Genomic DNA, 72,089 nt, shown 5'->3' with positions numbered 1-72,089 from the left:
GCTTCTTTCCAAGTACACCAACATAGGATCCTTTGAGAAGATCGACGAATACTGAGGATCTAGATTTCACTTCACAAATTTCCAAAGAAAGAACAGATAGACAAGATGCCTTAAACATTTGAAGTTGTAATAGTTAGTTTGTTCTTAAATGTTTTGGAGAATAAGTAGCAAAGCTACAACAGTTTAAAGTTAAAGCAATAAGAGTTTGACTTATTCTTTATTCTTTTCAAGGATGTATTAAATCTTTATAGAATTAGCAATAAAAGTTAAGGCATTCGTTTCCAATGTGAGAATTCCATAATTCGCCAACAATAGTTTATGTTTATGCCATAGAACTTTTAATTTTATTTTGAGGACATGTGTGTTGTGGATATTTAGGATTGTTATTAACATTCTTTTGAGGAATAGAGTTAGATCATTGATTATCCAAAGGATCAAGAGTTTATTTTGGGCACGCAAAGAGAATGTTTTCTTCTTTTATTCTGCCTTATTATTCGTGATGATTGAATTTGTTCCTTGTTTCTCAGTTGAATGTCATGTATGCGAATATCATTCATAAATGATTGTTTATGTATGTGAATTCTGGATGCTGGTGTGATATTACATTGCTAGGATAATGTTAAGTGAAGTTTTCGAACGTAAAATAGAATATATTACGTACAGGTCGCGCTTTAGGATGGCCAACAATAATGACCTAGCTGCTGCTATTCGCCTCTTGGCGGAAAAACTAGCTCAGGAAAGAACTGAGCGCCCCGATTCTGCAGGGGACATGTTTGAAAGGTTTGCGAAAGTTAAGCCACCATACTTCAAGGGGCAAGCAGACCCGACCTTCCTAGAAAACTGGATTAGGGAGTTTGAAAAACTACTTTGGGCGGTAAATTGTCCTGAAAATATGAAAGTAGGCCAAGCTGTCCTTTACCTAAAAGATGAGGCCGATCTATGGTGGAAAGAGAATGGAACTAGGCTAAGTGTTGTTGAAGGATTTAATTGGGACTCATTTGTCGTTGCGTTGAGGGAAAAGTTTTATCCTCCTTTCATAACAAAACGAAAAGCGCAGGAATTCATAAACCTGGGGATGGGGAGTATGACCATCGCTGAATATTATAGCAAATTTATAGCGCTGTCGGAGTTTGCACCTGAGGTTGTAGCCACAGAAGAGATAAAGGCTCAGAGGTTTGAGCAAGGGTTGACCGATGAGATCCAGTTAGGATTAGGTGGAGAAACCTTTACATCTTTAGATAATGTGTATGAGAGAACCACTAATATTTATGGTTTGCAGTCCTTAAGGGACGAGAAAAACGTTGTTGGGAAGAAAAGAAAAGTGTTAAATGTCCGGGAAAACCAAGGGAATTTCAAGAGGAATATGAATGAGAATAGGAATGGAAACGGAAATGGAAATTATCGAGGAGGAAACAGTCAGGGGCACAACAATAGGAGGCAATCCGTGAGAAGGTATCACTGCAAGAGGTGCAACAATAATCACCCTGGTAAGAATTGCAAAGGAGAATTAGTGACCTGCAACTATTGTCAGAAAAGGGGGCATAGAGAGTTTGAGTGCTTCACTAAGCACAGGAAGGAACAAAATAGTAATGGAGGTGGGAACCAAGTGAGGTTTAACCAGTCTGGAGGCCAAAATTCAAAGCCTGGAGGGGCACAAAACAATCAAGAGAACTATAATAAACCTGCAAATGATAACAACAACCAGAATAAGGCTCCAGGAAAACCGTTCATGATGGCTAGAAATGAAGCTGAACATTCTGCAGACGTAGTTCATGGTACTTTTTCTATTAACTCCGTGCTAGTTAAAACATTATTTGATTCGGGAGCAACTTATTCTTTCGTTTTGTCATATGTTATTAAGAGTCTGAAGTTAGTAGATTTTGAATGATTGACTTACCTGTTATTATGTTTGCCATTGTGAGTGGATTCATTGATGTGTTTCCGATTGAAATTGCAAGTATGTTACCTGTTGGAGCCTTTGAGTTCACTATAAACTTAGTTCCTGGAACGACACCTATAACTAAAGCACCATATAGAATGACACCTCTCGAAATGAGCAAATTAAGACACAATTGCAAGAGTTGTTTCGTTAAGGGATATATTAGGCCTAGTGCATCACCGTGGGGAGATCATGTATTGTTTGTTAAGGAGAAAGATAAGAGTATGGAATTATGCATCGATTTTAGGGAGCTAAACACCATCAAGAACAAGTATCCCTTGCCTAGGATAGATGACATATTTGACCAATTGAATGGGCGAGTGTGTTCTCGAAGACTGATTTGCGTTTGAAGTACCACCAATTGAGAATAGCTGATAAGGGCCTAAGACCTCATTAGGATTCTCCATTGTCATTAAAGGTTTATAGTAACGTCTTTTGGGTTAACCAATGCACCTTCATTAATTATGGATTTGATGAATGAGATTTTCTACGAATTCCGAATTAAGTTCGTTATTGTGTTATTGATGATATCCTGATTTATTCAAGGAATGAGAAAGAGCATGACAAACACTTGAGGATTATTTGGAGACGCTTAGAAAGAATCTAGTTTTATTAAATGAAGTATACAAATCTTGAGGTCATATGTGTATAAGTGACACCGACGGAAAAGTGAAGGACTAAATTGATTGAGAACTATGTTACGTAAGGGAATAAATTTAAGAGGAGAATTGAGTGGTCCAGGATCGTTAGAAACCACCTGGCGTCTTGAAAAGATGAAAGGAAATATATGAATTAGTGAAAGAGCTAAGAGTTAATCCTAAGAGTTATATATCCATGAAAGGCATGATGAGGTTCGGTGAAAAGGAAAAGTGAGCAGAAAGCGTTTCTGTAGATCCTACTAAGATTCAAGCTGTGAGTGAGTGACCTACTCCAAAGAACGCGTCTGATATCTGAAGTTATCTAGGCCTAGATGACCATTATAGGAGGTTGTGAAAGACTTTTCGAAGAGAGAAAAACCATTGACCAACTTGTTGAAAGAGGAATCAAAATTCGAGTGGAGTAAGAAATGTAAAAAGTTTTCTAGATTTTAAAAGAGCGTTTGACCTCTGCACCTGTTGCCGCGTCAATTGAAACTTTATGAAACTTATTACCCTACCCATGACCTAAAGCTAGCTGCTAGTGCGTTTGTTTTGAAGATTTAAAGACATTATCTTTATGGGAAAACATTTGAGATTCTTACCGACCATAAAAGTCTGAAACATTGGCAAAAAGGTCTAGTGAATCTTGGGGATGACATTGAAAATGAGTACTACTTTCCACCCTGCGATTGATGGACAACTGAGATTACTAACGGAATATATATTGAAAGCTTGTGTTATTGACTTTAAGGGTAATTGGAAAAATCACCTAGGTTCGATTGAATTTTCGTGCATCAATAGTTACCATGCAAGCATTACAATGTCACATGTTGAGGCACTGTATGGAAAGAATTGTAGAAGTCTTACTTATTAGAATGAGATTAGTGAGAATATTGTATTGAGGACATAATTCGTTGAGGAAGAAATACCCAAAGTTATTCCCTGAGATGAGTTACGAGGGCGTAACTCGTTTTCTTTAAGAGGGGTAGAATGCGATAGAAATTCGCGCTTTTTACCTATTTTTATAGTATTTTTATGCATTTTATGCTTATTTTTAGCAACTTATACATGTTGATGTAAGTAAATAGATTCTCCGCATAAGAAAATGTGTTCTTGAGTATTACAAGTAACTCTTAGTTGGCAAAATAATGCACAAGAGTGGCACAAAGTACTTCTACAATAAGAATAAGTTGAAAAGTTTGGAAAAATACGTGAATTTTCGTGTCAAGTTTCGGGGCGAAACTTCTTTTAAGAGGGGTAGATTGTAATCCCCCGTAATTTTATACATTTCATTTATATATTTTACCGTATATTTAATATATTTAAATAAGAATTTATGAATTTTGGAAATAAATATATAATTAACATATATTTATTTATTACATTTTAATATTTTCAACGATTTACGAAATCGAAAATGATTTTAGAATTTTAAGTAGAAAAGAATTTGAATTACGAAAATTGATTGAATTTAGAAAACGATCCTATTCAGTTTTGGATTCGAATCATAAAAGCTAAATCCTAATTCTAGCCCACTTGGGAAAGCCCAATATTAAAACCCAAAACTCAAACCCTCCCTTTACTCTAATTCACGTGAAACCTAAGCAAACTTGCATTCCCTCTGTTTCACGTACAAGAGCAACCAGCAGTTTCTCTCTCCCCTTCCTTCACGCCGTCGACCCAGCCACCGGACCACCGTCGTCCTCCCCGCTGCCGGTAACTCTCTCGCCCTCCCCTCGGGTTTCTTTGTCTCTTTCGTAGTTTTGTTTCCCTCACTCACCGGCTCTCTGTTTTGTGTCTTGCGAAGCACCACCGGCACGCAACAGCGACCACCGTGCTTGCCGTCAGCCCAGCCGCACCACCGCCCTTGCTGCGCCACCCCTTCTCGCGCCTCACCGCCCATCCGCGGCCAGCCACTCCCTTTCTCCTCCACGCTCGCAACACCTTCATCTCTCCTTCCTATCTCGCCACCACCACCGGCACATTCAACCACCACCCAGCGCAGCCACCTGCCCCTTCAGCCTCGTCGCCCAGCCGACTACCACCCGCCTGCTGCCGCCGCCACTGCCGCCGGCCAGCAACCCATTCCCTCACTTTTTGGTTATTTCTTTAACCCTAAAACTATTTAATTTTTTAATTTTGTTTTAGTAATTTAATTAATGTTTTCATGCTTTAAATTTATAGTTTTAATTATCTAAATATAGAAATCATATTTCATATTTTGCATAATGAATTATTTAATTTTCAGATTTATTAATTTTGTTAAATAAGGGTTTTAAATTATAAAGCTTGAATTTTTAAGGTTTTATTAGTTAGAAAATCATAGTATGATGTTTGGGAATTATTAAATTTATTGTTTTTATGATTTCAAACATGTTAATATGTTTTGGAGTAGTTTGAAATTAGTTATATTGCTGGAAATTTAAAGTATGATGCTTTGAAGAGTTTTCAACGAATCTCAATAATTAATATAACAATTATGATGCTAGGAAATCAAATATTCAAGTTTCGATATTGGGAAATGTTATAATTATGTTTAGGAAGGGTTTGAAGCTCCCTAATGTTGCTGAAAATTCAATATGAATTGATATGAGTCTATATTGGTTGTTGTTAGGTGGAGAATTCTCTTTAGGCGACTTTTAAAAGTGTTAAAGTGACGTATCAGTTTGTTTACACAAGGTACGTACATACCTGTGTGCTTGGAATGTGTGCTAATTGTTGAAACCATGTTGAATTATTGATGAACTTGGTTATGTTAATGTTGTTGATGAACTTAGTCAGGTTGAAATTGCATGTTTGATACTGTGGGATGAACATATTAAACCTTTATTGCATTTTGAGGATTATAACATGTTAGTATGGAAGATTGATGCAAACATGTTTGATTGGGAACACTAGATTATTTAGTATATAATTCAGATCAGTTAATTGTTGTTCCCTTTTTAGCTTTTCACTACTTTATGAGGGCGGAGGACCTTATTTAGTAAGTTGAAACCTTATACCCATATTCAGGGGTTGATCAGTATTAAAGAAAAGATTGGAGTTAATTGGAATGAGTCTTGTTTGATGCCTTTGTGATCACTTACTCAATTCCAAGATAAAAACAGTTATAAATAAATGTGAGTTGCATGCCTTATGTGATTGTTGAGTCATAACAGAGTGTCAATTTGTAAATCATGTAAAGTGAAACTGAGTAGCAATAGCTTTAGACTGTGCACGTCTAAAGTGACGGACAAATAGGAGTTGGGGTTCATGGTGGTAGCCCATGGCCTTTCATTCGGACCGGATTGATCACCGCGTCCTATTTTCAGTCAAACGTTCCTCGATATCGCAGGTCACTGAGGTTACGGAGTCGCGCCCGTACCTCGCCTAGCTAGAAAACTCGGTCCATTGCCTATTTCAATTAAAATAACATTATTGTTATAAAAGTCTAGTCCAGTCTAGCCTAGTCTAGTTAAGTATGGTCGTCAGATTATCATGTTTTGTCCGCCCTTAATTATGTTTAATAGTATCATGTTAGGATTATTATTGTTTTAGTATGTAGTACTCAGCTTTGCTGATTACGTGCTTTGTTTGTGTGTGTTGATCATGGCTATGCCTTATTGATCCTGTGATGACCCAACTTTGGTGAGCAGTCTCTAAGGATCAATAAGCGTTGCCCATCTACAGGTTTGAAGATGATGCATCATTGGGATCGGGATTAGAGAGCTCGTAGTTATATTTGTTTTATTAAGTGATTTGGGTTGTTAACTTATATTTGAAAGTTGTCGTACTATTCGTATTTCCTTATTTCCGTTAATTGGTTTTGGACTTAGTATGTAATCGATTATTTATGAACCTAAAAGTTAGTTTTATGTTTTCCGCTGCAAAATTCTGAATAAGCCGTACGTTTTCACACGGGCGATAATGCCTTGATAATTCTCTATAGTTATATTTATAAAAGGGTTGTTTTAGAAAAAGGGAATTGTCGGGGTGTTACAGATGACAACTCTTACCTTATGTTCAAGAGCAAGCATCGAGCGACAAAGGAATTAGGAAATGCACACTTGTCCCTAAGGACAAGTGGGAGAGTGAAGGAAATAATTCCCTTGGTCCAAGTATGCATCTAATATTAAGTCTAATAAATGCGGTTCAGTATTAATTAACAAGTTAATAATTCAGTGAGATCAAGTGAGCTGAATGCCTAGCTAGAGGCCGCTTCAGTTCAAGTGGAATTAATGATATTAATCCATAGCTTACTCTTGAATGAACCCGTAGGGTCACACAAATAGTACGTAAACGGATCAAGTATTTAATGGCATTAAATACTCCATCTGTGGATATTCGGAATCGACGGATCTTGGTTTCAGTGGGAGCTGAGATCGTCAAAGGCAAGTAAATGAATACTCCGGAAATGATGATATTGCTGGAAACGGAAATATGGATCGTATCGAAAATATAAATATTATCCAAGTCGTAGATGTTGCCGGAAACGGAAACATGGTACGTATCGGAAAATATTATCGGAAATGGAAATATTACCGGAATCGGAAATATTGCCGGAAACAGAAATATTATCGGAATCGGAAAATAATTCTGGAAACGGAAATATTAAATATTTGTTCGAAACGGAAATTAATTCCGGAATCGGAAATGTTAAATATTGTTCGTATCGGAAATGAATTCCGGAATCGGGAATTTAATCGGAAGCGCATCGTACGAATTAGCATCGGACGAGACTTGCTAGACGAAGGCCCAACACGAAGCTAGGCCCGCGCCCAGCAAGCCAAGCGCCCAACACACACGCCAAAGCCTCGCCAGGCCCAGCGCAAGGCCAGGCCCAGCAAGGCATGGCGCGCGCGCGAGCTATGTGGGCTGCGAGCAAATGGGATGCGAGCTGTGCAGCTCGCGTGGGCCGCGAGGCTTGCGCGGGCTGTGAGGTGCTCGTGCTCGTGCTCGTTTGCGGTTGTGTGCGATACGAATCCTAAAGCTATTGGAATTCGTTCTATGATTAAATCCTAATCCTAGTAGATAGAATTTATTTAATAGAGTCCTAAAGGGATTCTAATTAAACTAATTGGTATTCTAATAATATTCTAAGTCCTTTTCCATACTCTATAAATATGTGCCTAGGGTCACAAATTTATACATGAGATTTCAAGTATTCATAGCTAGGATTTTTAAGCAGAAAAACCAGTCAAAACTCTTGCCCTATTTAGCCGAAAATAATAGTACCTTAAGGGCGATTCTAGTTGGTCAATCTTAAGGCGGATCCGGACGTGTTGTGGACTTTCTACGGAGGGACGACACTTGGAGTCCTAAAGACTTGTTCTTGTTCGAGCGCAGCTAGGGAGGGCACGCTACAAAGTGTATGCATCCTAGACTAATTATATGATTATGTGCAATTAATATGATTCCTGGCATTAAGGTTTTTCCGCATGATTTATGTTGTTTATATGTATCATAACATAACACGAAACTCCACCATCAACCACATCTTCCACATTTTCTACATCTTCTACATCTTCTACATTTTCCTCTTCAGTCAACCCCTCCTCACGTTGCTCCATTGTTGTTGGTGTTGTAGTTGGTGCCTCAACAACCCCCTGCCTGAACCCAACACCAGTCCCACTATTTTCTCCCAAAATCACCTCCTCAAAATCATCCTCATTAACCCCATGAACCCCATTCCCAATGCTAGTAGACTCAATTGTAGTATCATGAAATTCTGACAAGGGAAATACATGTTCAAAAATTTTCACATCTCTAGAAACAAAAACCTCTTTTGTTTCTAAATCATACAATCTCCATCCTTTCTTTGCAAAAGGATACCCAATAAACACGCATTTGCGGCTACGACTAGCGAATTTATCACCTATATGTTTCTTATTATGAGCATAACATAAGCATCCAATCACCTTAACATTATCCATGTCAGAGGCTTTACCAAACAAACATTCATACAAGGTCTTATAATTAAGTATGGCAGAAGGAGTTCTATTAATCAAGTGACATGCCGCCAAAATACAATCCCCCCAAAATTTTAATGGTAAATGACCTTGGAAACTTATGGCACGTGCAACATTTAAAATATGTTTGTGTTTGCGTTCCACTCTTCCATTTTGTTGAGGAGTCCCAACACAAGAAGTCTCAAATATAATGCCGTTCGAAAAAAAATATTCTTTTAAGCACTTAAATTCTGTGCCATTGTCACTCCTCAGTCCTCACCCTTTTTATTTTCTGACCAAATTGCCTCTCAACCAATGCCACAAAATTAAGAAACATAACCTCAACTTCCAGTTTATTATAAAGTAAATACGCCCAAACGGATCTCGAAAAATCGTCTACAATTGTCAAGAAATAGGACGCCCCACAAGATGAACGCGTCCTATAGGGTCCCCACAAATCACAGTGAACAAGTTCAAAACTTTTACTAGCTCTACTACTACTAATGGGAAAACTCTCACGTGGTTGTTGCGAACGAAAACAAACATCACAACCATCTTTATTCTTGCTATTAAATTGACTCACATATGGAAGTTTCCTAAGTACTTTCTCCGATGGATGCCCCAAACGCTTATGCCATAACTCCATTGACGAATCACTATCAACTGCTAGAACCTTCACTTGACGGACACCCCGGAAAAAGAAAAGTCCATCCTTTCGCTCAGCCACTCCAATCAACATCCTCGTCTCGCGGTCCTGTATGACACACAATGTATTAGTAATTTGAACGTTACATTTAGCTGCATCTAATAGTTGTGTTACAGAAATCAAATTGCAATTTAATTTCGGCAAAAATAACACATTCTCAAGTTTATATTTCCGGGTAACATAACACTGCCTGTATGTGTCGCTTCTGTTGAATCCCATCTGGAAGTCCTACTGGACAATTTCTTATTTTCTTCACATCAAACAAGTTTTTGAAAGTTCCTCTTACATGGTGAGTTGCCCCTGTATCTACAATCCACAAACACTCACCATTCAAACGATCACGAGGCTTAGGTAAGTTGAGAAGGTCCAATAGATTTTTCCATTGAGCTGGGGTTATGCCCGCTAAGCCTGTTGTCTCCGGAGAGCTTGGTTGTGCCTGTGAAGTACTCATCTGCCCCGAACCCGCTGTAGTTTTGTTGGCACGAACAGAAGACTCACCCTTCCATGCATTACTCCCAACCGTTCCTCCACCACGTCCTCTTCCAGCAAAAGCTCCACCTCGGCCCCCACCACGGCCAGAAGCTGGTCCACCACGACCATACCCCTCCCACCTTTAGGTCTATCTCCCCACCACATGTACCCTGGTCATGACATTCACGGTTGCAATGGGTACAAAATTTGTCAGAATTATCAACATGCTTAGATTTACCTCGTGTATCGGATTGAACCTTAAAAGTCATAATGTTGTCACGGTCATCTTTTTCTAATGTCGAGCTTCCACCACGCAACCTTTCTTCTTGAATCAAGCTTTGATAAGCACGATTTAATGATGGAAGTGGTTCTTGAGACAAAAGATTTGACCTGACCCACATGCACCATCAAGTCTAATTAAAAACCAATGCAATCGGTCTTCTTCCACTATTTGTGTGTATTGAGCACCAAGGCCACACGTGCAGTTGCTACAACCTCCACACGTGCATGCCGGAACAACCACATAGGTAGTTAAGTCATCCCATATTTTTCTTAGGCGGGCAAAATACATCGCCACAGACTCTATTTTCCCTTGCTTACAATCAGCCAATGAAGATTTGAGTTGATAAATCCGAGTCCCATTCACCACACAATATCTCTCCTTCAAAACCTTCCATAATTCACTTGCATCTTCATAATAAGATAAAGTCGAACGTAGAGTTGGTTGATAAAGGGGAAAACTAGGTCGTTACTAGTCTCTCCTAATCAAACAAATTACCTAAACTGACCACTAAACATAAGTAAAGCGGTAAGCAAAGGTCGGAATCCACAAAGACTAAGGTGCGCTAATTTGTGCTAATCAATCGATAAGCTAGGTCGAAATGGGGTGTTGAAAAGTCAAGTAACCAACTAAAACTAAATCAACTAAACTAAGAAATCAAAAGACAAACATGGTCAAGGAATGAGATCAAACACCAACAATAATGAAACAAGTATATGAGAAATAATTAAGAACGATGATGCACAAACAAAGCATGAATGAGACGTTGGTTAGAAATAGATCCCCAAATGACTCCCGCCTTGGATCAATTCTTAGAATAGTCAAATGCGAACTCCCGTCCTACACACAACTACCCTTAGGTCACGGTTAAGCACAAACCAAACAATAGTCAACTTAGGTCACGATCCCTCGATTTTCCTAAGGTCAACTACCCCAAAATCTAAGTCATACACAAGTAGCTAATTTGCATACAACAAAGTTTGAGTATGCTCAAACAAACAATAGTTTAATCATGCAACATCACCAAATTCAAACTCATTTACCCAAATCAATCATTGTTAGGTTTTCACCCAAATCCTAACCAATACACTACTCAATCAACATAAAAACAATAAATTTAAAGACTTTAATAACTAATAACATGATACTAAGCAAAACAACAACTAATTTAAAGATTTAATTATAAAACTAAACATGAAACTAATCTAATCAAGACACATATAAAACAATAAATATGACAATAAATGAAGAGAGAAAAATAAAGAAAATCTCATTGATTAAATGATGGAAATCTCCAAACCATCAAGTTCCCCATCTTTGATTCTTCAAAATCCAATCTCAACCCATTTAATTTTCTCACTTTTCTCTCCCTAAAACTAAAACCCTAGAAAATGAGACTAATTATGTACATGGTAATATAATTTGGGCTCAAGTTTACTATTTATACTAAGCTAATCTAATATACATATATAAAGGAGGCATATTTGCTGAAAGATTAGAGCGCCGCCTAGGATTACTAATGGTTTCGGCCAATGAAAAATAAGATTTCTAATTTCTTTTTGAATTAAAAAAAATCCAGTGCCACGTAGATAATTAATTAGGTGCCACGTAGATATTTTAATTAATTAATCTAATATACATATATAAAGGAGGCATATTTGCTGAAAGATTAGAGCGCCACCTAGGATTACTAATGGTTTCGGCCAATGAAAAATAAGATTTCTAATTTCTTTTTGAATTAAAAAAATCAAGTGCCATGTAGATAATTAATTAGGTGCAACGTAGATATTTTAATTAATTAATTATTAATATATACAACTCCATCGAAAATCAAACACTCTAATAATTAAAAAATAATCGATTGTCACGTAGAGAATTAGTTAGGTGCCACATAGATATTTTAATTAATTAATTAATTACCAATATATACAACTCCATCTAAAATCAAACATTCTAACAATTAAAAAATAAATCTAAAATAAAATTCATCCAAAATCAAATAATAATCTAAAATAAAATAAATAAAATTCAATTTAAAAGTCAAACATTAATCAAATATTAAAGCGCCACGTAGAAAAATCTAATGGCTTCGGCCAATGGAGGAATATTTGCTGAAATATTAGAGCGCCACCTAGGATTACTAATGGTTTCGGCCAATGAAAAATAAGATTTCTAATTTCTTTTTGAATTAAAAAATCAAGTGACACGTAGATAATTAATTAGGTGCCACGTAGATATTTTAATTAATTAATTACTAATATATACAACTCCATCGAAAATCAAACACTCTAATAATTAAAAAATAATCGATTTCCACATAGATAATTAATTAGGTGCCACGTAGATATTTTAATTAATTAATTAATTACTAATATATACAACTCCGTCTAAAATCAATCACTCTAATAATTAAAAAATAAATCTAAAATAAAATTCATCCAAAATCAAACAATAATCTAAAATAAAATAAATAAAATTCAATTTAAAATCTAACATTAATCCAATATTAGAGCGCCACGTACAAAAATCTAATGGTTTCGACCAATGAAAATAAGATTTCAAAATTAATTTTGAATTAAAAAAGTCCAGTGCCACGTAAAAAAATGATTAAGTGTCACGTAGATATTTTTTTTAATTAATTATTAATATTACGCATATACAATTTCATCCAAAAACAAACACTCTCATAATAAAAAAAAATATCTAAAATGAAATTCAATGCAAAATAAAAAACTAATCTAATCTCATATATAAAAGTGGTATATACATAGGATCTAATATATATATATAAAGGGGAGTTTTTTGGAGAACATTTAGAGCGTCCACGTAGGATTTCCACGTCATCACATGTTATTAACTTATTAATTAATTAAATAAAGAATATTAGAGTCTTGCCATGATTGACCACTTAATAAGATAAGATGATAGATAATATGATAAGATAGATTCCAACTAAAATTTATCCTACTTCTCTTCAATCTTTTTATATATATACATATAAGCTTTTGATGGGAATTTATCCTACTTCCTTTCTACGTTTTTGTGATAAAATATGCAATGTGACGCAATGTGGTGTTAATTATACCCCGGGGACAGATGAGATTATTATCCAGTGTTGTTATTTTTGGGTGTCTGTTTATTGTTTCAGAACATGAGAGGATGAAGCTTAAGGTGTGAATTCTGATTCGTGGGAAACAATTGATATGTTGTGTTGTTTCTTTGATGGTTTTTCTGTGACACATCTTGCTAACCATGTCGTCTAAGTTTATATGCTTTGTTCTCATAAATCTCTTTATGGGCTATTGGCATATCACACATTTTTGGTCAATCATGATTTTGCTATGTCTATAAACTTAAATGCCTATGTCTTGAGTAGTTATCGTATTTGTGTTTTGTATTAGGTTCATATGTATTAGAAAGCGTTGTTTAGTTTTGATACGTAGTATAGCGGACTATTTTGGATGGGCATGCGTTATTTCCATGTCATCAAATCTCTGAATAATATATTTCAGATTATTAAAATAAAAATAGATAAATAAGCACCTAATAAAAGATAATAAGAGATAAATTTTACTAAGAATAAAAAAGATAAATAAGTACTAAGTAAATAACAGAAAAAAATACAATTATCCTATTTAAAAAAATAAGATAGAATTACAAATTTTGAATTTTCACAAAGACAAAATACCATTGAGAGTGGATAGAATAGTCAACGAAGAAAAGTAGATATAATTACAATTCTTCATTCTATACAATTGCATACGTATGCATATCCTTAATAGAGTTTATGTGACCATTCTATACAATTCTTCATTCTATACCATTACATACTTATGCATATTCGTTATAGAGATTATGCATATTCGTAATACTATAAAACACTCTATGCCTAGATAATTATCAAATATGTAATAGAGTTTTATTTATATTAAACCTTCAATATTTGGATTAATTCATATCATAAATTTAAATCATAATAACTATTATTAAGCATACAATAGAATTCTACTTTCTATTATACTTATAATTTATAAAATACCTATTTCTATACGATGATATGTATGAAATAGGTATTTTATAAATTAATACTAGTTTTTATTTAAACGTAACAATTTAATAGAATTCGTGCATCGCACGGGCTAAAATCTAGTAAAAGAAAATAAGAGAGAGAAATGAAAAAGAGAAAGAAAAAGAAAACTAAACTAAACTAATTAAAAGAAGAGAGAAAAAAAAAAGAATAAGAAAAAGAAAAAAAAATATAAGAAGAAAGCAATCAGCCCCCTTCCTCAACTCATCAGACCCCCTTCCCCGTAGCTTTTCTTTTTTTGGATCAAAACAAATCAGGTCCCCTGGTGTTCCCTTCGACCTCCTTCCGTTTTCTTGGCTGCTCTCCTCTCCTTCGATTCGCAGTTGCGCTCCCCATTATCCGTTCATCTTCATCATCGATCCATCGTCAAAAATCATCACCGTCGATCACCGCTCATCATCACCCATCAATCATCAGCGTTGATTCTTCATAAATCCATAAACTTCTAATTCAATCTCACGGCCTCAATCGCAACTCATGTTCAATCAATCGAAGCCGTTCAATTTCATTAATTCCGTACCAAATTTGAGCGCTTAAATGTTCGGTCGAACGTTAATGGAGGTTCGGACGAACCCGTTTCTAGTTCGGGCGAACTCCGTAGTGGTTTGGGCGAACTTCAAATTCAGTAGCTTCTGTAAATTGGGTTCGGTCGAACTCCATTCGGGTTCGACCAAACCGAACTGCTCTGTATTTTACTCTGTTTTGTTCGACAATTTTGTCTGCTGATTTGGTGTTGATGGCTGCTCTTGGCTGCGATTTTGCAGTTTACGTGTTGCAATGAGTTGTTGGTTTGTTGTTGCTGCGGGGTGAGGGAAGATTGTGGCTGCGACAATTGCTTGTGTTGTTGCGTGAGGTGGAGAGGTGATGGTGGTGTAGGATAGGGAAGGAGAGTGGTGTAGGTTAGAGAGGAGGGGAAGAAAGGAGTGATGGCTGGTTGTTGTTGTTGTTGTTGTTGTTGTTGGTGTAGTGTAGAAATGAAGTCAAAGTTGACTTTTGAGTCTTGAAATCTCAATTGAAGGCATTTGACCCTTTTTGAGGAATTAATTGACCGGATTTTGAAAATCGTGCCTCGTGCTTTGAACGTTCCACCTACACACACATTAATAAAAACGAGGAGATAATTGAAAAATAAATAAAATAATAAAAATTAAATGAAAGTAAATAATAATAATAATAATAATAATAATAATAATAATAATAATAATAATAATAGAAATAGAAATAGAAAATAAAATAAAATATGAAATAGAAAATTAATAACGAAAATTATAATAACTAAACTATAAAATTATAAAATAAATATATGACGAAATTAAGATCTAAAAACTAACAAAAATAGCTAAAAACGTTAAACTAAGCTATAAATAATCGAAATAAGAAGTCAAGTAAAATAAAGACTAAAAATGCTAAAAATAGGATAAAATCGACTCAAATAATGCCTAAATTACTACTCTATGAGTGACATAAATGTCACTCATCATTGGTTCGACAGTGTTTGATAGCCAAGCCTCCAACATAGAGTGCACTGTGTTCCAATCTTCTAATTTCTCCTCTTCTGTAGGTTTTGGGACAGTCCCTTCCAAAAACCCAAACTTACGCTTTGCCTTCAACGCAGTTCGTATAGCTCTCGCTCATTGATCATAATTATCTCCGCGTAATTGGACTGGTGTGATTATGTTTCCTGGGTTATCATTTGAACCCAGAAAAAATACATCAATCTTCTTGGTTTTTCCTTCATCGTCTCCTGCCATCTCTCACGAATTGTGATTCTTTTTTTTCTTTCTTTCTTTTTCTTTTTTTTTTGTGAAAAAAATATTTTCTCTAAGGTCGTAACCTTACGCTCTTGATACCATGTTAAGATTCAACTTAATCTTGTGTTGTCTTTCATTCATCATGTACAATTCCTTTTATATGCAAATACAAAGAAAGTTACAGTTTCCCAAAGGCAATGAAACTACCGTACTAATACCTCCTAATTAAGTAGGTAACTTCTTTAATAAAACCTCCTAGTTAAGTACAAGAAACTCACCATATAACTCCCCTAATAACTTCTAATTAATCAAGGATCATAAACATCTCAATAAATTTATTATAATTTTTTAAAAAATAACAAATATCACAAAATCAATAAAATCAATAAAATCTAATTTCCATAATTTTTATAAACTTTTTCAAAAATAATATGAAAATTCACAAAATTTTAAACATTTAAATTATAGAAATTTCTAAAAAATCCCGAAGGGATTTACGAATTAAGGAATAAGCATTGGTACAAGAAGCTTAATTAAATCTTCCATCAAAAAAAAACTTATAATTAAATCTTCCATCAAAAAAAAACTTATAATTAAATCTTCCATCAAAAAAAAAACTTATAATTAAATTACGAAGGAAACTATCTCAAAACATCGCAAATGAAAAAATAGAAAAAAAAATAATAATAATTGGGGTGAGAGAGGCTCGAACTCTCGACCTCAGGATCACTCAATCTAGCTATGAGACCTACGCGCTAGCCAACTGCGCCACCACCCCATAATGGCATTTTAGTCAGACTTAAATTATTTGATAGTTTCAATTCAATAAACAGACTCTTTGAGGGAAAATAAACCGAGCATACAGTGCAATTTACATCCAAATATATAGTGTCGGATCCTCCGATCTTTCAAACATGACATTACATCCAAATATATAGTGACATTATATAAAATTTTATTACATTTAGAGTGTCCGAGATTCCGAGAAGTGTATGGATCTTTTAACCCCTTACCGGACACACACGATACCCAAAAAAGAGTCTGAACAACATAGTTAAATTAAACATACTACTAACTTAATTACTGGGCCAAGTCTAGACAAATACATTTCTTACTACGTAGTACTTCTTAGTGAAGGCAATATTATTACGTAGCGTCAAGATATATTGCATTATTGTGCCTAGCTAGGTTGGCATACTTAGCTGTCACCAATAATTGAGATAGAATTTGCTGCTTAATCCTCTTAAATAGAGTCTTGGTATTTCAAGACTTTTGCTCAAACTTTTATCATACTCACTCACTTAAAATGGGAGGTCTTATCTTAATACTCAATGAGGTTTTGTTAAGCATGATTCTTTGACAAAAAATCGATTTTTTCCATGCAAAGCTTTTGGATACCTCTCCTGTACTTTCTTTTTTGGGGGCCTCCCGGGGATAACGAGAAATATAAATTAATCGTTCGATGTCTGCTCGAACAATTTTGCCCCTGCAAATAACCCTGACCGTGTAAATATATTTCCTTGTACATCTGCGGGCAGAGTAGGGAAGGGGGGGGGGGGGGTTCAACATTTACTAACAGGTGATTATAGGTCGGGTGGCGTCGGGCATTGCCCGTAAATTTTAACCATTTTGGGCCAAGTCTTCGGCGTGAAAAAGACGTGCCCAATCCCGTTATTTCTGACAAAAGTAGCGGTTTCTTGAGCCAAATTTTTAACTAAAATAGTGTTTTGGTTTTCTTAAACCCATTTATTTTTTTAAAAAAAATCAAGCAGTACTTGAAATTCAGGCCGAATTTTCTACCTAAACCCGGGCAAAATTCGGACCGAACGGGGTCAGACCGACAGATCGGGCCACCCTTAATAAGATATTATTTTGATACATTAATATAATTAAGTACAGTACTCTTTATGAATTCCTAAATTGTACTCACTTTTCGTTTTAAGACGGTTTTCTAAGTTAAACTTTTACTTTTTTTTATCTTATAATAACTTTCATTTATATTTTATCAAATATAAACCCACTTTGTTAGACCCAATTATATTGAAATAATCAGTTATTCTTCAAGTTTACATGATCTGATTTGATTAGGTTTTTAAATTGACTTAAGTATGACCTTATCTGTAAGATAAAATATTGGCAAATTAAAAGAGATGTCAATAAATTAATATTAAGAAGCACGAAAATTCTATAGTAAACATTAAAAGAAAATAACTGTAAAACAAAATTTTATTTCAAAATTAAAAAATTAAAGAAAAAAAAGACAAGATTAAAAAAGAATCATTAGATATTGAAAAAGGAAAGAAAAAAAAAATAAGAGTACGAATGTAAAAAAACAAAATTTTAAAAGTGAAATTAAAAAAATCTGAAAAAAAACTAATAAAAAGGGTTTACGTTTTTCTAATATATATAAAATGTAATACTCTCTCCATTCCTAAATGATCTTCTTATTTGGTGTTTGGGGTGAAAATAAGAAAATGGAATCTTGTAATGATTGGGTGTAAGAGTAATGATTGGGTGTAAGAGAAAATAATAAAGAAATGAAGAAAAGTAATAAAGAAATGAACGAGAGAGAAGATATTTTTATTAAAGTAATAAAAAATCATAAAAGTGGGGTTGGGTGGGTGAATGGGGAAATGTGAATGAATTAAGGAAGGGATGGTGAGGAAATTTATGGTAAAAAGTCATGTCCAAAAATAGAAACAGGAAGATCAAATAGGAACGACATTTATAGAAACAGGAAGATCAAAAAGGAATGGAGGGAGTAATACATACTCCCTCCGTATTATTTAAGAGATACACTTGGCCGGACACAGGTATTAAGAAAAAGATTTTGAATGAAATAAAATAATAAAGCAAGTGGAGTTGGGTAGATAATAAACAAATAAGTGGGGAACATGTCATTTTAGGGGATGAGAGGTGGAGTGAGTTTATGAAATTATTTGTTTAATAGGATGGTGGGTCATAAGATAAATGAAATTTATTATTTAATTAGATGGTGGGGTTGATAAGTTACTAAAAATGACAAGTGTATCTCTTAAATAAATACGGCCGAAAAAGGCAAGTGTATCCCTTAAATAAATACGGAGAGAGTAGCAGTTAATAGCATTTACGTCATGTACTGTAGACTCATTGTAATATGTACTTATAAATATGAATTTTTCATAAAAATGAAAAAAGAAAAAGTGAGTTGCTTCAACTTATAGTTTACTAGATTAGATCCCGTGCATGCACGGATTTGATTATTCTTTTTTCACAAAATATTTAACTGAACATCTCCCAAACTATTGTATAGTTATAACATTTTTAACATACTCGTTTAAATTTATTCATCTAATATGCATATTTAAAATGCTAATATGGTAATTTGATCAAAATATTGAGTGAAATATTTTACATTATTAATATAGCGATTTGACTAAAATATTACCAAATTAGAATAATTATTATTACGTCGTATATATTATTGCCAAAATTTATAAACTAAATTTTGTTTCCATACATAAATAGTTTATAAAAAGGTAGAGAATAAAAATAAAATAAAAAAGATACTCTTTTTTGGGAAAATAATTTTTGTCGGGAAAAAATCGCACCAGGAATTGACACGTGTCATTTCTGGTGTCTCTTTTAGTATATAATAATAGATGACTTCATATCAAGTGCTTAGAATTTGTCCCAACTTCTAAGCCGTTGCCGAAGCCTAACAAACACAAAAGTTAAACACTAAAACTAATTAGTTAAGCAATGGAATCAGTTAGTTAAGCAATTAAATTGGTATTTCTGGTAAGGCGGTCTTACACAAAAGTTGCCGCTCTAAATATTACTCCCGTCGTTCCGAAATACTCGAACCGGTTTGACCGACACATAGTTTAATGCAATGTAATTGACTTATTATTTAATTAGATGGTAGTTGATCATGAGGTTTTTTTTAATATACATGGTGGGATATGTGTGAACTTTTTAAAGGGGTAGTGGGAAACAACTCACTTTTTTAATGTTTTTATTAGGGTGTAGGGATATAGGTGGGTCCATGGATAAGTATAATATTAATAAAAGCTTTCCATTTATAGAAATGGTACGAGTAATTCGAAACGATTTTATAAGGAAAACGGTGCGAGTATTCAAAGTCGGAGGGAGTATACGTTTATTTTATGTTTAGGATAGTATAAAATACGAAGTATATGATAAAGATTGTAATTATTATGATTTACTATTTAGTAATATATTTACGTTTATAACATATTTAATTTATAAAACGTTGATATTGTTGATATTGGTGAGTAGATTCTACTTTGATAATCTCTTTTGTGGTTGTGATTAATTATCGTCGTATGTGGAAAGATGTTAAACCGTCCCCAATTCTAGTGTGACTAGGCACACTAGGCAGGGAAACCCGGGTCACAGTACAAGTTAGAATTGGGGGGTGTGCACACTTGAGGTTCTGTGAAAGATTGGCCATTAATATTGAGTAAACTGACAGGGGCTTCCGGGTTTACATATAGACTAGGCAGGGTCTCCCGGGTCTATCATTGTTACTTAAATGGATTGGCAGGGACTAACAGATCCATTAAGCTTTCTCTTGAATGATATTTGTTATGCATTATTTCTTAGATGAGATAAACTTCAAAATGAGTTATGATTCAATATGATGCATTGCATTACTCTATATAAGCATGACTGTGTGTAATCTTAATTATTTCTAACAAGGTGGTGTGGTGGTTATCAGCTTTGCTGACGATTTACTTTGCTTGTGTTTGTGTTGTTCTCCCCTATTGGATTAAACGTGTGATGACCCATTAATGGTGAGCAGAAGCTTGAATTACATGTAATTTTGAAAACGGGAATGTGACGGGGTAAGGACGTCTTGACTTGTTATTAGTTATCTTGTTAAGCTATGATTTCGAACTATGTATTTTATTTAATGTGAGTGTTGATTCTGAGTTTTGATGATGACAACGCAAACTTCCTAATCGTTGTTTAAGTGTGTTTTTGTAATGCTAAGTTAGGGAGTACCTGAGTAGGACAAACTAAGCATGTGGAACAAACACCAAGCAATGCAGGGAATTCCTAAAGAATCGATCAAGTTTGCAAATGCTAAAGATGGTTGTTCCTAAAGATGGCTGTTCCTAAAGATGGCTGTTCCTAAAGACGGCTTTTCCCAAAGACGGCTGTTCCCAAAGACAGTTGTTCCCAAAGACGGATGTTCCCAAAGACGGTTGATCCTAAAGAAGGTTGATCCTCAACGGCTAATACTAAGCAAGTTATTAAGGGTGTTCCTCATACAGTATGAAGATCATCAAAGTTCCGGAGAAGGAACAATGCATGAAGCGTTCAAGCAATGCTTCAAAAGGTGTCAACATAGAAGCTACAACATATGAGTTTATGTTTAGATTTTGTGTAAGTATTTCAATATCGTTTATGCATAATATGAAACTAAAGGAACACGTGTGTTTTAATATGTTTTGAGAAAATAGTATTTCGTAAATAAAATAAAGTGTTATAAAGCAAAAATCTTTTGGAAAATAAATAAAACGATTTTAATGAAATCAACGTTGGATTCTGATTCAAGACTCCTTGTTTTCCAAGAAAATATTTTACTTGTTCCTAAAAATGCTCCCACTATTTTCTCTAAAATTGAACGTGTTAAAAGTGGTTTGAAGAAGTCTCCCTGTTTCTCTCAATCAACGTGCACGTTACTGCTCCCAGTAACTGTTAGTGGCAGTTGAGGGGAACATGGGAAACTGACCAAGAAAGTTCTTCTATAAAAGAAAAAGGATTTTCATTTCTCAAATCACAACTGACAACGCACAGTATTTCAAAACAGCTTAAGAGTTTTTATCAAAAGTAAGTTTACAAAAGAGCGTGTTCCTAGAGTTTCTTTATTATTCATAAGCTTTATTAATTACTAGAAGTTTCAAATACATCGAGTTGTAATTTGGGGTACAAGGGTTGAGTGATCCTTAAAGTGACTTAGAGTCAAGTCAGTAAGAGAGTGTGAAAGGAACAAGCACTGTAATCAAAGGGGATTGCGGTGGGGAACTCGTGTTCAAGTGAAACTCGAGTTATTGAGTGTGTTATATTCGAGCCATTACAATATATAAAAGAGTTTGAGGTTTTCGCTTCTTGATAAGGATCAAGAAGTTTCCTCAGTTTTCACATTCTTCGTATTAATTTGATAGCTGTTCCTTTAATTTCTAAATTCCGCAAAGGAACAACCTAAGTTCAAGAAAACAATTCACCCCTCCTCTTGTCAGTGTTCCTACTAGAGGAACTTATGCAGGACGTTACAAATTAAGATGAAAAATTATATTAAAATCTAGAGGAACTTTTTCATTCTTCTTGAGATTCTTTTTCTTGATATTGACTATTTGTCCTGCCTTGTTGAGCAGAGGATTAATTATTCACAAGAATGATGACTGATAAACCCATCGTCTTTAGCTAACAACTTAAATCTTGATTGAGACAACCTTAGCAGGTATATATCTTTGTTAAGGTTATAATAACTGAAGAAGCTTACATCATAATTTTACAAATAATTGGAGTTCTCAAAAGAACTGATTGTATTATTAAAACCAGAGGGAAGGCAAGTGTTACAATAGAGTTTTTAGTCAACAATACTAATAATTTTAGCTTCTTTTGCGTCTCTGGCATCCTGGAGCATATGCTGAAAGGATATTGGATGGCTTTGGATAGTGCTAAAATTTTGGAAGAACTTTATATCTGTGCAGGTCATCTTTTGGGGATGAACTAGAATCAAATTTTGAATCATAACATGTATATGCCCTTCCATGCAATGATGAGGTATCATGCCCCTCTCTATAGCCTGAAGCTTGGGAAAAGAGTAACTATACTTTTCTCTGTGGAATCTAGAATTTTATGACCAGGAGCATGTTCGTGAAGAAGGGTAATATGATAATAGGAGGTTTGGTCCAGTCAAACGATTTCTAAATGGGACGAAACTTGGGGGTTCATACTTTTTTAGGCCAATGAACACAATTTGTTTGTTAGATTTGCAAAATAATTAAGGTCAGTAAATACTAGATATTACACATCACATGGAAGTGGATTCCGAAAGGTTCTAGAGCTCTCTAGAACATCCTTTGTAATGTGCTTTCGTACTAAATTCTTTGGATAATTCTAGAATGTATTTGTATATAAGAAACTTGTTATAGAAGGTTCTAGATTTTAGAAGTTAAGGGCTTAAGGGAGTGAAGGCTATAAATACCCCCTCCCCCTGATTTGTATATTTCATCTCTAGCAATTCAAACACTTGAATTCTTAAAGCATTCCAAAATATTCTCTAACTTTTCTTGCTTTAATTCTCTTCTTGCATGCACGTCAACTTTGCTTCCTTGTCGTAGCATACTCTGGCTACAAGTTTCTATCATGTGCCCACAATATAAGAGGATAAGTCTATGGTTAACTCTCAACAATTGGACCCATGGACCTTGATCATAACTTAAAAGCTTAGCAAGTAGACTTTGGTAACACAATATATCGACGCTTCATGATTTTATTTTGACATATTTTGGAGTCTGACCAATAAACTATATAAAGTGAATTCTTTTTTTGTAATTTTTTTGAATGACATGTCAGCAAAATTGAATCCCGGTTAATTATTTTGGTAAAACAATAGGAAGAAACTAAAAAGACTATCTTTATGAAAGATTTGAAAAAACAGATATTAATTTTTTTAAGGAAATAACAGATGTATATAAAAGCTTAAAAAAAACAAATATTTTTTTTCAAGGAAATAAGCTACGGATGAATCTTAATACTATATCAACGTAACTAAATTCAATATCTAAAAGGCATACATAACTCAAGAAGAATTGATTAAGACAATTAGAAATTTTTATTTGTAAAAGACAAATAGTGTACTTATCTACATAAAAAGGAAACTTCAATTAGATAAAAAAGAAAAAAAAAATTAAATTAGATAAAAGGGAAAAAAAATTAAAATATAATCCTTTTGTTGAAAATTGTGCATTCACATTGACTACAAACTAATCTCTATATTTTGATGTTCCTGCTGCTGCACCACCACCACCCTTGCATGCATCCTAAGCAGACTTGGGCTCCATGACCTTGTAATATCGAGCAAGATCTAAATTTCCTCGGCTCGGCATTAAGTTGTTGATAATTCTTTGCATTTTCCTTTCCTCGTCAGATTCATCAAGCTTCATGGAAATACCTTGCCTAGCAATCATGTCACAAAGTTCCTTCTTCAATTGAACATCATTCCAACTGTTTGGGAACTAACCCAACCATTATTTTATTATGGAGGAACAACCCTACCTAAAGGGCACGAACAACATCATCAAAATGAAGGTAAATGCTAGACAAGGTATTTCCATGAAAAAGGAAGATTCTGGCTATACATTCACTACACGACAATAACCTTTCAATGGCGTTTTTTTCAATGAATTACAGCGCTTATTAAGCGCTGTTAATTATGGGCGCTGTTAAAATAATGACAGCGCTTTTAATAAGCGTTGTTAATGTTGCCTCATTTAGCAGCATTAAGTATATAAGCGCTGTAGATGCTCAGTGCAAGGAATGGGGCATTGTAACTCCAAATTACTGATTTATTTTTGTAAAAGAAGCAACAACATACTTATTTTATACGAAGGCTATTTATTGATATATTTTGTTTAACAATTAATATACCAACACTTGCAATTTAAAATAAATATCTTATCATAATAATACAATATACAATGTTTTAAATCCATTAACAACGATTCAGTATAAACAACAACAACCATTTCATATCTCAATTACATTAAATAAACATCTCATGTTTATCAAAAAAATATAAAAAATAAACATCTCATAGATTCTTTTCCCTCAGGCGTGGTTTATTCTGATTTGTCGTTAGCTATCCACACTGCAAGAATACTCCTGGTGCTTCAATATCAGGCTGCAAAATTACGTGGAAACATTCGTTGTTAGTCACTTGTTAATTATATAGCATGTTCTTCAACAAAAAAACATGAATGCAAGTATAACTTGAGAAGGTTTTTGAGGTCTGCCGAGGGACCTCTTGCAGAGAAATAAGCAAGTGTTGGTGCTGACTTAAATGTGGGGACTGTTATTGTAGCTAAGATTGTTGAAACCGAATTTCTTAACAAAATTATATTATATTAGCATATAGTCTTACTATATCAAACAATGAATCATGAGCATAATCTAGGATATACGAAATATATCTTACTCAGTCGCGTTAAAAGCATGATTATTTATTTCAATCTTAGAAATGTAAACCCGTTTCATCATCTTTAGGGATCTCCAAATCTGTACCCAAAGAAGCAGGGAAAGAATCATGGGTGAAAACAATACAATCCTTTAATTGACAACCATGAAATTGTTCACTGGGAACAAAGAAACTCTAATCTCTAGTGATAAACAGCACCAGACCAGGGTCACCAAAACTCTAAACCTGAATAAAACAACCTGACATACTCCAAACAACATGCTCATAAACCCTCAACATGTCCTTGTTCCTCGCAACCAAATACAGTTTCTACAAAGATGATAGTGAAAAAGTTGTGACAAGGTGCATTTAGCAAGTTTTTTTTATTAATCAAACAAGGAGAGGAACCTCCAAATCGAATATCTTATACACATGCACTTTTTGTCTTGGATTATTTAAACCTTATATGAATAAGCAACTGATTTGTATATGCAGCAACCAACAAGCAAAGAGCTTTAAAACTCAAGGACTATATGTCAGACACGAGTATACAAATCAGTTTCTGCATATAAGGTAAAAGGATTGGGTAATTAGAACTTGGAAAATATTTGGTGAACTGGAATGACATTGGTGTTTGAAATGTAGTGAAAATCATATATCACTGAAGTCAGACGGTGATACACCATCAGGATATTCTGTTGGCAACCATAATATTCAATTTTAAACATTAGATGGAATTTTCAGAGCATTGGACGGTGGTATACAAGTTAATAGCATTAAAGCTACATCAAAACCAAACCACCCAACCTCTCTAAGAGACAAATACCAGTTCACACTTCACTAAACCTTCAAGTGGAGAACACCTGTACATGGAACAAGTAGAGATTATAAATTTAGTCATTATCAATCCCAAAATCTCCAGCAAATCAGCAATGCAGGAAATTATCTATTAATAATTGAATCAAACATAGGATGTATATAAAATCATAATCTAATTCACAATATCAATAATAACGCAATCAAACAAGATTAAAATCAAATTATACTGGCATTCGGGAAGTAGCCAAGTAGGAGGATCTTTTTGTTTATCCTTGGGATTGTTCAAATCCTCTTAGAAGCCATCCAATTTAACCTAAAAGATTGATAAAAGTTCACTAAATCAAGTCATATCTTTAGCTAAAATTATCGAATAAAACAGGTCAGAATCACTAAATTGGGGAAAAACATCAAAATCAATAGAAATAAATAAGCATACCCAAGTAAATAAACGGCAATTCACACAAGCAAATTCGCAAATCACAATTAATAAACCTGTGAAACGCAATTAAATTAAAAATTACAAAGACACGCATACTAGTATATTTGTTGTTTGATCCCCTCACTTTCAGAGATAAGTCGTCCATTTTCTCTTACAAATCGCTTGATTTGCGTCCAATTTTATCAACCTCTTTATTACAACTCGCCCTCAACTCAGCATTTCCGACTCGTCCGAATCAGACCTCTTCTTCTCTTTCGCTTTCCTGCTCTCGGAGGTTTTCATTACTACTAATTGAATTCTTTGGGTTCGTTCACAACCGTAGATAAAGGTTTGTCGGAGAAGAAACCAAATCGCAAATGACCCTCAAAAAATTTCAGATTGAAGGAGCTTGGTTAAACTTCGAATTGAAGGGAACTCGTCCGAAAAATGTTTGAATTTAATTAAATTTGGGATTAGGAAAAATTGAGTTTGAGGGAATTGGGACTGATCTTTCAGTTTTTTCGTGCAGTATTTCGTGGGTAAGTGGGAAACCATAAATTTAGGTTTTTTTAGTTGATCTTTTTCATTTAAGTAAAGATTTTTGGGGATGCTTTGGCAGCACTTTAATAATAAACGCGGTATTATCAAGTGCAATACAACATAATGCGTTGTTATTTGAAAATAATGATAGCGTTTTTTCATAAACGCTATCAATTAGGTGTTGTTGATATAAATGACAGCGTTTTTTCATAAACGCTATCAATGAGGTGCTATTAATTGCTCATTTTGGTGTAGTGATTTTAAATACCAAGATGCAAACTCGTAATCTTCTTTATTCAAAAATTTAAGTAACAACTGAGTTATTGTTACAGTTTCTATAAACTCACAAATTAGATCAATAGCGTCACAGATTATATTAGTATGCGTATAAAACAAGAACATGTGTTCCATCATTTCCAAAAATCATCATCAGGCGGTATCTATGTCCTCTCTACATACACTTCTTTAATACGTGTTGCCAATTTCTTGATATATTCATCATCCTATGAAGTAAATTCATCATCTTTAAACCCCAATAATATGTACTTCAAACATTCTGATGGATTTATAGCCAAGACAGAAATCACATCAGTAAGAAGTTCCTTCAGATTGTCATCCTACATGTTTTCTTGATAATAATCTTTCACAGTTCTGTAATGTGGTAGTAAGAACTAAGTTTATTAACATCGCCATTTAGGGAATTTATCACTGCTCAATTATCTTGTTTCAACTCCTCGAGTGCTTGCTTTTGCAAAGCAGGATTTTTTGGTTTTTGAACTCGGCTCACGAACAATTCCAGCTTTTCAGAGCCAAGTCCTCTTCTGAGAGTTGTTCTTGATTTGTGTTGGATGTTTCCTTTTCCGCTGGGCGCTGGGCGAGGTCGAGAGAGGGGATGACGGCGCTGGGGCACGCGGCACAACAGCAGCAACGAGCACGAGGGCTGGCGCTGCGGGCTGCGAAGGCGAGGAAGTGGGCGACGAGGAGTGCGGTTGCGCGCACGAGGCTGGGCACACGAGCACACTCGTGCTTTGGGCTGCAAGCAAAAGGCGGACGAAAGAGGTGAGGGTGCCGCAAGGAGAGAGAGAGGAGAGAGAGAAATTGCTGAAATTTTTTTGAGGGTTTAATGAGGGGGTGTATTTATAGTTTTTCTCTCCCACATGGGTTAGGTTTTGGTAGTTTGAGTTGGGCTTACTTCCGGGCTTAACTAGAATTAATCCTTGCAAGCCTTGTTGGGTTTGATCATGGAACTTTAACTGGGCTTTGATTAAATTAAATTCGTTTTCAAAACACGACCCAACAAATACCGATTAAATAAATTCGTTGAATTTATTTAATAAAAATACGGTTTTCGTAATTAATTAATAATTAAATTAATTAAAAATAAAATACATTTAATTCTCATTAAATGGAATTAAATTCATAAAAATACTTTTTTAAAATAACAAAATACTTTATAAATATAATAAAATATATTTATAAATATAGAAAAATACAAGGTATTACATCACATTAGTAAGAAGTTCATTCAGATTGTCATCCTGCATGTTTTCTTTATAATAATCTTTCACAGTTCAGTAATGTGGTAGTAAGAACTAGGTTTATTAACATCGCCATTTAAGGAATTTATCACTGCTCAATTCTCTTGTTTCAACTCCTCGAGTGCTTGCTTTTGCAAAGCAGGATTTTGGGTTTTTAAACTCGGCTCATGAACAATTCCAGCTTTTCAGAGCCAAGTCCTCTTCTGAGAGTTGTTCTTGATTTGTGTTGGATGTTTCCTTTTCCGCAGTGATTTGAAAGTTAATTTGTTGTGACTAATGAGATTATGAATGAAAGAATTTAATCACAAGAAAAATAGATTAAACAAGACTCATTCCAATCTATTTACGCTCATTTGAGGCTCGTTGGATCGTTATAGGTTATATTTAGGCTAAAATGACATTTTTGCTCCTATAGGGGTTATTTTTTGTATCTTTAGGACATTTCCCTACAGCTTTTGAGATTTTGAATTTTGAAGGAGTCGCCACCAAACATTTTAAGGGCCCGGTTTGGAAGGACCAAAATTGACTCTTATGGATAAGGCATTAAATCTTGAAACCGAATGTGTGAGATTCAGGTACGGGAACGAACCGCTTATTTCGAAAGGTGTATTTTGAAAGTGATCGTTTAGGAATATCATAGGAAATCAGTCAGTATATCATGCTTCACTTAAAAAAGTAATGTCTTACATTATCTACTCAATAAGATTAATGAAGCAATGGTCAGCTTTAGCCTTTGGGGTTGTCTCCCACTTGAAGACATAATTGGCTAGGAAGAAATGGTTTATTTTAAATCTTTATTTAAACATTCTTTAAATGATTCAGCAAGCAACATACCCTAATAAAGAAAATATTTAAACATCAAAAGTAGTCTTGTAAAAATATAGTACTACCATTCTTATCTTATCTATGATCGAGCTACAAAGTTTTGCACCAATTTGAGAATTGAGAGCGACATCTAACATTGACCTTTTTTAGGGATTCTTCTTCTGTCAAGGGAGGTTGCTAATGAATCACCAACAACTAGTAAAATCGCAAAATCGCAAATAATTGAGGATCAAAGCAATAATTACTCTCTCCGTTCTAAATGATTTCCCTATTCGAATTTTCACCGCTTTTAAAAAAAAAATTTAAAACGTAAATATCTTTAATTGTGCAAACGTAAAAAGTTATAAAATGTTGAGTATGCTTTTAGGTTAGGGATAGACATGACGAATTTAGATGATGACTAAAAAAGAGATTTGATATCTTGAATAAGCGTATGAATATTCCAAGGGGCCAACCGGCCAAGTGATGGTCTTCCAAACGACAGCTTTACCTTCAACCTTGAGTCAAAGGCTACCAAAATCCCTGGACTATGTGTGAACTTAAAGCTTATACATATTTAGAGACGTTCTATTCCATAGGTGAAATCTTGACTTATTTTAACTCATATGAACTGAACTTATTGGAACTAATTGAGTTGATAGGACCCATGCAAACCTGATTAAACTTATACGACTTGACTAAACATGATTGTAAGATAATCAACTTGATAGAGTCAAATTATATGACCTGATTTGAACTTATTAACTTTATAGGACCCGATTGCAGCTTATCTGAACTTATATACACTTATTAGATATGAACCTTATTTTTAAAAGTAGAAAACCCACCTTAGTGTGCGTTCATTTCGTTGGATGAAATCTGAACTTATTACAACTGATTAAACCTAATTGAAACTTATCAGACTTGATTCCAAGATACTCCCTCCGTCTCTTTTTGTTTTTTACGTATTCCATTTTGGGTGTTTCATTTTGTTCTTTACATTTCCTTTTATATTGTCACATAATGCATTAATATTCTATTAAAATTTGTGCCCAAATATTATTTTAACCAATTAAATCCATTGGACATTAAATATTTCTCATTTTCCCAATGTCAGATTTTTTATAAGAGTGAAAACATTATAAATAAACGTAATTTTTCTTGTTTAAATAAAAAAATAGAGGAATCTCAATGCACATTAAATAGTCATTAAATCGCGTGAAAAACATCAAACGTAAAAAACAAAAAGAGACGGAGGGAGTAGTAAATTTGAGAGAGTCAACCTATAGGACCTGATTGGAACTTATATGACCTGATTGTAACTTATATGATCTAATTGTAACTTATTGACCTGATATAACTTGATTGCAACTTATGTAAACTTATTAGAATTGAAACTTATTTTTTAAGTTAAGGTGAAGATAACATACTGTTAGAAACACCAGGATTCGTTTTGTGTTTGATATGAACTTAAAAAAATTTAAAAACATATTCGTAGTATACAACCAACTAGTCAAACAAGTTATTTCAATGACTTAATCAAACAAGTTAAAGGTGTGTTTTATTCACCGAATTCTCACCTATTTTACTTAAACATATCTTTGAACTTATTTCTGAAATAAGTGAACAATACATAATGTAATTCAAGCCAACGATTTACTTCCTCCGTTTCAAAAAGATCTTTGCAGTTACTATTTGCACGAACTCTAACGCAATATTTAACCACTAATATATTCAATTTCGTATATGAAAAAATTATAAAAATTTGATATTCTGAAAATACATACCGAGATCAATCTGACAAGATCTTACATATAACATTTGATGTATATAACAGTGAGAATTTACGGTCAAAGTTTTTATACTTTGAACACATTTTTTAAAGCGTAACGAACTTTCAGAAACGGAGGTAGTATAATCAAACAGGCCAATATTATTTTAGATGAGTCGAAAAAAATACAAATTCAAAAGCGGGCCCCCGTGGACAGAACAATCCTATGAATAGCCAGGTGTTGAAATTGGAATAATTCAAAATTCCCCAGTTTTCTTCTTTCTCCACTCCCTCACCTCCTTCTTAATCACTTCCTTTAACGTTTCCTTAAACCCCCCCAATCTCTCTCTCTACACTCTTTCTCTATCCATCCCCACCAAATCTCCATTAACAATACACCAATATCTTCAAAGCAAAGCATCGAATTTCTCCACCCATTCAACAAAATATAATCCACCCACACAAATTCAAACATAAGTAAGAAAACCCAATTCAAATTACCCAATTTCGAGTAAAAAAAACCCCACAAAAAAGGAGTCAAATTTTTCATGGTAAATGCAATGGAAATTCCGCGGAGTGTAATTGGTGAATTGGGTGCAGGTATTACATCATCGGAGCTCCGAGAAACAGCGTACGAGATCTTAATTGGAGCATGTCGGAGCTCTACCGGGTCAAAGCCATTGACTTACATCCCTCAATCGGAACGGAATACGTCAACGGATAGGGATAGGAGTACATCATCGTTGACGACATCGCCGTCGTTGCAGAGGTCATTGACGTCCGCTGCGGCGAGTAAAGTGAAGAAGGCGCTTGGGATAAGTAGTGGAGGTAGGAGAAAAGGAGGAGAGAGGAAATCAGGGGGGACTGTGGGAGAGATGATCAGGGTTCAAATGAGGGTTTCGGAGCAAATTGATTCTAGGGTTCGTAGGGCTTTTCTTAGAATTGCTGCTGGTCAGGTAAATTAATTAATCCGAAATTTCAGTTTTTCTTGTTTTTTATACTGAATTATTGAGTTGAAATTTGAATTAGGGTAGTGACTTGTTCTAGATGTAGGGATGTCAACGAACCCATATAATCAAATATTAGCATGTTCGAGCTAATTAAGTTTGATAAGAATTACTCTGAGCTCACCAAATACATAGTTGCTAGTTCGTTTATTGGATTTTGGTGAATGTATTAAGTTAAGATTTTCTCTAATGGTCTGATCACTTATGCAGTGAGTTAGTGACAAAATTAATAGTGTTCTACCCACTTACAACAGGTGGGTAGCTGTTTCAACTTAAGTCTATGATGATTCAGAAATGAATAGTGTTTTAACTGTGATATTCTATATTGATCTGATCAATTGTATTGATCAGTTAGGAAGACGGATAGAATCAATTGTAGTGCCGTTGGAGCTATTGCAGCAGTTGAAGCAATCAGATTTTCCTAACCAGCAAGAGTTTGAGGCATTCCAGAAGAGAAGCTTGAAGTTACTAGAAGCTGGGCTTCTCCTCTATCCTTATGTTCCCTTGGATAAGTCAGACAATGGTGCCCAGCGGCTGAAACAGATCATTCGAGGAGCCTCTGAGAAGCCTATTATGGAAACTGGAAAGAATAGCGAGTTTATGCAGGTTCTTCGAACTGTTGTGATGACACTTTCGTGCAGATCCTTTGATGATCAGGCTTCAAATATGTGTCATTGGGCAGATGGATTCCCATTGAATCTTCATATATACCAGGTGCTTCTTGAGGCTTGTTTTGATGTAGATGATGAGACTTCTATTATTGAAGAAGTAGATGAGGTTTTAGAACTTATCAAAAAGACTTGGGTGATTCTTGGCATGAATCAAGAGTTGCATAACCTTTGTTTTTTGTGGACTCTCTTTCATCGTTATGTGGAGACCGGTGAAATTGAAGACGACCTCTTGTTTGCAGCTAGCAATCTCTTAGCTGAAGTTGAAAATGATGCCAAGACTATGAAAGATGTTGACTATTCCAAGGTTTTGAGTTCTTCTTTAAGTGCAATGTTGGGATGGGCAGAGAAGCAGTTGTTGACCTACCATGATACTTTTAGCAGTGGTAATGTCGAATTGATGCAAAGTGTTGCTACTTTGGCGGTAACCTCAGCTAAAATACTGGTGGAAGACATCTCTCACGAGTATCGCAAGAAGAGGAAAGAAGTTAATGTGGCTCGTGACAGGGTTGAAACCTACATCAGATCGTCTATTCGGACTGCTTTTGCTCAGGTTAGCACTTACAACTTCTTTGATCTGGCATTAAGCCAGCTTGTCTGCGTAAGTTCTTGCCTGAACTGTATACTAGTCGACTGCGAACGAATAAGTCTGATTTTTGTGGGCTTAAACTAAAACAGAACAAATGGCCACTTGAGATTCAATTTATTGTCTGCAGTAATAACTCAGATTGATCACTGATTACTCTGCATCGGCAGTCAGTGGATTTAAATTTTGACTTTCTTATGTAATCATGAGTTCAATCTTGTCTTGACCGCCACCCTCCCACACACTCTTTCCTAGAAAAAGAATTGTTTGAGTGTCCATCGCATCAGGTGAGTCTTACCCTATGTATGCTGGTACACTAAAAAGTTCCTTAAGTCTTGCCATCTTTCAGTTCCAGGTCTTGTTTAGTTTCTATTTCAATCTTGTCATTCCTTTTGTTAGACTTTATCTCTCAGTAAAGAGTTTGCTTTTCTGTAACACAGAAAATGGAGAAGATCAACTTGAGCAAATCGTCATCTAAAAATCTGCAAAATCAAATACCTGTTCTTTCACTCCTTGCACAAGAAGTCACTGATTTGGCACTTAGTGAAAAGGAGATATACAGCCCTATATTTAAAAGATGGCACCCTCTATCGGCAGGTGTAGCTGCCGCGACTCTTCATGTTTGCTTTGCCAATGAGCTGAAGCAATTTGTTGCTCGCATTAATGAGTTAACACCTGATGCTGTGCAAGTACTCTTAGCCGCTGATAGGTTGGAAAAGCAACTTGTACAAGTTGCAGTTGAAGATGCTGTGGAAAGTGATGATGGTGGCAAGTCAATAATCAAGGAAATGCCTCCCTATGACACGGAAGCTGTTATAGGGACATTAGTGAAATCTTGGATAAGGACCAGAGTTGACAGATTGAAAGAATGGGTTGATAACTATCTTAAACAAGAGGTACATGACCCCCCCCCCCCCCCCCCACCCCGCCGCCCCCCCCCCCCCCCCCCAACTTCTCACTCGCACTTCCTCTTTTAGTTGATTTACCCTTATTGATTTGCTGTCCTCTCTAGGTGTGGAATGTACAAGCAAATAAGGAGCGAGTTGCGCCCTCTCTTATTGAAGTTTTGCGTATTGTGGATGAAACTCTGGAAGCATTCTTCCTGTTACCAATACCTATGCAGCCTGCACTGGTAACTGATTTGACCATCAGTCTGGACCGATGTTTACAGCATTACATCCTGAAGGCAAAATCTGGTTGTGGTAAGTCATGGAGAATTCCAGTGGTCTTTTGCTAATGTACTCATTGTAGTGGTTTCTAGTAACAACTAACAACCACAGACTTGTCACTTTCCTTTTTCACAGGGACTAGAAAAAGTTACTTGCCTAGCTTGCCTGGTTTAACGAGATGTTCAGCTGGCTCTAAGTTCTTCAAGAAGAAAGAAAAGTCACAAGTACCGATGAGAAGATCGCAGGTTGGAAGTACAAATGTGGGAGATCTTTTTGGGATATCACAGTTATGTGTCCGTATTAACTCAATGCAGCGTATTCGCTCTGGAGTTGATGCTTTGGAAAAAAGAACCATTACCTATCTAAAAAGTTCAGGATCTGCTGACTATAAAGGGACCAAGTTTGAACTTTCCATTGCTGCATCTTTTGAAGCGATCCATGAACTCAGCGAAATAACCAGTTACAAGATTGTTTTCCAAGAGTTGAGTCATGTTTTGTGGGACGGTTTATATGTTGGTGAGGTTTCATCATCTAGAATCGAGCTTTTCCTTCAGGAACTGGAGCATTACTTAGAAACTATCGCAACAACGGTGCATGATAGAGTTAGAACCCGTCTCATCACCGAGGTTATGAAAGCTTCGTTTGAAGGGTTTTTGTTAGTTTTGGTTGCTGGAGGCCCTTCTCGGTCTTTTACTCAACAAGATTCCGTCATAATTGAAGAGGATTTCAAGTCCCTTTGTGATTTGTTTTGGTCAAACGGGGATGGTTTGCCTTCTGAAGTGATTGACAGGTTTGCAACAACTTTGAAAACGATCCTCCCTGTTCTCCGTATTGACACAGAGAGCTTGATTGAGCAATTGAAGCAAGCAATAATGCAGAGCTATGACTCTTCTGCTGCTAAGTCCAGACTACCTTTGCCTCCAACGACTGGGGAGTGGGACGTAACTGAGCCAAATACACTTCTAAGAATACTTTGTCACCGAGATGATGAATTGGCAGCAAAGTTTCTCAAGAGAACCTATGGTCTGCCCACAAAGCTGAGTTAAGAAATTTCTGTTGGACTTCAGAAATTGGGTTTGCTGTGTATATTTTCTGACTATTTTTATGGGTGGAAGCTACATACATAAAACAAGCAAGTCTGCATTGATCTTCAGAGCTTCCAGTAAGTTGAGATAATTTTATGCTAATAATATTGGTTGATTATTTATTAACACATGTATATAATTATAGCGCTATTTGTTAAGTGGGGTGGTTTAGAATAAATTTTTTGTGTTCTTTTTTTTTTCAATTAGATACTTGTTATGGTCTAGTGATTCATGATTTGTTGATGCTTTTGAGCTCTAGTGCTTGAATAAATTGGTATTGATAGTCTTTCCATAACTTGCAAGTTAATAATGAAAGTCCCCAGCCGCCATTTTCTACGGGGTAATTTTTTGATCTTTATGAAAAATCATTTAGTCATTTTAACAGCTCATAATGGTTATACAAAGATAATTATGCAAACAGCCTGTGTGGATGCAAGTATTGCTCATCATTGAGCGTTTTCCAGTGTTCGGCGAGCTGGGGTTGCAATACATACTCATGGAGAGCTGGTGAGTACGGTCAACATGGAATATAAAGCCTCAATTTTTATTAATGTTGGTGAGCTCTGTTAGGATATAAAACATGTCTACGCTGCATCAATGTGATCATACAAATGAGAGAAAGTTTTCATATTTTAATATTTTATTACTTAATTAATTAAAATATGATTAACTATTGATTATGGTATAATTAGTGACTAATTGGTCGGAATATGGGCTAACGTAGCAATTGACAACGACAAAAGTTCTTGCGCGCACAAGGTGTATGATAAATTTATTGTACACCAAGATAACTTTTACCCATTTTTTTGTAACTTTAACCTAGTTTTGATTAACTTTTATATTAGTAAAAAAGAAGATAGATAATCATTTTAAAGGGTTAAATGATTAATTTTATACATTATTAGTGATTTTGAAGAAATATGTTTTATTAAAATGGTTTGGGATTAAGGCTTTGTTGTTGTTGTTGTATGTTTTATTAAAATGAAAAAAATTATCATTAAAAAATAGATAACTTTTACATATATAAGCTTAACTTTTAAACATTTTGAGTTAACTTTTACTCCGGTGTTATAGTATACCCCTTGTAAATAAGAATTTGTGTTGACAACAATAACTAAACACCTAGGTAGTAGTTTGCAACTTTTAACAATAACTAAACACCTAGGTAGCATCGTTTTTAGTCTGGCCTCGAAAAAATCTAAGAGCAAGTCGAGAAGGATTAGCTGCAATGTTAATTTAAAAAATGGAACATGATCATTTTCAGGTGCAAAAAAACTATCTGTGTGATTAAGTAGAAGCTCTCTCAATGGTTACTGTTTTAGTACAGGTTGTTACACATTTCCATTTTCAGGGCCCAGTTGACGTAAATAAGCTATTGCTAAAGGCCCAGGCATTGTAGATTCAACAAATGCTCTATGGTTCTCTCTAGAAGCCCTATGGGTTACAAATTGAGTGACCTATGTCTTCCCTAATCTAAAAAAAATGCAAAAAGGACTGGAAAAAGAAGTTACTGCCATGGGTTCCTTTTTGCGGTGCTGCTTCTTTTTGAGCTTGTTTTCTGCCATAAGCAAGAATACCATCAGTGAGAGAACTGAATTTAGGTTGTTCAGCAAGGAATTTTAAAAAAGTTCAGCAAAATTACCGATTTTGATTTCTTGATCTTTCCTCTTAATCTGTTCTTTGGAGCCTTTAATTTATAAATCCGAACCATCCAGTGATGAGATGTAAATGCCTGAAGATACAAAAACACCCAAGCAACATCCTCAGTGCCGAAGAATTGGACATCCACAAAAAGAAAAGAAAAAAGAACTCAAGAAGAAAACACCATTTATAAGATGTAACCATTAGCCGAGTATTCAAGAAGCACTCAACAAGCATTTGTGAAACTTTATGATACAGATCCAGTTTGGTGAGCCGAAGCCCGCCTGATCAATCAAAATATTAGGCTTGCGAAAGGGAACATTCTATACGTAAATGCAAATTTTCATAATGTACTATCAGGCATAATGCCAATAATGACAGCTACATTGACCTATTGTTCCAAATGAAAATGTACTAACTCACACATACAGCGGGAAACCACAGCTGAAAATGTCAGATTTTGACTATTTACTACACCACATTTGGGCTTTTAAGAACAATTTAAGAATGCAAATATTGGAACGGTTGACAAAATTATGCAATGCCTGCAGGACATGGTTAAAGATGACATGGATGGCTGTTCTTATTGCCAATTTAAATTAGGCTATCAGGAACCCTGAACTCCCTATTAACCCTAGTAGTTCAGTTTTTCCTTTAGGTGACCAGGCATTATGTAGGTTTGAGGGGGGAAAAGGGGCTAATTGATGGCCTCATCATTACAAGAATTCCGTACCTCCTCAAAATGTGTAAGCTTGAAATGTTTCTTCCCGATTTCGGTCCTCCTAACTCTGTCGTATGCTTTTCCATCTGTTTCTACAAATCTGAATCCAGGCAAAATAAGATAAAAGTTGTAGAAATGAATAGAAAAGGTTAGTGGCAGCAGATGACAACATCAAAAAAACAGTCAAGATCAACTTAAATCCAACCTGTAGTAAGAAAGCTTGTACATCAAACTATTAAGCATCGTCGGTGTTGCCTGAGAGTCAATGCGATACTGACCATCTCTCTGTTAAACAGCACAAGTTACATATTCGGTGAGAAAAGAAATGTAAACGAGAAATCATAAAGCAGCAAATAACAATAGAATATCTGCATTTTACTAAGACAACGAGGATGAATGAATTACCCAGAGAGAGAAAAATCGTTTAAAAGAGAATAGATTAACCATGCTAAATTTCCCAATTGCTAAAATTAATTCAAGACTCTTACCAGATAATCAGGTTCCTTTATATGAGGAAATTCACCACCTCCTATGCGAACCATCCATAGGAATTTATTGATATCGTCACTGGGGTAGCCCACAAGACCTGTGCCCAATAAAATCTCAAATCCAGGTTCCACATTCTTTTCAATAAGTTAAAAAATATCATTAAAAATACAGCAGAAAGTGGCAAACTAACCTCCAAATACGACAAGGACATATTTAACATCGAGAGAATTATAAATTTCCCATGCTGCCTTTTCAGGAGAGGACATTGCAGTTCCTACTGTGGCAATATGGGTATTATTCCAGGTATTATTATCAACAATGACAGTACGGTTGGCCATGGCTGTTGTTTGGTATCCATAGTCCCACCAAGATGCCACCTGCAGAAAAAATTTCATTAGGATTTTTTACTTGAATCTAAGTTATGTTATAATTTAGATGCTTCCCCCTTTTTGTTAATATAACAGACAGCACAAAATTACCAATCAGTTACAGATGAGTAACACAAGAGAATACTAGAATTTGCAATCCAAAATCATGAAGCCTTAAGCACTTTTGCGACCAAATTGAAATGTGTGAACCTCAAACATTTGGTCAAGAATAATCGAGGAGCCAGGAAGGATTTATCAATTAGTATTTTATCCCCAAATTCAGACCATGGACACAGTACACAGAGTCATGAAGACAACCAAAATACAATAGCATATTGTCTCTCTAGTATTTTAGTGATTACTTCAGACCAGCTTTTGATTTAGAGATCAGATAAAAGATGGCTTCTTAAACCGGCAGCAAAAATCCATCTTCTACGAAGGGCTGACATAACAGATATTCCTCATAATCAGACATTTAGAAGATGGAGAGGGCACTCGTAACTATAAAGCTAATATAAGACATAAATTGACAGCACAGCATACCAAACTCATCAAGCATTTTCAAAGGATCTAACCTCAAAAATCATACTTCCGCTGTTAATAAATACTCGCAACATTTGATATGTTTGCACTATTCACATATTCCACTTTGACTATTGTTGGTGATTTATATGTCAGATGAAACATTTCATGTGGGATCTTGTTAGATTAGTCTCAATACGTATTTTCAAAATATCAACTTTTTATAATTTTTGCTTGAAACGAATTTAAGATATTAACGATCAAAATTGTGCATTGGCATGCGTGAAAGTGACCAACGTTGCAAGTATTTCCAAATGGAGGAAGTATGATGTTATATAAAAGTAGATTCCTGCTCAGATGACATGAGTTTGGAAGTGTAAAATATAATGGTAACATAAAACTCACTTTATCGTCCACCTCAGTGTTGTGGCTTAACCAAGCATAGGCCTCTCTGAAATCATCAAAAACATGCAGACCATCATGTGTATGAGATGTCAAAACAATAGATGGCGCTGAATATGCCTCTGCTGCTGCCCAGACACAGTGCACCTATAAAAAACACTCAAACACCTAGTGAGCAATACACAGACAAACCCAAAAACAAATCAAAGCAAATAACTAAAAAGATGCTGGAGAAGTGTCATAAAAATCACGACAATTGAGAAACAGAATAAAACTGAAATGCAATGCAACAATGCATCCATGACAATATGTGCCCCTATCCGAAGTCTAAAAATCCATTCCAATGGCTGGTTCGTTCAGCAACTAAAAATTCAACTATCAAAAGAATCTCATGTCAACCATTTCACGACCTAGGATTTCAATAAATAGCTTCCTTAGACAAAGCTTCAAGATAAACTCCCAAATGTGATACTTTAAAACTACCTTCATAGCCAGTAATCAACAATTTTTGCAAGGCAAGAACTAGTACGATCTTTTTTGTTTCACTAATAATTCACTTGGAGGGAAGGATAATGCTGAAACCCTATATGTTTGGTCACCAAATGTTCCTCCAGAACCTGGATAACGAGAGCTAAAAATATAGTGACACAAGTAACCAACCTATCTCTTTAGCATTTAGAATATTGATGATGGTTGATGATGATAATCAATAGCGTGGACATGGAAAGTAACATACCACATAAAAACCACCCAGCAAGACAGTTAAGAACAAAGCGATTAGAGATGCTTCAAATGGTAAAACGAGAAGTCTTTTTTCAATGCGGGACTTCAAGGAAACCTTCGCAGAAGCTTCCTTTTCCTTCTTCTTTCCTTTTTTCAAGGGCCGCTCTTTTTGGGCATCTTCATTTTTGTCTGTTTTTGTCACATTGTTTTGTATCTCAGCATTGCCGGAACTCGATTCTCCTGCCTTTACAGTTAACATATGTAACAAATGAATTTTAGCCTACAAGTGAATATAAAGTAGTTCAAAGTGTTTGAATGTGCAAAAATCTTCATATCTACCTCATCTGGGGAAGTTTCAGTCAATGAGGGCAACTGAAATTTGATTGAACGAGTAAAAATGTCAAAAGCTTCCGATAGAGCAATTCCAGACATTATACATGCTGCTGGAGCTAGTACTAGCATAAGGCGCACCTATATCCAGGTCAAAGTGTCAATAATCAGGGGCTGGAACAAATTGCCAATGGAAAAACAGAATCTAACTTTTTGTTAACCATGACAAGAGAAAAGTGTTCTCTAATTTTCTCACCATAACACCTGAAAAGTATACTGACATCACAATGTAGAGGACTACAAACGAGCTTGCATCAGACAGCGGTGAAAAACAAGCCTACAAGAAACATATACCGTTACAGGAAAGTGACAGATTTCACAATGACGAACCTGATAAAAAGTTTCAAGGAACCAATAAGAATTCACTATGAATAAAAAATAATACAATAACTTACAATAATTCCTGCGGGAACCAAGAAAGCCAATACATTAATGTCCATGAAGTAAGATGGCCATGTAGGTGGTTGATGTTCACTAACACTAGCAATGATCGGTATGTATTTGCTTGCATAAGTTCTGTAGTTTGCAGCCCAAGCCCAAAAGAGCAGAAACGAAAGGAGTGTCATGGTCAGCATCAATCGCAAATCTTAGAGAAATATATTACAAGTGAACTACTGTTTGTGCTCAGAATGACCTCAGAAGAAAATCTGGACTCGGGTTAATTGAAAATAGCACCACATTTTAACAAATAGATATGACATAATTGTGTGTCTAGTATCTTAATACATGGTAAGTATGTGGGTCCCACAGGGGAAAAAATGCTTCTTGCGATGTTCAGGTTCTATTAAGGGGATTATGTCTGATTTTGTACTTAAAACCATCACACCATAAGTGGTTCGAGCTTCAGTGCAGACGTCATGATAAGAGTTCAGCAGGCATAAAGTACTTCATACAAGGTTCAGCCGTTCAGGAATGCAGGGAAAGTGGAAATTGATACAGAAAATACCCTATAAGTCGATCCTAAAAAAACTATAAAACTATTACTACACTTTACGTACTTAGGATGAAGAAACACAAGTCCAGCAAAAATACTCAAACTACCTACGTAACCTACACACTCCTTATAATTTGGGGATAAGTTATGCAGCATTTCATAAGGATGATTAGTCCCATTTCTTCTCACCATCATCCTTATTTAGAACCTCTCTTTGTCTTCTTTTTTCTCCACTAGCCCCTACTTAACCAACATTTTCTGCACTTTCTGGCATTGACACAAACCAAAAAAAAAAGGTGGACAGAGAGATGTCTGCATAAAATGTTCAAGGAGCTAAAACATATATAAATAAAAGAATATAGCAAGAATAGGTGCATACGGATCAAGGAGACTAAGACTTCGCCCACTCCATCCCATTGTAGGGCTAGAAGCCACGAGTGCAACGAGTACAGCTGCTACAGCAAAACACACTGCCCTGAACCACAAAAAATGCTTGTTTTAATCAGTCGAAGATTTACTTGCACAAATATTAAAAGGATAAAACATAAAATGCATAGTGGAAGGAAAATATGCATAGTTTTGCACAATGACATAAAATATAGACCTCCTATGTTATGGCCTATGGGTCCAGGAGGATAAGTGGATAAATAAACTACTTCTCAGTCCTTAGAATTACATGCAAGGTTGCCTCTCAATTTTTGTCAACTTTAACATGGTCTTACCAAATATACCAGCTAATTCTTTTTTGGAGGCTTTTTGTCTTTTTGATATGTTTGTGTTCAAGTGAAGTGATGCATTGATTTCAAGGAGTTACTTTAGTTGGTAGACAAAGAGCCTAATGTGTCTCCTTGATCCTTGCTCTTTTACCTTCCACAAGTTTGACAAATAACTCAGCACTAACGAGTTCTTTTTTTTTTCAAGAGTTAGATTTGATCTGCCTAGCACCATACCTGAGGCATGCCAAACAGGGAAGTTTGAATGGCCTCGTTACCCCTAGTCCTCCAAGAGAACCCACCGAGAAAAGGTTCAGTTGTTCCTAGATTTTGACCACCATATTCCTCCCAGGGAACATGGAGCACCCAAGGTTTGAATTCAGAGAGCGCGGGAGACAACAAAATAGCCAGCACACATCATGCTTAAAGCTAGGGATTCCCTAGCTGGAGAGGGGGGGAAATACACCCACGTATTTATAAATAAGAAAAGAAGCAACATCAATATAGTCTAGAAGATTATGAATAACAGGGGGGGTATTATTTCCCCTAAGAAACCAAATATAGAGCAATACCAAAACAGAACAGAAATTTTACAATGCTATAACTCTTCTTTCCAGTAATTTAAACATTGTTTCAGAGGAAGCACATATAATCTCTTGCCAAAATTAAATTTGAAGACATCCTCTAAGCTTTGAAAAGCATAATGTATGCTTATAACTTCCCTAGTTAACATAACAAGAAGCACGAAAGAAAGGATTGCTTACAGGCCACCAGTTACTACAAGAGTTACAGCTACTTTGAACATCTGTGGAGAAAGGATTCCCTTGATGTAATACACAAGTGCAACCACATGGAGAATAATGAATACCTGCAGTCATCTTCATGTATTAGACGTACCAAAAAAATAAGTGAAGGTACAAGTCTAGAAGATTTAGTTTTTATGGAAAACAAGCCTATGCACATACTACATGTCAACCCGTAAAATCGTAAATATCATATTCTTACAACAATTTCGAACTATGATCTTAAATCATTGGTGATTGTTATGTAAGCATTATAATTGCAAATAAGCTGTTCTCTTCCCTCCCTTACGGTGACCTTCTTCCCCCGCCAATTTTACCAACAGCAAGAAATTATCCTAATTTCAACTTCTTAGGAACTACAAAGCGTACAACTCAGCCTTCCCATACTCTTCTTAAGTGAGACTTCCACTTAATCTGCATAAAACTCAAACTTACTACGTCTTGCCTTAGCCTTTAGGTGAGACCTGTACTGGGTGATACTGTCTTCGCTTTCCTCTACTACCAAATCTACTTTTGAAATGTTTTTTTTGCTTGACTACTGTTTCTGAAATGCTTTTCACTGCCGGTAGATCAAATTTAAGTCTCTACTAAACTTCATTAGTTAGCCTTGTGGTAAAGTTGGGTTCTTTTGTACATCTGTACCTCCTTGCATTTTATGCTGGTAGGATCTACCCTGGAGGGGTTGTCCACATATAAATGGGCAAAAAAGAAGTCAAAAGAAAGGAATCCATCTCAGTGATTTGGAAGAAACAAACATATTTAAAAAATCTACTAATTGCTTACAGAAATGACAAGACCTGATTTTCACTAGGTTTGTCGCGCAGTATACTAGAAAATCATCTCAATTTTAAAGACACCACAGAACAGATTAGGATGTGTTAATCATTTATCAAAGCTTACCAAAAATGACGCAAAATGTTCTGATGTCAAGACAGCATTGAAACCAACAACGGGAACCAATGCAGCTAACAATGTGCCCAGAACTACCTGCATTCATGTTGCTGAATTTCAAATAACAAATTTACTCGAAAAAAATCCACAAGAACATAAATCAATATCAACTGAATGACTCAAAGAGGTTCTCATCTTGATGGATTATAGGGTTTGAATATACACAGCCTTATTCCTAAGGTAGTAAAAAATGCTATATATAATCGACCCTTAATATGAGAAAAACAATTATATGCTACTTCACAACAAATAAGAAGTGCAGTCTGTTTAATGAGGTATCTTATATAGGTCCATTATTTATCCAATGGTTGAAGTACAGTGAATCATAGACTCTGTTGGAAATAAACTCAAATTTACCATAAAATGGAGTATAAACTAATTGGCATTTGGTTCAAGTTCTTAATAAGAACTAGCTTTTGAGCCCGTTCAATGAACGGACGATTATATAGGGATTGTTAAGCCGTATTTTAAAGTGATGATTATATTGATAGTTTGTGATTTTAGTGAGAATATATGATTTATATAGAGGTGAAATTTGAAAGTTAAAAATATATAAATTAGATGGTGAATTAATATTGAGTGTTAAAGCGGGAGATGAAGTGCATGACGTTGAATGAATATATGAATTAAATAGTAAATTGATGTTAAAGGAGGAAGATCAAGTGGAAGAGGTGTTGAAAATGTAAAATAAATACTTCGTATAACAAACAACAAAATTAAAAATTAGAAAGAAAAAAATGGATGAAAGATGGAGGTGACACGTGTGGATGAAAGATGCAGGTGAAACGTGTCGTCTAACAATCAATGGTCTTCCTTTTTAAATACTAGGTATATATTTGTCAAAATTTTGTGCTAAGAAGTACACAGACAGACTAAATAAAAATGTCAGTCTATGTGCAATGAGTATCATCCAGATAGAGGTTGTCTTCCTTTTCTGTAGAATGATGTTACAAATTTTTCATGTCGTCTAATCGAGCCCCCTCTTCTCATCAGAGACATTATAGTACATGTACATTACAATATTAACTTTCTTCCGTCTTCACAAAAATCAGAATGAAAAATCCAGCACATCCACATTCCATCAGTACAATAGTTGCAACATAACAACTTTAGAACTTTCCAAATTAAACTGTAAGTACCACGGCACCAAAATCAACAATGTTGAAGATGCTTACCAGAGGAGCATATGCAATATACAGCCTGTGAGAATATCGACCAGTCACAATGCAAAGGAGCACATGCATGGGAATAAGATTAATTATGAAGGTGTATCCTCCCCACGAACAAACCTATAACGAGAGAAAGTATGTCAGAGAAAATTACAGTAAAAGAGCTCAATCAGAAAACTACAGACGTCTAGACAGAAAACCTACCATATAAAAGTATGCTATGGCATTCAAAGTTGCATAAAACAGGGATCCGGTGTTCAACGTCTGCACTCAAACATTAGCAAATTTTAACAACAGATAAAGATGGAATGTAATCCTTCTATGAAAAACACAAACATGCAGTAAGAGAGTGACATGCGAGCTGAGTTTGAAGGCTTAACTAATGAAAGAAAATGGAACCAAATATTCAGAAATATATATATGATAATATATGTCATGATATGCATAAAAGTTGGGCTCAAAACTCACTTTGATGTAAAGATAGAAAGTATATATTAAAGCAAAAATAGCTACAGCTTCATTATCATAGCTGCCAGCCACAGATCGAGATATATAAGATGGAACCTGCAAAAAAGCAGAGATAATTAATGATTTCCCTGAAAAAGTAGTAGTAATAGATACAACAAACATTAAAGTTTACTATACGCCCTGGACATGTATAAGACACAAGACACTTAGGAGAATTTAAACAGATATGATCTTCATACTGGATAAAGCAACCTCGAGCTGTGCTTGTACCTTTCTTTGAGGGGTAACTACATAGGCCAAAAATTGAAATTTATCCTTGGTTGTGAGTAATTCTATAAAACATGACACATAGGTGTTTCCTCATTGTATTTTTACTCATTTCCTACTTAGAATCTGCCCTCAAGACTTTAAAAGAACATATCCTTTTCTTCGAATCGATTCTAAGCTAGAATTTCGGTGAAGTCCTTTTGATTCCAAAGAAGTGTCTTAACAAAGTCAAGACTGACTCTGAATAAATTACTTCTTTGGAAAAAAAATTGCTGAAACCTCCTCTTGAAGTCGCCAAAAATTAGTGCGTCAAAATCTCAAAGTACTCTTCTAGTTCCTAACAGTGATATGATTTTAAACCAACTCAGGCCCAATTCTCTTCAACTTAATAACAATAACATTAAAACAAAAATCAGTTAAATTAGTATACAAGTATAGAACATAAGAAAAATACACTATACAATCAGCAAAAATATGCTTCAATCAGTTAAAATCAGCAAAGTCGAGTTTTAATCTGTTTCAATCAGTAAAAATAATTCAGCTCGATAAAAATCAGGTGAAGAGAACATGGAAGTCTTTTTCTTTCAGATGTCAATGGTTTCTAAAAGTTTCCTCAAAACAATAAATAACATATATATATATGTATATACATATATATATATATATATATATATATATATATATTGTATATATATATATATATGGTGCTGATTCTAAATCAATAACAGAAAAAATAAAGACTTCAACAAATCAATGTGCATAATCGAGACTTCAAGAGGGTCCTAAGCCACACACATATTTAAAGTTATTTGCATTGTCCTAAACAATTCCCAAATTGGTACCGTTCACTTGTTTGAGCAGGTGGACAAATTTTCCCGTCACCAACTGTGCAAGATTAGAAATATTGAACAAAAACACAACCAGGGTAGCTATATAGGAAAAATAGAAAAATAAGGTAGCATTCTATGAAAACAAAGAGTCCAACCTTATGTTAGAGCAAGGTGAACAACTTACTAAGTTGCACATATGAATGATACAAAGTGCGCTAATTAGGTTCAGCAAAATCTTCAAAAATACAAAACAATAGAATGTCTGGAAGAAGTTATAGTTGCCATGTGGAACAAAATAAGACAAAAGAAAACATGAGCTTACCATGCCCAAAAGTAATGCAGCTGTCAACCCTGCACCTGGGCCCTTCACTTCCTGAAAGATTGTATAGTTCATACGTCATCATTAACCCATTTAATAAAATGAACGGTCTTCTCCTTTATTTTAGGGTGGGAAGGAGGAGGCACCACAACAAGGATAGTATTATTCAAAGATATTGACAAAAACTGACCTTTGTGAGAAGGTAGGTGGCCCACGATGCAAAAGCAGAAAATACCGGTGCAGTAAATACACAGACAGTCTCCACTGACAAAGGGATGTTCACAGAATGCAGAAGCCTATTAACACAACGCGACATTACTTTTTTTCCCTCTTTGAATATACGTAAAAAGAAAAAATTAATCACACCACAATAAACGAAAATAAGAACTTAAAAATTGAACATAAATGATACTCCTCTTTTTTTTTTGTACCCACTTTTCCAAAAGAAGATGTTTTTTGTTCTACCCACTTTTGTTTTATTCTATTTTTGGCAAACATATTTTTCCATCCTACCCCTTTTCCCCACAATAATTACACATTTTCACTATCTCTCTCCTACTTAACCCACATTTTTCGTACACTCACCCAGCATTTTACTACCTCTCTCTTGCTTATTCCACCTTTTTCTTACACCCACCTAATTCTCCTAGAAACAAGAGTCTACAGTAATTAGTATTTTAGGACATAAAAAACGGAGGGAGTAAATCAAATTGTGTCTTAACAATATAGTGGAATATAAAACAGAGATATAAAACAATGATGCATCACAATAAGATACAGACCAGAGTGAGATCTGAAAACTTCTTTTGATTAAAATTTAGAAAGGGTAATACAGAAAGAGTTACAACTGAAAAACTTACCACCACATGGTACCTGCTGTCAGTGTTAATCCAGGATAAACGGTTCCACCAATCACACGACCCAGTGGATACCTGAAAGGCGGATCACATTAAATAATCCAGTTAAGTTCAACTTCAATAGGAAAAGAAATATTTGCTTAGCCAATTGTAACAGCAATTACCAGGTCCTGTCGTCAAACCAGTTCCAAAAGTCATATATGCCATTCTTTGTGAGAAACTGAAAAATTGACATTCATTGACAATGTGAAGCATCAGCTTTTGGCCATTCACAATATAAAATGCCAACAAAGTTGGAAAAAAAAATGAAGAGGACAACGAGAACATATAGAACATTAACACCTAACAAACAAGGAGGAGACTTAAAATAGCTCATTATCCTAGGAATCTACATCTTGCACTATCTTATACAAAATATTTAATGTAAGTTGACAAAAAAAGAAATGCATTATCTAAAACCAGGTTATATTTTGACAATTGGCTTCACTCTACCAATAAACTCTCTCTTTTCTTCTTTCACTCGATAGAATATGAAACTAGCTACTTGCCAAAATTTCCCTAATCATTGTCGGTTAAAACACTATCCCGTCGCCTCATACTTTTTACAAACAGATCCTTAGTTCATTGGTCACAAACAATCCCCACAACAAAATATTTGTTTGCTGTGAGACTGTGACTTCAGAGTTCGGATACACTCTTACACCTGATTACTGCGCCAGCTAACCGCAAAACAACGCAAAGATTTTTAGTAAACAAAAGTGAATGGGCAACCACAAGTAAAATTGTTAGTATGAGATATCAGCCAAGTACCCAAAATCGTCCAAGGCCTCCACGACAACGTACAAGAAACACAAAACAAAAATCCTTGTATTGCCCTATACCAGTGTCCACGATGATAATAATTTCAGGAGAGTCAGATGCTGTTTTACTCGATTATTCAAATAAAAGTTCTCAAATGCTTAGATTATTGGTTACTTCATTTGCCATTGCTTTAGTCCTTCAAAACATAAGTTTGTAGGTTGCAGAGACTTAAACCATCACATATATAGTGGCTCTTCAGTTAGTGTCTCTCCTTGCAACAGTGCAACTTCAACTTTGCGTTTAAGATTCAATCCTTTAGTTCACTGCTACTACAGAGAGGGGTTCTTGACCAATATCAAGAAACAAGAATCTCAAAAAGTATATGAACTAAAGCTTGAAATTGAATCTTGATAAATAAACTCCTAAATCATCTAAGTGATTATTTCAAGGCATATATTCAGATTCGAAAGGAGGGGAAAGTTGGATTCAAATATCTTATCATGTCAAGCTATATTTGAACAACAAACTAAAGGAAGTAATAGATCTTCATTGAACATGAGGCAAAGAGATAGATGGAACTCGAATAAACATAAGCAAAATCTAAGTGTTAGTAATCTATTGAGGGCATAATGAAATTCCAGTGAACACTAAAACATTGTACCCAGTTATGTACTTCATGAAAGCCTACACTAGTTTTTTTTTTTTTTTTTAAATGCTAGACACAAACTTCGACACCAAAATCAGAGACTGCTGCAAGATCTTCTACATAGCAAGATGATACGGAATCACATTAATTACATGGAGCTCAGTCATGTAATCATTTGAAAGGAAAATACTTTCTGTAAAAGCACAGCAAGTCACACAAGAAAGAATCACAATTTTAAACATCACTCAGGTCTAATTTCTGTTAAGGCGCTAACTATCTTAGGGGGCGTTTGGTTCGTAAACTTGTATGGGGTTGGAATCAGGAATGATATCAAGGTGGTATGGGTTTGGAACTTGATTCTTAATACCTTGTGTTTGGTTCGATTTGGGGATGAGTTTTTTCCTTTTGTTTGATACCTGGAGTAAAGGTATGAGCCATACCCACCTCCCCCCTAGGTTTCTAAACCCCATACCTTAGGGGGTTTGAGGTATGGGTTTAAAACTCTTAAAAACTCCAACCAAACACATGGTATGAGTTTAAAACATTCTAAACACATACCTCATACCTAGAAATCGCGAACCAAACACCCCCTTAATAATTTTACAATAACTCCGTGACCTTATGTAAAAAATTAGACACATACAAATACATTTCCTGATTGCTATCCGCCAAAAATCCGGTACCTAATAACCAAACTTGCAAAACTCAGCATCCTCCATGGTACCAAAAGAAAAACAATTTTTAACATCACTACATTCTAATTCCCGCTAACTATCACAAATTCACAATAAATTGTCAGTTACTCCATGAACTGATGATCAAGCAGCATACAAACATTAAGCATAAGACACTTCCTAATTACTATCAGCTGAAAACCATGCCACGGATAACCTAACTTGCGAAATTCAACATCTTTCACATTTCAGTCAGCTCAAAAATGCATCAACCGATAAATATTCAACAAATCGCAAGTCCAGTCGAAAAATTATCAAAAAGTAACTGTAATGAACGTCAGCAAAAGAGTAAGATCAAGAACCTGAGTAACTCGATAATTGAAATAAGGATCAAATTCGTGAATGACGCTCTCATACTTGATGACCTGCCAACACACGAAAACAAAAACAGATTGAATCGAAATGCATTTGAGATTAGCATGTAAAGAATGAAAACAAACCAGAATTCAATAAATCTATGCTCCAAAAAACCGAATTTGAATAACTAATTGCGATTAGATCTGCATAATAGAATAACGAATAGGAGAAGAAGAAATTACCGAAAAGAGACGGATCGAGAAAGCGAGAACTCCGATCAAGATGAGGATGAAAACAGCAAGCACATTTCCGAATGCGTTTCTCAGAGACGATCCATTGGCGGTCTCGGTTTCCGCCATTGACGAGAGAATTGCAGCTCAGTAGAATGTGTGTGTGAGAGAGAGATGGAGAGAGTTTGGGCAGGGGTTTTTGGTGAATATACTGTTCTAGTTTAAGATTTTCATTAGGGGACCCTGGTGCGTAGACTCGAAGACCTGAAAATTAAACTTTGTAATGCCTTTGTGGTTCGTCCGCACTAAAATATAATGTTCCGTAAAAAATGTTAAAATTGCGCGATGAACAGACCTAGGACGTAATAAAGTTGGAGGAAGTAAAAATACATATCTGATATGTGTTTCTAAATACATATCAGGCCCAAAATAAAAGGTAAAATAGAAAATTAAAAGATTTTGGGGGAAAAATGAAATTGAACCGTGAAACACACATGGCAGCAATGCCATGGTGGACCTGGCAACGTGGAAATAATTTATCTTCTTCTCAAATCAGTTTGGTATTCTCTAGTTCTTCCCCAAATCGATTTCTTCTTCCATTTCTCCTTATCTGAACTCATCTTGTTCTTAAATTCAAATAGAAATCACGACGAAATAAACGTTGGACAAAATCTTAAAGTCCAATTCAATTAATTTTGGGGAAAAAATTCGCAGACACCTTCCCTTCTTCTTATGATATTTGTTAACATTTTACTTGATGAGTTCGAGGGAAATAGACCTGAATCTGGAAGATTACTAAACGACCAAGATGGGGCGTTCGAATGGAGGTGGGAACCTCAATCTTCCGATGAAGAAGATGGTTTGAACCAGGTAAATCTAGCTTCTGAACCCAGAAATTAGGGTTTTTTTGGTATATTATTTCGTAATGTTTGTAATATATTATTGCTCTGAGTTTGCATTCAATTTTGTGCCTTCGAAATCGGAATTGTGTAATTTCGTGTTGCTATATTAATTTGTAATTTCGTATATAAGTTCGTGCTATAAATTTGTTGGATTGCTATATTATTGTTTTCAGAGATTTGGTTTGCTATGAATTTATTGTGGATTGCTTTGATTTTTACGAATGAATTGTGGATTGCTTTGACTAATATTAATGTTTAATAATAGAATGGAAATGTGGAATAATTACAATGATTATTTGGGAACAATAATTGAATAATAATGATTAATTGTATTAGTGATTTATATTTTGTGTACCAGTAGTTGGGATGATATTTGATTGGAATGATATAATCCTATTTTTATGCAAGCCAAAGAAATTATTTTCAACAATATATTTGATTTATAATACAATATTGTTGATGTTAAATTTAGGATGGGGGAGATGGTTTCAAAACCCCCTCCAAGAAATTGGTATTGACTGCATATGGGGAGGAAGCGGAAGTTCCTGAAGTGAAGGAGGGTATGGTTTTTCCTGATTGGGAGGCAATTGATGTTCAATTGAAGGGTTATGGTAGGCAAAAGGGTTTTTGTTTTGTCCGTCATTGTGGTTCGTCAAAGAAATGTACTTTGTCACAGGAGGAGGGGTCTGGAACGGGAGTAGTAGTTAAACAGAGGCATAATTTTTTGTGGACTTGTGAGTGCTATGGGGTGCCAGAGAGGAAGCGGAAGGTTAGTGGTGATGTTGGGACATCTGATAACCAGGTTCATGTTGGTAGTGGGGTACACAAGTCTAAGAAATGTGAATGTCCCGTACATGTATTTGCTAGTTTCAATGAGATAGGGCAGTGGGTTATACGTAGGTCAGTCATGGGACACGCAAATCACTACCCAACCCCGAGTAAGTCCCGGACAATTGCTTCATTCCGGAAGAAGTTCTTTGAAGATAATCCCCATGTAGGTCGGGAATTTGAGGTTTGTAGGAAATCTGGGCTAAGGACAAATCAAGTATATAATTTGATGTCAACGCGAAGGAATGGTAAAGCGCACATGCCCTTTTCAGAGAAGGATATTCATGATTACCTTGCCAAAAGGAAAAAAGAAAAGAAGAAAGGGGGTGATGCAAGGGCGATGTTTACGTACTTTGAGAAGATGAAGGAAGATAATCCAGATTTTTTTCATGTCTTTAGGCAAGCTGATGATGGTAGGTTGCAAGATGTTCTTTGGGTAGATGCTCGTAGTAGAGTAGCGTATGAGGAGTTTGGTGATGTTGTGTGCTTTGACACTACCTATTTGACCAATCAATACAGAATGCCATTTGCGAATTTTGTAGGTGTAAACCATCATGGGCAAAGCATTTTACTTGGTTGTGCGTTGGTTTCTTGTGAGAATTTCGACACCTTTGAGTGGATATTTAGTCATTTATTGGAGTGTATGGGAGGCAAAGCCCCAATAGGGATATTGACCGACCAGGATGCGGCGATAAGGAAAGCATTACGGTCAACCATGAGTCAAATAGTGCATAGGTGGTGCCTATGGCACATTACGCAGAAGTTTTGTAGGAAGCTAGGAAAGAATGAGGAGTACCAGGAGTTGAAGGAAGACTTGGAGCATGCAATTTATGACAGTCTCGATGCTGATGAATTTGAAATGAATTGGGCAACTGTGATGGAACGCTACAACCTGTCAGAGGAAGAATTTGATTGGCTTGAAGGTTAGTATGATTTGGTTCCGATGTGAATATGATTGTCTTAAGTTAATGTTGATTTGTCTAGCACCTTGTTCATAATGGTAAAATTCAAGAAATTGGTGATTACATGTTAAAATACTAGAAGTTGCAATCCCCATTAGTACATTTAGATGTTTGATTACAGGTTGAAAACTGAGATGTAGTACATTTTGAAAACAGATGAAATGATGATGGGTACCCTACTTGCTTGATGCCTGATGTCTGATCTGATCAGGTTGTGGATGTTACATAGTGTTAGTTTGTTGATGATAGTACATAGTGTTAGTTTGTTGATGCCTGAAATGATGCCTGGTCTGCACAATCTGATCCGATTCATGGTCTGATATGCATAACCTGATCTGATCAATTTATGCACAAACTGATCCCTGATCCCTTATCCCTGATCAGTTTATTCACAACCTGATCTAATCAGTTATGCACAAACTGATCCCTGGTCTGCACATCCTTGTTTGTGCATAGACTGATCTGATATGATCAGTTGTCCATATGTCCTTGATCAGTCTATAGACTATGCACAAACATGGTCTCCACAAACTTGTCCATGGATCTGTTAAGTTTATGTATAAACTGATCCGTGTTGTCTAATTTGCAAAGCTGTTGTTCTTTAAACCTTGAATTGATCATGGCATAAACTGATGTAGTCCTGACCCTTAACATTACAACTTGTTCCATGATTAGGTATGTACGCGGAAAAGGTTATGTGGATCCCTGCTTACCTGAAGCATTTATTTTGGGCCGGGATGAAGACGACACAACGGGTCGAAAGCATAAACAGTTTCTTTGACTATTATGTTGACAAACATACTGCTTTGTATGAGTTTGCTGAGTCTTACTGTTAGGTTATGATTCATATGACAAAACATAAATCATGCGGAAAAACCATAAAGCCAGGAAAGCATATTATTTACACATAATCATTTAGCATAGTTTAGATGCATACACTTTGTTGCGTGCCCTCCCTAGCTGCGCCCGAACCGAACAAGAACAAGTCTTTAGGACTCCAAGTGTCGTCCCTCCGTAGATAGTCCACAGCACGTCCGGATCCGCCTTAAGCTTGACCAACTAGAATCGCCCTTAAGGTACTTAGAATTTTCGGCTATTGTAGGCAATTATATGACTGAATTTTTGCTCTCAAAAATCACTTTGAATACTTGAATACTCGATCTAAATTATGAGCCCTTAACTCATATTTCTAGACCATGGAATAAGTAATCGAATCCTACTAGGATACGAATTAATTAAATTAGAATCCTAGTAGAATTCTTATTTAATTAATTTATCTTTTAGGATTAGGAATTTTAATCATTAAACAAATCCTATACTCTTTAGGTTTCGTATGTGAACACAAACTCTACACGAGCATGACCCGCAAGCGTGCAGGCCATGCCCGCGCACAGCCCACACGGCCGCTCGGCCCACGCGAGCTACAAGCCCACGCGAGCTGCAGCAATGCTCGCAGCCCACTGCTCGCAGCTGCGCGCGCTGCCACGGCCAGCTGGGCCTGGCCTTGCGCTGGGTCTGGCGTGGCCTTGGCTGTTCGTGTGGCGCGCTTGGCTTGCTGGGCGATGGCCCGGCTTCGTGTTGGGCCTTCGTCTGGCAGGCCTCGTCCGATGCTAATTCGTACGATACGCTTCCGATTAAATTCCCGATTCCGGAATTTATTTCCGATACGAACAATATTTAATATTTTCGATTCCGGAATTAATTTCCGTTTCGAACAAATATTTAATATTTCCGTTTCCGGAATTATTTTCCGATTCCGATAATATTTCCGATTCTGACAATATTTCCGTTTCCGGCAATATTTTCGATTCCGGCAATATTTCCATTTTCGATAATATTTTCCGATACGTACCATGTTTCCGTTTCCGGCAACATCTACGACTTGGATAATATTTATATTTCCGATACGATCCATATTTCCGTTTCCGGCAATATCATCGTTTCCGGAGTATTCATTTCTTGCCTGTGACGATCTCAGCTCCCACTGAAACCAAGATCCGTCGATTCCGAATATCCATAGATAGAGTATTTAATGCCATTAAATACTTGATCCGTTTACGTACTATTTGTGTGACCCTACGGGTTCAGTCAAGAGTAAGCTGTGGATTAATATCATTAATTCCACTTGAACTGAAGCGGCCTCTAGCTAGGCATTCAGCTCACTTGATCTCACTGAATTATTAACTTGTTAATTAATACTGAACCGCACTTATTAGACTTAACATAGAATGCATACTTGGACCAAGGGCATTATTTCCTTCAGTCTCCCACTTGTCCTTAGGGACAAGTGTGCATTTCCTAATTCCTTTGTCGCTCGATGCTTGCTCTTGAACATAAGGTAAGAGTTGTCATCCTTATTATGTCCAGAGGTGTTCCTCGGTTTCAGAGTTCAACTGATCAAATAAACAGATAATCATAGCCTATGATTCATCCGAGCACGGCCATGCATTTCACAGTTTCTAGCTCTCCGAGTGGCCTTGTACAACTTTTAAGCATCTCATCCCGATTTATGGGAGGACAATCCCAATCTTGCGATCTTGAGATTAGACTTCGTTTGATAGGTGATTACCTGAGCGTTGCCTTTATAGCCTCCTTTTACGGTGCGACGGTTGGTCAACGTCAAAGCAACCAGTTCTCAAACAAGTAATCTCAAATCACTCAGGTATTGAGGATTTAGTGTCTAATAATTTTAATGAAATTTACTTATGGCAGATTTTCATCTCTTACAGTAAAGTTTCATAGGTCTGTCCGATACTAGTCTTCTCAAAGTAAGTATCTATGCAAATGATTATGACATTGCCATGTCAACATAGTTCAAGAAACAGAACTACTAGTCATCTTGCATTCTAGTCGTCTAACGTTTTCTATGCGTCCAATTTTATAGAAAACTCCGGCCAGGGACCATTTTCAACTTTTGACATTCAAGTTCACTTGATAGACATTTCTTAGTCACAAGACTGGTCCTGACAGTCTATCTTGAATATTTCGTCAAATTGAAGGGACTCATCATTTAATACTAAACCAAGATTAAATGGAATATGAAAATACATTTCATATATGATAAATGTTCAACCCCAATGTTTTACAACCATGGGCCTCAAACCCATCTTCTAAAACAGTTCATGGAATTTCAAAGCTATGCTTGATTTCCAGTGCTACAATGTAAGTGTTGCTTCTCACTTGTTGCATAGGTTTAGTTATCATGCTTTGCCAATCTTAATATCCTTTTCATCGAATGTTCTTCGAGATATGATGATAAGATCTTTTGAGTATGTTTATTTTGTGATCTAGTCTTTCTTGCTACATTAGTGGTACTACGCATTTTGCAATGAAGAACCATTAAGTCAACAGACATGTGATCTTCCCAAGTTCAATGAAGAACTCATTAATATAAACAACTCTGTTTTATTGCTTCTTAGGCAATAAGTACTTTTACTTCAACTGTTTAGGTTGCTAGTGATGCTTTGTTTGGATTTGCTTATCCAAGCAGTTCACAGATATGTGGAAGACTTTCCAGCTGTATCTTAGAACATAGAAATTAATATTTTAATTTCCCACGCAACAACTCATGGTCTCCAATCCATGTTGCCATTTCGAAACACGATGCTCTTTAGCTCGTCCTTGTCAATGGTTAACTCCAAAGGGTCTTTGCTTGATCCTTTGCCAGTGTTTATGCGTGTAGCATCAATATTTAGCATATCTTTATTTCCTTGAATCAAGAACTATTCCTATGTACCTTTTCAAGTACCATAAGTATTCTTGATCTCAATCTAGTTGATCTTTACTTAGATCAATAGAGATTGGTATATGTTTGTCATGCCTAAAGTCATACGATACGTTTTTGGCGACCCTCATATTATATCATACATGATAAATTCTTTTGCAGAATAATTCCAATTGAATTCTATTCATGTAACTTTAGCTCATCTAGTTTCAGTAGATACTAAATCCAGCTAAATTCTCTGACATATAATATAGGTTAAGAATCTTACTCAGCTCCTTTGATGTTTAACTTAGTAAATGCTTATACATAGTTCAAACATTCTTTACTTAGATTTATTCACATGGGTCGAATATCTCCAATGGAGTATTTCGTGTTTGATTTAGTAAATTCCATTACTTAATCCAAAACAATAATATAAAATCTTTGTAAATAGATCTTAATACCCAGTATGTACTAAGTTCCGCCATGGTCCATCATTGATGAATAATCTCAAATCTAAGTCATTAGCATTTGAATGTTATTTCTCAATAGAGAGATATGTGTGTGATACACATAGGACCAATTAAGTTTTACGTACTCCCACTAAACTTCTAATAAATCTATAAGAATCATGTACATTTTATGAAACTAAAATACTTATTAGCTTCACTAAAATACAATTCCAATTCCCAATTGCTTGCTTAAATCTGTACTTAGATTTTATAAGCTAGCTTTCCTTTTCAAGCATTTATTTGGATCCACAAATCCTATGACATACCATGTACATAGTTTATTCCAACATTTGATTGAGGAATACGTTTTGTCATCCAATTGCTATATGTACCAATATGCAATCATTGCTTGAATTATAGACTTGAGCATTACGATTATGCATGAGGTTTCAACACAATCCACACCGTGAATTTGCTTGTAACCTTTTAGCAACTAATCTAGCTTTGTGTTGTGAACACAATTTCATGTTTGATGGTTTTTATCCTTAAAACAAACTTGCAACCAATAGGTGTGAAACTATTCTTGCAAATCAACAAAATTTCAATTTTGTCATCAAAACATTGAGTATGTTTTATGGCCTCTAACCATTTAAAACATTTGAGTCTATATATGGCCTCTAACCATTTTAGGGAATCTGGGTTTCGTCATAGCTTTCTTACAGGTCACAAACTCATTAATCTACATGATAATAGTTTGACTGTAAGTTGTAGGTTTCTTCACTATCTAATAGAAGAATTGCATAGTTTCACTGACCTGAACTCCATGTTTCTTCACTATCTAATAGAAGAATCTTATAGTTTCAGTGATTTGAATTCTATGCCTACTTGGGTATAGAACATCAAACAATAGAATATCAATAGCCACTTGAAAGTCCTTTGAATATTCTGTTCTCCTTGAAACACTTGTAAAGTTTTCTAAGAGATGTCTATTTTTAAAGCCACTTCTAAAGTCCTTAAAGAATAAGTTCGGATTTTCTGAAGCACTTCGAAAAGCCTCCGGAATGTCCGTTTATGTTTGTTGTTCGCCTCGAAAACTTTCGAGGTCTATTTTCTCCCACTTGTCATTTTGGAAACGAATCTCCAAAAGGACATTATTTCGAGCAAACAAACATTATGTTCTCAAAAATTCGTGGTAGAAACAATACCCATGTGTCTCATTTGAATAAATCACTATGAAACATATATCTATACTTGGGCCTTAGTTTGTCAAATGACAAACATTAAGCTCCCAATGAGTTTTGCAACTCTCTAGATATATTTTATGAAAAGTTATCCTGAAATTACTTTTCAATAGCTTTGACGAATTTGGTTTAGTTTGGTGGTAGTTGAGCATTTTGTTTTAGAAATTATAGGAAAAGTCTTTATGATCCATCATTGATTGAATCAAGTACTAATTGACTTCAATCATTCCAACTTAGATATGTCATATCTTATGGAGCTAGATCGTGAAATTGCAACACACAATCATTGATGATCATTTTTGGTCTCAAGTAATCATCAACATGATCGAACCTAGATCTTTATGATTTCTTGCCAAGCGGATTTTATACTTATGAATCTTTGAACTAGCCAAACAGATTCAAACTTATATCACATTGAGTAAATAAACCTATGTTCACTCAAGTCCATATGAAATAATAAAGTCATAAAATCTTTCTTTAGCTGTGAACTCTATTGTCTAGGTGTTATAACAATAGTTCATATTTTTTGTTACTTTCAACAAGTAAGACTAGTCGTCTTAAATTGATCTAGAAATCAATGAACTTTCAAAAGTCCATCAAAATAGAGCTTTTGAAGTTTAACTTGTTGATATGGTCTAAGCAACAATGCCAAAGATTAGTGGAACTCAAATCAAGGGGTTGATTTGAACCTAGTAAAGTTCTTTAAAGAGTTGTTTGTTTTAATCAAGCATATTGACTCAACCTGTAATTGACCATTTCATTCAAATAAACAAACAAACAAGCATTGTTTTCGTTCTTCTGAATGCGAGTCTTTCTGTGTTTGAAGCAGAAATTTAGGTATGCTGATTATGGAACAAAATAACCATTAAGTTCCAGCCTTTGAAAGGACTTAAAACAAACTAGATGACCCTACAACTAATGTAGCATTGTCATGCTTCATTTCCCACTTGTAGGTCATTAGTGTATCCTAGCTTCCATTGTTTGAGTTATTACCGAAGTAAGAACCTCAAGCGGTATATGATACCAAGGAAGTTTGATTGCTAGGTCACTTCTCTTTAAACATAAACTTATAGGTAGAAACGGAATCGTAAATTCCTTTAATTTGTTCCTTGTTTTCCTATTTCTTGTACCCTTTCTTTTGAATTCTATAGTGTTGACTTTTTGTTAGACATGTCCGATGTCATTCCAACAGAGTTCTTACCATTTTATTTATGTTGAATATTATGTTTCAACTAGATGATCTTACCAGAAGCTTCTAAAGTTCTCTAAGCATCAATCTATTCGAATGTCTAGGGACTAGACTCATTCGAGAATTAAATGGACAAAGATATTAGGTTGTTAACCATTGGTAAAGCTGAGTGTTTAAACTCAATGCTTTATGATCTCAAAACTACATTGTATTTTGAATTCACAAGCACCAATCGGTTTGCCATTCGACTTTGATATTCGAAAACAACCATAAAAGTTGATATAAGAAACGTACATTTTAAATTGCTCATTTTCTCTCATTTCCGTGAATCGTTCTTGAATTCACTACCAATCGAGGAAATTTACTGTTACCTTTCTAAAAGGATTTATTGCAGTGCAAGATATTTAATTATAAACAATAATTAAAACATACATTGAAGCATGAAAAGTCTAAACATTTATCATGAATAATAACTTGAAAATGAAAGCAATCATGCAATTTAAACAAGTTATTAGCATTTTATTCGAATTATGTGTTCCGGCAGGTGTGAATAAAATGATTCCAAGACCCTAAAACCATTGAAGAATTAAGCACAGTTTGTCGACTTAATTCTAAAACATCTTAGGTAAGCAAAAACCTTTTGCTAATAGTCTAGAAACTATTCTTGGTTGATAGGCACGTCTAAGAACTTATTAGGTAAACCTATCGATTTTGCCACGACATAAAAGGACTCCTTACTTATATCGTTGAGTTTCACCAAAACTAACATGTACTCACAATTATTTGTGTACCTTGCCCCTTTAGGACCAATAAGTAGCACCTCGCTGAGCGAAAACTATTACTAGATTGATGTAAAGGATATCCAAGCAAGTGTATATTTTGGCATGGCACCTTTTAACTCAATTTTTAAGTTTGGAACTTAAGGCTCTTACTATGTTGGTTAGATTTTAAGTGAACTAAAATCCTTAATCATGCAACATAATCAAGCTTTGATCTCATTGCATTTTAAGACATATTTAAAAGCAATAAATAACTTAAAACATGCATAAGATAAATGTGATCTAGTATGGCCCGACTTCATCTTGAAGCTTTAACTTCAAAGTCCGTCTTGAAAATCTCCGTGGGAGGCACCATTTTCTTCAAATAGGATAAGCTATAATTAAAACTAATTACAACTATTTGATGGTACGCAGACCATATTTGAATTGAAAAACAACTTTGGTACTTTAGACCAATTACATTCAAATTAATGGTACGCAGACCATATTTTCTATCCTATTTGGGCCATACTAGTCACTTCATAACCTGCAAAACAGTACATATACAATATATACCATTCACCCATTCATTATCATGAATGGCCCACATAGCTGGTTAGTAAAACACATTATGCATCACATAAACATTTGCAGCAATTAATCAAGGGCACCAATAATCTACAAATTATTCAGTCCTTATTAATTCTAATCAAGTTGTTTTAACCTTAAGTATTTGTAGACCTAATCAAGAGTTTATGACTAAAAAGGGCTCCCACTTAAACCAATAAATTCATATGCTTTACTAATTTTAAACATAAAAATGTATTTCTAGTCTAACCGGAAACACACAAATTTAATTAAAATTTAAAGCTCATATAAATTTATAATTGAATCCATAAACTTAATTTAATTTCAGTCGTATTTAAATTAATTCATGATTTTAATTTTAGTAAAATAATTAGAATAAATAAAATTTATTATAATTACAATATTCAAAATTAAAATCCAAGAAAATAATTTAAATTATTAATTTTAAAATTAATTAAATTTACGTAAACTGAAAATCTCAAATTAAAATTTCAAAACGATCTAATCGCAACGCAACAACCCCACGCAACGCACGCCCATGGGCCACACGCACACAGCCATCGCTGGCCATGTGCGCGCAGCCCATGCGCTGCGTCGCATCGCTGCTGCTCCCCATCGCAAGGCATCAATCGAACACGCGAGCTGGTGCTCGCTGCGCGCGCCAGCGCTCGATGCACGCGAGCCATCGCTCGCTGCGCTCGCTTGCCAGCGCTCGATCCATGCGAGCCATCGCTCGCTGCGCGCCTGCCTTTCCCGCACGCGAGCTTGCGCTCATCGCACGAGGCAGCAGTATGCGAGCTGGCGCTCGCTGCGCGCGAGCCATCGTCGCTGTGCGTAGCGCTCGTGGCACGCGAGCTTGCGCTCACTGCGCGCGAGGCTCCGCATGCTTGCTCGCTGCTTAGGTGGAGCAATCTTAACTCCCGACAGAATATAAAAGAAGACCACAGGCCTGTGTATACACCTGAACGAACTCATGGGGACACTCTTCAGCCCGAGGACAATCTTTCAAATACACATTAATTTACCCTTTTTTCTTTTCTTTGTTGATTCCTCTCAATGAAATTTTCCATGTTGCACTAAGTTACTTACGGATGTATGCATGCGGTCCGGGAACACTTTGGGGTGAACACCCTGTTAGGTTATGATACATATGACAATTCATAAATCATGCGGAAAAACCATAAAGCCAGGAAAACATATTATTTACACATAATCATTTAGCATAGTTTAGATGCATACTCTTTGTTGCGTGCCTTCCCTAGCTGCGCCCGAACCGAACAAGAACAAGTCTTTAGGACTCCAAGTGTCGTCCCTCCGTAGATAGTCCACAGCACGTCCGGATCCGCCTTAAGATTGACCAACTAGAATCGCCCTTAAGGTACTATTATTTTCGGCACTTTATAGGCAAATGTGTGACTGAATTTTTTCTCTCAAAAACTCACTTTGAATACTTTGAAACTTATTATAAATTGTGAGCCCTAGCCTCATATTTATAGGGGTATGGAAAGGGAATCGAAATCCTATTCAGATACAAATTAATTAAACCTAGAATCCAACAAGAACTCTAATTTAATTAATTTATCAAATAGAATTAGGAATTTAATCATTAACCGAACTCTGCATGTTTTAGGAAACGTGCACGAACACAAACACTTGCACACACACGCACGGCTGCCACGATGGGCCCCATGCGTGCGCGCGAGCAGCAGCCCACACAGCGCCCGCGCGCGCTGTGCGCGCTGCGCAGCCTGCTGGGCCTGGCCTTGCGCTGGGCCTGGCGTGGCTGTTTGTGCGGCGCGCTTGGCTTGCTGGGCGATGGCCTGGCTTCGTGCTGGGCCTCGTCCGGCAGGCCTCGTCCGATGCTTATTCGTACGATGCGCTTCCGATTAAATTTTCCGATTTCGGAATTCATTTCCGATACGAACAATATTTAATATTTCCGATTCCGGAATTAATTTCCGTTTCGAACAAATATTTAATATTTCCGTTTCCGGAATTATTTTCCGATTCCGGTAATATTTCCGATTCTGACAATATTTCCGTTTCCGGCAATATTTCCGATTCTGGCAATATTTCCATTTCCGATAATATTTTCCGATACGTACCATGTTTCCGTTTCCGGCAACATCTACGACTTGGATAATATTTATATTTCCGATACGATCCATATTTCTGTTTCCGGCAATATCATCGTTTCCGGAGTATTCATTTCTTGCCTGTGACGATCTTAGCTCCCACTGAAACCAAGATCCGTCGGTTCCGAATATTCATAGATGGAGTATTTAATGCCATTAAATACTTGATCCGTTTACGTACTATTTGTGTGACCCTACGGGTTCAGTCAAGAGTAAGCTGTGGATTAATATCATTAATTCCACTTGAACTGAAGCGGCCTCTAGCTAGGCATTCAGCTCACTTGATCTCACTGAATTATTAACTTGTTAATTAATACTGAACCGCATTTATTAGACTTAACATAGAATGCATACTTGGACCAAGGGCATTATTTCCTTCAGTCTCCCACTTGTCCTTAGGGACAAGTGTGCATTTCCTAATTCCTTTGTCGCTCGATGCTTGCTCTTGAACATAAGGTAAGAGTTGTCATCCTTATTACGTCCAGAGGTGTTCCTCGGTTTCAGAGTTCAACTGATCAAATAAACAGATAATCATAGCCTATGATTCATCCGAGCACGGCCATGCATTTCACAGTTTCTAGCTCTCCGAGTGGCCTTGTACAACTTTTAAGCATCTCATCCCGATTTATGGGAGGACAATCCCAATCTTGCGATCTTGAGATTAGACTTCGTTTGATAGGTGATTACCTGAGCGTTGCCTTTATAGCCTCCTTTTACGGTGCGACGGTTGGTCAACGTCAAAGCAACCAGTTCTCAAACAAGTAATCTCAAATCACTCAGGTATTGAGGATTTAGTGTCTAATAATTTAATGAAATTTACTTATGACAGATTTTCATCTCTTACAGTAAAGTTTCATAGGTCTTGTCCGATACTAGTCTTCCCAAAGTAAGTATCTATGCAAATGATTATGACATTGCCATGTCCACATAGTTCAAGAAACAGAACTACTAGTCATCTTGCATTCTAATCGTCTAACGTTTTCTATGCGTCCAATTTTATAGAAAACTCCGATTAGGGACCATTTTCAACCTTTGACATTCAAGTTCACTTGATAGACATTTCTTAGTCACAGGACTGGTCCTGACAGTCTATCTTGAATATATCGTCAAATTGAAGGGACTCATCATTTAATAAACCATAAATTAAATGGAAAAATGAATTCATTTCATTTATTGTGAATGATTAACCAATAATGTTTTACAAAGATTTAAACTCTAAAACTTTAAAACATTAAACAGAGACATCAAAGCCATTCTCCAATATGCTTGATTCCCATAGCTGCAGTGTGCGAGTTGTGCTTCGCCTGCGGCAGAGGTTTAGTTAATGGATCTGATATGTTGTCATCAGTTCCAATTTTGCTTATCTCGACTTCTTTTCTTTCAACGAACTCTCGTAGAAGGTGAAATCTACGAAGTACATGCTTGACTCTCTGGTGGTGTCTAGGCTCTTTTGCCTGTGCAATAGCTCCGTTATTATCACAATACAGGGCTATTGGTCCTTTAATGGAGGGGACTACACCAAGTTCTCCTATGAACTTCCTTAGCCATATAGCTTCCTTTGCTGCTTCATGTGCAGCAATGTACTCCGCTTCAGTTGTAGAATCCGCAATGGTGCTTTGCTTAGCACTTTTCCAGCTTACTGCTCCTCCGTTGAGGCAGAAGACAAACCCAGACTGTGATCTAAAATCATCTTTGTCGGTTTGGAAACTTGCGTCCGTATAGCCTTTAACAATTAATTCATCATCTCCACCATAGACCAGGAAGTCATCTTTGTGCCTTTTCAGGTACTTCAGAATGTTCTTGGCAGCAGTCCAATGCGCCTCTCCTGGGTCTGACTGGTATCTGCTCGTAGCACTGAGTGCGTACGCAACATCCGGGCGTGTACATATCATAGCATACATTATTGAACCAATCAATGATGCATATGGAATCCCATTCATTCGTCTACGCTCATCAAGTGTTTTTGGGCACTGAGTCTTGCTTAGAGTCATTCCATGAGACATGGGTAGGTAGCCTCGCTTGGAGTCCGCCATCTTGAACCTATCAAGCACCTTATTGATATAAGTGCTTTGACTAAGTCCAAGCATCTTTTTAGATCTATCTCTGTAAATCTTGATGCCCAATATGTACTGTGCTTCTCCTAGATCCTTCATCGAAAAACATTTCCCAAGCCAAATCTTGACAGAGTTCAACATAGGAATGTCATTTCCGATAAGCAATATGTCGTCGACATATAATACTAGGAAAGCAATTTTGCTCCCACTGACCTTCTTGTATACACAAGATTCGTCCGCGTTCTTGATGAAACCAAAGTCACTGACTGCTTCATCAAAACGTATATTCCAGCTCCTGGATGCCTGCTTCAATCCGTAGATTGACTTCTTTAGCTTGCATACCTTTTTAGCATTCTTTGGATCCTCAAAACCTTCAGGCTGTGTCATAAACACAGTTTCTGTTAAAACGCCGTTTAAGAAAGCAGTTTTGACATCCATCTGCCATATTTCGTAATCGTAATATGCAGCGATTGCTAACATTATTCGAATAGACTTTAGCATTGCAACTGGTGAAAAGGTTTCATCATAATCCACACCGTGGACTTGCCTGTAACCTTTTGCGACCAATCTAGCTTTGAAAACTTCAAGTTTCCCATCCTTGTCCTTTTTCAGTTTGAAAACCCATTTGCTTCCAATGGCTTGGTAGCCATCTGGCAAATCGACCAAATCCCATACTTGGTTTTCAGACATGGAGTCTAATTCAGATTGCATGGCTTCTTGCCACTGCTTGGAGCTAGGGCTCGTCATAGCTTGCTTGTAAGTCGCAGGTTCATCACTTTCAAGTAATAGAACGTCATAGCTCTCGTTCGTCAAAATACCTAGGTATCTTTCCGGTTGAGATCTATATCTTTGCGATCTATGCGGGGTAACATTTCTAGATTGACCATGATTCTCACCAGATTCTTCTAAAGATCTCTGAGTTTCATCCTGAATGTCATCTTGAGCATTCTCTAGAGTTTGTTGTTCGACTCGAATTTCTTCGAGGTCTACTTTTCTCCCACTTGTCATTTTGGAAATGTGATCCTTCTCCAAAAAGACACCATCTCGAGCAACAAACACTTTGTTCTCAGATGTATTGTAGAAGTAATACCCCTTTGTTTCCTTTGGATAGCCCACAAGGATACATTTGTCAGATTTTGGATGAAGTTTGTCTGAAATTAATCGTTTGACGTATACTTCACATCCCCAAATCTTAAGAAAAGACACATTTGGAGGCTTTCCAAACCATAATTCGTATGGAGTCTTTTCGACAGCTTTAGACGGAGCTCTATTTATAGTGAGTGCAACTGTATTTAGTGCATGTCCCCAAAATTCTAATGGAAGTTCGGCCTGACCCATCATTGACCTGACCATGTCTAGCAAGGTTCTGTTCCTCCGTTCCGACACACCGTTCCATTGTGGTGTTCCAGGAGGAGTCAATTCTGATAGAATTCCACATTCTTTCAGATGGTCATCAAATTCATAGCTCGGATATTCACCGCCTCTATCAGACCGCAGTGCCTTAATCTTCTTGCCTAATTGATTCTCTACTTCACTCTGAAATTCCTTGAATTTGTCAAAGGATTCAGACTTATGCTTCATTAGGTAGACATAACCATACCTACTGAAGTCATCAGTGAAAGTGATAAAGTAGCTGAAACCACCTCTAGCATTTGTACTCATTGGTCCACATACATCTGTATGGATTAAACCCAATAGTTCATTTGCTCTTTCTCCAACTTTAGAGAAAGGTTGCTTTGTCATTTTGCCAAGTAAACATGATTCGCATTTACCATAATCCTCTAAGTCAAATGGTTCTAGAATTCCTTCCTTTTGAAGACTTTCTAAGCGTTTCAAGTTTATATGGCCTAATCGACAATGCCACAGATAGGTGAGATCTGAATCATCCTTTTTGGCCTTTTTGGTATTTATGTTATATACTTGTTTGTCGTGATCTAATAAATAAAGTCCATTGACTAATCTAGCAGATCCATAAAACATCTCTTTAAAATAAAACGAACAACTATTGTCTTTTATTAAAAAGGAAAATCCCTCAGCATCTAAGCAAGAAACTGAAATGATGTTTTTAGTAAGACTTGGAACATGGAAACATTCTTCCAGTTCCAAAACTAGCCCGGAGGGCAACGACAAATAGTAAGTTCCTACGGCTAATGCAGCAATCCGTGCTCCATTTCCCACTCGTAGGTCGACTTCACCCTTGCTTAACTTTCTACTTCTTCTTAGTCCCTGTGGATTGGAACATAAGTGTGAGCCACAACCTGTATCTAATACCCAAGAAGTTGAATTAGCAAGTATACAGTCTATAACGAAAATACCTGAAGATGGAACGACTGTTCCGTTCTTCTGATCTTCCTTTAGCTTTGGACATTCTCTTTTGTAATGGCCTATTCCATCACAATAAAGACAGCTTGATGTGGACTTGTCCTGCTTTGATTTAGCATTGCCCTTGGACTTTCCACCTTTCTTGAATGGTCTCTTTCTAGCCTTGAGTAAATCTTTGGCTTCACAGTCCAGTACTATTTCAGCCTTTCTGACAAGGTGAATAAATTCTGCAACTGTTTCTTCTCTTGGTTCACTTAGGTATAGTTGCTTGAAGCGACCAAACCCACTGTGTAGTGAATTGAGCAAGACAGAGACTGCCATCCTTTCGCTTATTGGTGTTCCTAGTAGACTTAGGCGATCAAAATATGAACACATAAGATCCACATGGAACCTCAGTGGGACGCCTACCCTCTGTTTAGTGCGAAGGAGCTGAACATGTGTTTCTTGGACCTCCATCCTATAACACCTGTTGGGAGAACTAACCTTTAGACCAGACATTGATTCAATCAACTCATGGACGTTCAGGTCCCTGTCCTCCGTACTTCCACGACAGATATCCCTCAGATTCTTGATGAGCGTAAAAGGTCCATAGGCTACAAACCTTTTAGCCCAATCATTAGGGATATTGTTCAGCATGAGACTCATAACCTTTTTGAGATCCGCATCCCAGGCGTAAAATCTCTCAGGGGTCATGTCTCTGGCATAGTAGCTTGGCATGGGATGTGACAGTACATACTCAAGTCCATTGAGTTTGACTATTTCAACTAGCTTGGCTTCCCATTCAAGAAAATTTGTCAGGTTCAGCTTGACCATAAGCTCAGAACCCATGATGATGTTTTGATTGTTGTTTGCCATATTAAAACTACAATTGAAAAGAATAAACAAATAAATAACCATTCACAGTTTCTCTTAATAAACTTAAATTCTAGCATACATGCATAATTCAATGTTTATTAAGCATTTTATTCAAATTATGTGTTCCGGCAGGTGTGAATAAAATGATTCCAAGATCCTAAAATCATTGAAGAACTAAGCACAGTTTGTCGACTTAATCCTAGAACATCTTAGGTAAGCAAAAGCCTTTTGCTAATAGTCTAGAAACTATTCTTGGTTGATAGGTACGTCTAAGAACTTATTAGGTAAACCTATCGAATTTGCCACGACATAAAAGGACTCCTTACTTATATCGTTGAGTTTCACCAAAACTAACATGTACTCACAATTATTTGTGTACCTTGCCCCTTTAGGACCAATAAGTAACACCTCGCTGAGCGAAAACTATTATTAGATTGATGTAAAGGATATCCAAGCAAGTGTATATTTTGGCATGGCACCTTTTAACTCAATTTTTAAGTTTGGAACTTAAGGCTCTTACTATGTTGGTTAGATTTTAAGTGAACTAAAATCCTTAATCATGCAACATAATCAAGCTTTTGATCTCATGCATTTTAAGACATATTTAAAACAATAAATAACTTAAAACATGCATAAGATATTTGTGATCTAGTATGGCCCGACTTCATCTTGAAGCTTTAACTTCAAAGTCCGTCTTGAAAATCTCCGTGGGAGGCACCATTTTCTTCAAATAGGATAAGCTATAAATAATTACAACTATTTGATGGTTCGCAGACCATATTTGAATTGAAAAACAACTTTGGTACTTTAGACCAATTACATTCAAATTAATGGTACGCAGACCATATTTTCTATCCTATTTGGGCCATACTAGTCACTTCATAACCTGCAAAACAGTACATGTACAATATATACCATTCACCCATTCATTATCATGAATGGCCCACATAGCTAGTTAGTAAAACACATTATGCATCACGTAAACATTTGCAGCAATTAATCAAGGGCACCAATAATCTACCAATTATTCAGTCCTTATTAATTCTAATCAAGTTGTTTTAACCTTAAGGATTTGTAGACCTAATCAAGAGTTTATGACTAAAAAGCGCTCCCACTTAAACCAATAAATTTATATGCTTTACTAATTTTAAACATAAAAATGTATTTCTAGTCTAACCGGAAACATACAAATTTAATTAAAATTTAAAGCTCATATAAATTTATAATTGAATCCAAAAAGTTTAATTTAATTTCAGTCGTATTTAAATTAATTCATGATTTTAATTTTAGTAAAATAATTAGAATAAATAACATTTATTATAATTACAATATTCAAAATTAAAATCCAAGAAAATAATTTAAATTATTAATTTTAAAATTAATTAAAATTACGTGAACTGGAATTTTCAAATTAAACATTCAAAACGATCTTTAATCGTAACGCAAACACCCTACGCGTTGCACGCCCATGGGCCGCACGCACACAGCCATTGCTGGCCATGTGCGCGCAGCCCATGCGCTCGTCGCATAGCTGTTGCATCCCCATCGCAAGACTCCGCACGCATTGGTGCTCGCTGCGCGCGCCACCGCTCATCGCACGCGAGCTATCGCTCGCAGTGCGCGCGCGACATCGCTCGCTGGGCGCGCCACATCGCTCGCTGGGCGCGCGAGCCATCGCTCGCTGGGCGCGCGACATCGCTCGCTGGGCGCGCGAGCCATCGCTCGCTGGGCGCGCGACATCGCTCGCTGGGCGCGCGAGCAATGCTGGGCGCAGCGCTCGTGGCACGCGAGCTTGCGCTCGCTGCGCGCGAGGCTGCGCGCTCTTGTGCGAGGCAGCGCGCGTTGTGGCGCAGCTCGCTTGCTGCCCACACGCGACTGCCTTGGCTCGCTCTTCGCCCATGCCCATTCGTTCATTGCTCGTGGCACACGACACAAGGCAGGGCTGCTGCCTTGTGCTCGTGCACTACGCCCTTGCTCATTGCATTCGTGCCGCACGGGCGACGAGCTCCCTTGCTCGTCGTCGCATGCCCGCATTATACAACACCCCTTAAGGGTAACACGAAGCGTCCATTGCTTCGTGCGTGCAAGTTATATGAACGAATCGCATAAAAATTTAAAATTTATATTTAAAATTAATGACAAATTAATAAATAATATTAATTTCATAATTTTAGGGCGAAAAATCGAAAATTTATTATCCAATTGATTTCCGATTGTTATGGATTCAAGTCTAGGTCATAAAAATTTAAAATTTATCATAAATTTACAATTTTTATGGTGGTTTTTAATCATAGGTTTCTAATTAAATTACAATTAATTATGAAAATCAAATTAATTCTAAATTATTCTAATTTTCAACAAATTAATCATAATTACAAATTAGATTGCATAATTAACAAGACTAGGCATTCAAACTTGTTAAACATATGCAGTAGGTCAATCAAAAATTCAAGATTTATCAACAAGAATCGCAAATATTTAATTTAACATCTTAAATTTACGAAATTTTGCATTCGAAAAACTAAAACCTTCGAAAAGTCATAGTTAGGCTTCGAATTTGAGAATTCTGGGTTCGGCAGAAAAAAACTATTTTTGTCAAAATTTTAGAATGCCTTTTACATGCGGAATTGACACAAAAATCACTCAATTCGGATGAGTAACGAAGAAACTGCCGAAAAACTGCGTACGTATAATTAAATAAACGCAATTTGCAATTAATTAACAATTACGAAAATTAATCACCCTTTTTAATTCTTGAAAATTTGTAATATTTAACCATGTTCATGCAATTTAGATTATGAAAATAATAAGGGGCTCTGATACCACTGTTAGGTTATGATACATATGACAATTCATAAATCATGCGGAAAAACCATAAAGCCAGGAAAACATATTATTTACACATAATCATTTAGCATAGTTTAGATGCATACTCTTTGTTGCGTGCCTTCCCTAGCTGCGCCCGAACCGAACAAGAACAAGTCTTTAGGACTCCAATTGTCGTCCCTCCGTAGATAGTCCACAGCACGTCCGGATCCGCCTTAAGATTGACCAACTAGAATCGCCCTTAAGGTACTTAGAATTTTCGGCTATTGTAGGCAATTATATGACTGAATTTTTGCTCTCAAAAATCACTTTGAATACTTGAATACTCGATCTAAATTATGAGCCCTTAACTCATATTTATAGACCATGGAATAAGTAATCGAATCCTACTAGGATACGAATTAATTAAATTAGAATCCTAGTAGAATTCTTATTTAATTAATTTATCTTTTAGGATTAGGAATTTTAATCATTAAACAAATCCTATACTCTTTAGGTTTCGTATGTGAACACAAACTCTACACGAGCATGACCCGCAAGCGTGCAGGCCATGCCCGCGCACAGCCCACACGGCCGCTCGGCCCACGCGAGCTACAAGCCCA

General features: G+C 36.0%; 3 protein-coding genes and 1 non-coding gene across 4 annotated transcripts; 2 read left to right on the top strand and 2 right to left on the bottom strand.

Annotated features, from left to right (window-relative positions):
* Window positions 1-16,490: 16,490 nt before the first annotated feature.
* TRNAM-CAU (transfer RNA methionine (anticodon CAU)) lies at window positions 16,491-16,577 on the bottom strand. The gene is given in 2 exon segments: window positions 16,491-16,526; window positions 16,540-16,577. It is a non-coding gene; the product is annotated as a tRNA-Met (tRNA).
* Window positions 16,578-31,143: 14,566 nt separating this feature from the next.
* On the top strand, window positions 31,144-35,749 carry LOC110778313 (protein unc-13 homolog). Its single transcript, XM_021982881.2, has 5 exons — window positions 31,144-31,838; window positions 32,241-33,110; window positions 33,584-34,039; window positions 34,156-34,345; window positions 34,448-35,749. Exons 1-5 carry the CDS (start codon window positions 31,431-31,433, stop codon window positions 35,356-35,358), a joined length of 2,835 nt encoding a protein of 944 aa, XP_021838573.2. The 5' UTR covers window positions 31,144-31,430; the 3' UTR covers window positions 35,359-35,749.
* Window positions 35,750-36,654: 905 nt separating this feature from the next.
* On the bottom strand, window positions 36,655-50,930 carry LOC110778312 (dolichyl-diphosphooligosaccharide--protein glycosyltransferase subunit STT3A). Its single transcript, XM_021982879.2, has 23 exons — window positions 50,685-50,930; window positions 50,448-50,510; window positions 48,129-48,184; window positions 47,968-48,039; window positions 47,298-47,403; window positions 47,111-47,161; window positions 45,692-45,787; window positions 45,428-45,487; window positions 45,230-45,343; window positions 44,004-44,090; window positions 43,065-43,168; window positions 41,967-42,062; window positions 41,049-41,169; window positions 40,850-40,930; window positions 40,603-40,734; window positions 40,277-40,507; window positions 39,544-39,687; window positions 38,439-38,625; window positions 38,248-38,345; window positions 37,965-38,044; window positions 37,772-37,859; window positions 37,040-37,129; window positions 36,655-36,955 (listed from the first exon to the last, which is right to left on the bottom strand). The coding sequence occupies exons 1-23, from the start codon at window positions 50,799-50,801 to the stop codon at window positions 36,905-36,907; spliced, it is 2,325 nt and encodes a 774-aa protein (XP_021838571.1). The 5' UTR covers window positions 50,802-50,930; the 3' UTR covers window positions 36,655-36,904.
* A 212-nt stretch (window positions 50,931-51,142) lies between these two features.
* On the top strand, window positions 51,143-53,330 carry LOC130467506 (protein FAR-RED IMPAIRED RESPONSE 1-like). The gene is made up of 3 exons (XM_056836029.1): window positions 51,143-51,232; window positions 51,387-51,542; window positions 52,047-53,330. The coding sequence occupies exons 1-3, from the start codon at window positions 51,143-51,145 to the stop codon at window positions 53,328-53,330; spliced, it is 1,530 nt and encodes a 509-aa protein (XP_056692007.1).
* The last annotated feature ends 18,759 nt before the right edge of the window (window positions 53,331-72,089 follow it).

This window comes from Spinacia oleracea, chromosome 2 (assembly GCF_020520425.1).
Source record: "Spinacia oleracea cultivar Varoflay chromosome 2, BTI_SOV_V1, whole genome shotgun sequence".
Lineage (NCBI taxonomy): Eukaryota > Viridiplantae > Streptophyta > Magnoliopsida > Caryophyllales > Amaranthaceae > Spinacia > Spinacia oleracea.
Note: the sequence above shows the minus strand (reverse complement) of the source record. Positions and strands in the feature narration are given on the sequence as shown.

Bases quoted from the DNA above. Each gene is read 5' to 3' on its own strand.
- LOC110778312 (XM_021982879.2), bottom strand. From the start codon at position 50,801: ATGGCGGAAACCGAGACCGCCAATGGATCGTCTCTGAGAAACGCATTC. The intron at 45,788-47,110 runs GTAAGCTCATGT...GCTTTTTTGCAG, and splicing joins CTGCATTACTTTTGGGCATG to GTTCCATCTTATATATCTCG. The intron at 38,045-38,247 runs GTAAGAGTCTTG...GCTGTTTAACAG, and splicing joins TAAAGGAACCTGATTATCTG to AGAGATGGTCAGTATCGCAT.
- LOC110778313 (XM_021982881.2), top strand. From the start codon at position 31,431: ATGGTAAATGCAATGGAAATTCCGCGGAGTGTAATTGGTGAATTGGGT. The intron at 31,839-32,240 runs GTAAATTAATTA...TGTATTGATCAG, and splicing joins TTAGAATTGCTGCTGGTCAG to TTAGGAAGACGGATAGAATC. The intron at 34,346-34,447 runs GTAAGTCATGGA...CCTTTTTCACAG, and splicing joins GAAGGCAAAATCTGGTTGTG to GGACTAGAAAAAGTTACTTG.
- LOC130467506 (XM_056836029.1), top strand. From the start codon at position 51,143: ATGAAATTGAACCGTGAAACACACATGGCAGCAATGCCATGGTGGACC. The intron at 51,233-51,386 runs GTATTCTCTAGT...AAAAATTCGCAG, and splicing joins CTTCTTCTCAAATCAGTTTG to ACACCTTCCCTTCTTCTTAT. The intron at 51,543-52,046 runs GTAAATCTAGCT...TGTTAAATTTAG, and splicing joins AAGAAGATGGTTTGAACCAG to GATGGGGGAGATGGTTTCAA.